The 72,089-nt window shown below is 34.7% G+C and overlaps 1 long non-coding RNA gene across 2 annotated transcripts; it reads right to left on the bottom strand.

Annotated features, from left to right (window-relative positions):
* Positions 1-44,716: 44,716 nt before the first annotated feature.
* LOC107863350 lies at positions 44,717-52,037 on the bottom strand. 2 transcript variants are annotated; one of them, XR_007051091.1, is made up of 5 exons: positions 51,354-52,026; positions 46,835-46,980; positions 46,163-46,742; positions 45,564-45,793; positions 44,717-44,820 (listed from the first exon to the last, which is right to left on the bottom strand). It is a non-coding gene; the product is annotated as an uncharacterized LOC107863350 (long non-coding RNA). The 2 variants fall into 2 exon arrangements; XR_007051090.1 differs by having other exon boundaries at positions 45,564-46,742; positions 51,354-52,037.
* Positions 52,038-72,089: the final 20,052 nt, after the last annotated feature.

Below are 72,089 nucleotides of genomic sequence, written 5' to 3'. Positions count from 1 at the left end.
TTTGACATATTGTGATATAATCATACCTTGTGGACATTTGAACCATGTGGAAAATGAGTGGATAGTTGAAATAGTGAGTGGTTATTGGCTCACGTGGTTATGAAATTATAACTTATGATTGGTTATGGAAATACTTCATATGGATTGATTATGTAAATATGTCATGTAGATTGATTGTGGAAATACTCATTTTGAATGATTGTGAACCTTGCATTATCATTCTCATGTCATCATGTGCATTATTTCACTTGTTTGTTTTGTTGCTTTATATTAACTTTTTTTCATGTATGTGTACTTAATTTGTGTCTTATATTATGTATGTGCTTTAGAAACATGGAAATAGTGAAATTATTAGAATTATTGAAAACACTGGAAATATGGAAAATAATGGAAATACTGAATATTGCTCAAGGTTGTGTGTCAATCTTAAGATTGTGTGCCAACCTCAAGGTTGTGTTCCAATCTCATGGTTGTGTGCCAACCTCGCGCATCATCATCATATTATACATTGCATTTGTTTTACTGTGATTGATGTTATGATTGAATTTCTATAATGACTTGTTATACGTCTACTTGCTCTATATCCCGTTACTTATACTTGACCATCCTATATATGCATGTTCTTCTCTACTTATACTTTCATGTGATATAATATATACTTGTGTTATACTTATTGTATTATTGTCGTATTTATGATATATATATATATTAAAACTATTAGTGCAAGTAGTATGGGCTCCTATTGTAAGACGTTTTTTGACTATAGATGACATGTCCTTAGTGTGTATTTTGTGTACTTTGTTTTCTACTTTTCTTGGTCGGCCTATGATACATACTGAGTACAAGTGGACCGTACTCACTCCTACTATACTTTTTTGGTGCAGATTCAGGTTCGAGTGCTCCCCACTTTGCTTGACTCGGGTTATTGTTAGAGCTTTTAAGTTAGTTGATGATTTTTAGGTGTCTGGATTTATTCTGCTAGCTTTCTCTATAGACTATGTCTTGACTTTAATTTTAGATATAGAGTTTTCTTGTATTTGGATATCTTATATATTCCATTTGGATTTGAGTTAACTAGATACATTCTTATACTATTGACATCAGGTTTTAGGAGTTATAGCTGCATGCATTGATTTTATTCTTTTCACTTTTATCATATTTATGTGGTTTGACTTTGTTCTAGAAGCCTTACCTTAGGCGCACCTCTGTCTTTTCCCCTTTATGTATCAATTTTGGTGATAGGCTTACTTGTTAAGGTTTGCTGCAACAAGTTCCATCATGACCTTTATATTTTTTGGGTCGTGATAAATTGGTATCAGAGAAGCCATGTTTCATTGGTCTCAACAGTGTATGAACGAGATGTCTAATAGAGTCTCGTATATCGATACATAGACATCTATATCTATCTTTGAGAGGCTATAAGATGCCTTTATAATCTTTCCTTATTTTACTACTTACTGTGCAAAGTCTTTTTCATATCTTGTATTTTTGAGTTGTGTTTCAGTCTTTCCACATAGATGGTGCTGACTAGGTCCTACAAGGTCAGAGATATAGTGCCTGATTTTAAAGAGAGAGTTCAGTCTTGAGGATGAGGCTCGAGTCATGGAAAAAATCGGGGGGGGGGGGGGAGATAGGCCCGTGGTTCATCCCCATCTAGAAAGAGAGATAGGGGGATCTCCCTTAAGCCTTATATTGAGCAGGTTGGAGGTGAAGGTTCAGTTTTAGTTCCTCAGAGTTCGTCTGTCCAATTTTGGAGGGGTTGTTAGTGCGGTTGTTGACCCGCTTAGATAGTTCTCCATTAGTTATGTCGGGTGTTCCTCCAAATCCTAGTGTGGATCCTCATATGGTAGCTACTTCTATTTTAGGTACCCTTTAGACCATAACTATTATTCCTCCTTCTACACCAATATCTGAGTATGTTGCACTGGGATCAAGATTTTAGCCTTTATCTATGTTACCTTCTCAGACAGGATCTCAGCTTACCAAATTCACCATACCTCCTCTTGTTGCTGGTACAGTGATATCTTCTGAGGATCGGAAGAGGTCGGAGAGATTTACTCATTTGGGTCCTTCCAAATTTAGTGGTGTTGTAGGTAAGGATGCTTACGAGTTCTTGATTGATTGTTGGGAGAAGATACATAACTTGAGTTCTCTTGAGTCGCATAAAATGGCTTATACTACCTATCAGTTGAGGTATGGTATGAGAGATTGTTAGAGGTTGTTTGTTGGTTATAGACCTCTTGATGCCCCAAAGTTAACTTTGTATTAGTCTACTGATGCCTTTCTGGAGAGATTTTTGCCTTATAGTTTGAGAGATCTAATGTGTGATAAGTTTGATCATCTAGAGAAGGCCTCTATGACTGTAGTAGACTATGAGGCATGCTTTAATGCCTAGTCCAGATATTCTTATATCAATATTTCCATTGAGTCTGAGAAGATTCAGAAGTTTGTAAAGGGTTTAGATGTCTCCCTTCAGTTGGCTAGTTCCCAAATGGTTGTATTTTGAGCATCTTTTCAGATCATTATGTATCATGCAAAAATGATACAAGGTATTCTTAGAACATCTCAGGGAGGTTCTGATATGCTATAGAAATATAGCACTTTCGATGCTTAAAATGAGAAAAATATACAAGTTTCTGAGGTTATTTTGCTAAATATGATTTATTTTGTGTATGTTTTGTAGGAAATCATATTTTGGATGTTAAGTTCATGAAAAAAAAGTAAAAAGGTGCTTTTGACAATTTTTTAGAGCAATTATGGATGTTTGAGCCACCTTTCGAATTGTTCGTGACCAAATCATGTTTGAAAAATGAAGAAGAGCTGAAAAGATGACCCCCATACTTTCTAAGTCAACATGTGGACCACATATAATACTTGTGGACTGCATGTGGGAAAAGTAAGTATCAGAAGTCCCAAATCCCAAGAGTTAATTTGCAGGAAATTTTGGTCTGGCACTTGCGGACGCCACTTGCGCCCTCTCTGCAGGCCTCAAATACTACCTATCCCTAAGGACAGGGCATGATCTTGGGTGTATTTATATGTCTAAGCACCATAACTTATCCATATTTTAGCTAAGTTTAGAGAACAAAGTGCCTAGTTTCTTATGTTTTTACTCTACTTCTATGTAATTGAGCTAACCATTGTGATTAGCATGATTTTAGGTATTAATGAAGTAGATGAAGACATAATGGGACTATGAAATGTGAATGGCATATGACACAAGAGAGAGTAGCAGTTTGGACCAAATATGGCGCCTAGAAACTATGTCCTAGACTAGATTGTCATTTATAATTAGTTCAGGGACTTAAAAGACAATTATGAGAGAAAAGATTATTAAAAGGCTTAATGCTGAATTTTTATTTATTATTCATTATTCTGTATTATTTTGAGAGAGGGGAGAGGCGGCTTACACTAAGGGAGAAACACTATTCATCTTCTCTACCAATATCGTTTTCTAGTTTTTGGTATGATGAATATTTCTATTGTGATTTTCATTTTATCCATGAGTAGCTAAGTTTATTAGTTAGGGTTATGGAAGCCTTGTAGCATACAATATATCACTTTTTGTTTTGAATTCATAATGCATTGATTTGTTTACATCATACTCTCTTCATTTATCTTGAATTCTCGTGGTTGCAAGCATAGAGGATATGCCTTAAAACACAACTTGTTTGAAAGAAAGGTTGATATTCGAAAAGAGAGTAGTGACAAGAAAATAGGATTTCCAACCCCTATTTCATACATTAATGCCTTAACAGGATTAACTACTTGGAGATTTTGTATTGTTTTTGGTAAACGCTTTTGATTCGAGAGATCTAAAGTGAATTAGTCCTTGATGGTTGAGAAATGCTAGGATTGTGTTATTAAATACAATATGTTTCTCTAGAAGCACGATGCATGTATGAATTCGTAAGGCCCATAATTAGAAAGTATTGAAAACTACAAGGTGGACGTAACCCTAGTTTGCTATTTCTCTGAATTTGAATACTACTACACATATTTCATCTTGTTAAACTGAAACCATTAATTTGTTAACTGAATCAAATCCCCCTTATTTATTTTATGAAAATGAACGATTAAAAGTCAACTAATCTGCATACAACTTAATTAGCACTATATTCCCTGTGGGATTCGACCCCAACCTAGTTGGGTTATATATTTGACAACGACCACTTACTCTCTCGTAAAAGAGGTGTAATTTGGGCATATCAAATTTTGGCATCATTACCGAGGAATATTATTGTCGATTGAGTTTGTGTATTCTAATTGACTGTTAGTCAAGTTTCCTTATTTTTATTATTTGTTGTTTTTGTTCATTACATGTTTATTGTTGTTTATGCCACGAACCAGAAGTTCAGGAGAACCATTATTACCCTTCAATCCTGAACCTTATCTCATTGAAAGAATGGCTAACCAATAGGAAGCTGAAAGATTAGCCGCTTTGGATAATGCTCAATTAAATAAATAAAATACAGATAACCTAGGTCGAGTACCTAATCTAGATGAAGAGGAACTGGTAGATGATTTAATTGACCCAACTAATAGAAGGCGTGCAACAGGGGTAGTTGCACCTATAAATCAAAATATCTATGTAGAGAAAGACTAGACCGCCAAGCTACATAGTTTGATGTTGACAATGATGAGGATGATTTAGATGGAACTGGATCTATAGGGGCAATCATTCTACCACCACTAGCTCCTGGGTGAAATTCAACATCACCAGCACTATGATCCAACTACTGAATCTGAAAGGACTCTTTGGTGGATTACCCGGTGATGATCCAAATCTATATTTGGTGAATTTCATCAGTATTTGTAAGTCATTTGATAATCCTGGAGTGGGACAAAATGCTATTCAATTAATATTGTTCCCACTGTCTCTATCTGGAGAGGCGACTATGTGGTTAAATGAGCTGACTCCTGATTCTATAACAAACTGGAGGCAATTGAAAAGAGCTTTCCTAGAAAGGTTCTTTCCGCCCTTTAAAATGTAACAGTTAAGGGATGAGATCACCAACTTCAGGCAATTGGCTAATGAAGCTTTGTATGATACTTGGGCAAGATTTAAAAAGAAGTTGACTCAATGCCCAAACCATAAGATGAATGATGAACACTTAATGGAAATATTTTACAGAGCTTTGAACTCACTTACAAAACCAATAGTGGATAATGCTGCTGGAGGAGATTTTATGGAGCTCCCCTTTACTGAGGCTGCGGATATGTTAGAAAGGAAGACTAAGACAAGTAGAACTTGGCATACCAGAGATTTTGTTGTAGCAAGCAATATTGGGTCTAGTGTAATATCAACAAAGTAGCGTAGGAGAGAAAAGGAGCGTGATCAAGATATAGCTCACATGAAAACCTAGATGGATCTGCTTACAAAACATTTGTTATTAGGGAATGTAGAACAGGTAAAAGTGTGGGGTCCTATGGTAAAAGAGTTGAATCAAACACCGAGGAAGAGGCTAACTATTTTCATAACCAGGGGTTTTCCAGACCGGTAGTCAAGGAAACCAAGGTTGGAACCATCAAGGAGATTGGAAGAATATAAGTGATAGAAGTGGACTGTATGTACCTCCTGGAAGCCGTGATAATGCTGCCATTGGTTCAGGAAAAATGTCCATGAAGGACATGATGGAGAAACTATCAAAGGGAGTGGAGGCGACCAATTCTAGGGTGACTACTATGAAGAGTAACATATCTTTCATGAGTCAACTAGTAAACTCGTACTCAATTGCTATAAAACAACTGGAGCAGCAGATGAGCCAATTATCTGCAGTATTCAACCAAAGATAGAATGGGACTCTACCATGTGATATAGTTCAAAATCCAAGGAATGATGGATCGTGTATGGCCATTACCACTAGGAGTGGTAAGATGTTGTCTAGTCCAACATTGGGAGCATCCTCTCATATTGATGCAGTTGAAATAGATTGGGAGATGGTTGATGAATCTGTAGTGGTGCCTATGGAGTTGGTAAGTTTGAAAACAAAGAGTGCAGAAGTGGAACAACCACCTAATTTAAAGCATATTAGTGATCTGGAGCAGGGCATAAGAAAGGACGTAAAAGTTGCTCCAACTGAAATCCCAAGGACACCACCCCCATTTCCATAATGATTAAAGAAGAAAGAAGATAATGGCAAGTTTAGCAAATTTATGGCTATGTTGAAGCAATTGAGAGTGAATGTGCCCTTAGTTGAAGCACTAGAACAGATGCCTGGGTATGCTAAGTTTATGAAAGACCTGTTGACGAAGAAAATAATTGTGAGCTATGAAACGATAGACAATTTTTATCATTGTAGTGCTATTTCTACAAGATCTATTGTCCAGAATAAAGCTGATCCTTGAGCATTTATTGTTCCATGTACGATTGGATTGCTAAAGTTTGAAAAGGCCCTTTGTGATCTTGGGGCAAGTATAAATCTTATGCCATTGATGGTTTTCAAGAAACTAGGTTTGGGAGATCCTACGCCCACTAATATGCGGCTTCTAATGGCATTTAGATCAGTAAAAAGGCCGATTGGGATTCTACATGATGTACTTATAATGGTTGCAGATTTTATATTTCCTGCCAACTTTGTAATTCTTGATTGCGAAGTGGACTTTAAAGTACCCATAATTTTGGGTAGGCCATTCTTAGCAACTGGGAGAGCGTTATTTAACATGTAGCTGAATGAGCTAAAATTTAGGTTCAATGAGAAAGAAGTTAGTTTTGAAGTATGTCGATTTATGAAATAACAAAATGAGATGAGTGTCTTCTCGATTGTTGATGTATTCTACGAAGATGAGCGAGATGCACCAGTTAAAGATAGGTATGTTGTGGAGACCATAACTAGTTTGGTTGAACTTGCAAGCAAGGATGTGAGTGACTTCAAAGTGGTTGGACTATGAATGAAGCATTTTCTTGATCCAACAAATGAGGTACAAATGGTATCATCAATGTATCTTGATGAAGTATGAGTAGTCAAGATAATAGAGTCGTGCCACGACGTTAAATCAGGCACTGCATAGGAGGCACCCCATGATTATATTTTTATTTTATCATGTTAAACAAAAATACAAAAATAAGAGTCAAGTCACAACCAAAACTACGGTGCTTGGTTGGAGGCAACCCATCCTTATAATCATTTTTGTTGTTTTTAATTAAGTGTAGATTCATGAAGTACTAAGAAGGAGATTAGTACCAAAGTTGGTTTGGAATTGAGCCATGTCAACAGTGGTAAGTTTAGGAGTGATGGGAACATTGCAGGTAAGTTGGAATGGTCAAGTATGTAAGACTTAAGTATGATTTGTGTTAGAGTCGTGCCCCAATTTATGTTAATTTGACTTAAATCAATGAGGTCTATGGTGGTAACGTAGGGATCTGGTTGATCCTGATGCCCACCATTAACCTCGATGGGGGTGCGGGGGCGAAGCCCCCACTGTACGGACCTTTCTCAATGGTTTATATGAAGAATGGGGTGCATGGCGTCCAAGTTTAAGTGTACTACAGGGTGTGTGGTGCCCAAGATTACATAGCCCATGGCAAAGGGTCGCCTAAGACATAGCCTATGATTACCCTCTTGTATGTTATAGCTTATGCGTCGCACACCTTAACTTTGGCAATGGCTTGTGCATCGCACTCCCAACCACACACCCTCACTATTTTACTTGTGCGATAACCAATGTAGTGCACAACCTAATCTGTACGATACCTTGTGCGACGTACACTTACCCTTGTGCGATAACATGTGCGACGCACACTTAAATGTACATGCCCACTGCCTCACCTGTGCGATGCCCAATGCATGTACAATGTATGGTTGAGAAACACTAGGATTATGTTATTAAATACAATACATTTCTCTGCAAGCACAATGTATGTATGAATTCATAAGGCCCATAGTTAGAAAGTATTAAAAACTACAAGGTGGACATAACCCTATCTTGCTATTTCTCTGAATTTGAATACTACTACACGTATTTCATCTTGTTAAACTGAAACCATTAATTTGTGAACTGAATCAAATCCCCCCTATTTATTTTACGGAAATGAATGATTAAAAGTCAACTAATCTTCATACAACTTAATTAGTACCATATTCCCTGTGGGATTCTACCCCAAACTAGTTGGGTTATATATTTGTCAACGATCACTTACTCTCTCGTAAGAGAGGTGTAATTTGGGCGTATCAGGGTTTTTAGTAGAATTTATGCACTCTTGGTATTCACAAACTTATTTTGATTCCGAGATTTGATTTTAGTCTCAGAATTCTCTTGTATTGACTTTGGTTGATTAATTCAATTGTAGTTTTGGGTTTTCTACTTATTTTTTTTGTGATTTCATCTTATGCTTTCAATTATGAATGTTGTTGATTACTTCACAAGCATGAGAGGCTATGAACCCTTAGCTGGGGTGGTGGAAACCCTGGCGGTTTGGCAAAGTAGGGGAAGTTCTATTGCTGTGCTGAACGGATAACCAAGCATGCATTATATCATCTTCACTTTAACAGATATCTTAGCAAGTGCAAACAGTAGGATCCTACCTAGATTATTGCTACTTTCTAGAAAAAATGAGTAGCAACTAGGAAAAGATAATGACAACAGTAATTTGGAGTTTAATTGTCGATCCACACTACTAGGTATTATCTAAGTAAGATGGTTATCTTTTATCTATTAAATAGAGACCTAAAAGCTAATAGTTTACTGGAATTAAGATAAGGGTTAGTAAAGCAACATCCTGAGACTCAAAAGGTAAAGGGTGAAACTTTCTGCTCGTCCAAAAGACAGTAAAAGGTACATAACTTATCAATTCTGCATGCAAGGTATGGGTGGGTTCAATAAGTCACGATAAACATACGGAGTTGATAAACCAAGGGGAACACAATCCTAGTGTTCACCTATGAATGATTACAATAACAAGTTGATACTTGTCACTTGTTCGATATTTCTACTCAAAATCCCCCATTTACTTTTCCAGTTCTGCCTATTAATTACAACAAACAAGAGCCACGATTCCTCGTATTCCCTTGGGATTTGACCCTAACCTTTGTTGGAATACTGTATTTGTCAATGACTGTATCATCTTTGAAGAGGCGATGTAGCTCTGACATCACTAAAGTTTGGTGCCATTGTTAGGGAATACGTTGTTGATTTATAAATTAAAGTTGTTGTAATTTTTGGGTTTTTCTTTCTGTTTTTGTTCTTAGTTGGATATACACCAGCATATACCTAGCATAAGAAGTAGAGGCAATCCCTTACTCCCACTGAATACGAATCCAAAGAGGATCCTACAAACACTTAGTAGGGTGACGAAGCCGAAAAGAGATGTTATGCCTTCCTCTCCTCCTGAAGAAGCTCAGGACATTTTGATTGATAGACTATTAAGATTTTAGCTCAAGCTAAAAATGATAAGTGGGAAGTAGAAGAAGCTCAGTGCATAGTTCTGGAGTTAGATTTAACTGAGTAGAGACAGGCAACAGACCGCCAAGCAGCACTCGGTGAAAATCATAACATAGTCAGAGGAGTCCGACCTCAAGTGATCCCAGCATATCAATATGTTCAGCCTTATGAAGATGATAAAGAAAATCTGGGATATGTTGAGCCAACAGATACTAGAGCCATCATTCCTCCTATTTTTCCCCTGATGTCAAGTTCAATATCTCTAGTGTTATGATTCAGCTCTTATACTTGAAGGGTGTGTTTGCGGGGTTGCCTACAGACAATGCAAACATGCACCTAATAAATTTTACTGGGATCTACACTTTATATACCATATCGGGGGTAGATTGGGAGGAACTTAAACTGAGGTTGTTCCCTTCTCTCTTACTAGAGAAGAATCTTTATGGCTAGGGAAACTTCCAAGAGGATCTATCAATACATGGAATGAGCTATGCATACAATTCTTGAACAATTTCTTTCCTCTATCCACTGTATTGTAGCTCAATGATGAGATTTATAATTTTAGGCAACTGGAGTCAAAATCTATATATGAGGCATGGTTCAGGTTGAAGAAGAAGCTTAGCATAGTGCCCAACCACCAAATTTTAGGGACAATCTTATCGAAGATATTCTATAGAGCCCTGATTATCAGTTCCAGAGCAATGGTAAACACTATCTCTGGAGAAGCCTTTATGAGATTTCAATGGGAGATATCTTTGAGTATTATGGATAAGATCTCATTAACTAACCGAGGGTGGAAAACTCAAGAGATTGAGAAAAGTTCTGACATTTGTGCCATTGGAGCTTCCGATGAGCCGAGACTAACTGAGGATGTTGTAGCTCAGGAGATTTTATTATTAAGTATTTATATTAGTGAGTTGGCTAAATAATTTGCAATAATAAATTCTTCAATGGTTAATGCAGTAGGGGAATAGGGTTCATTATCTTGGATAAATAAGTCTGAGTTAGAAGAGGATCCAAATTATGTGGATCATCAGTTAGCGGGTTTTCGAGTACAAGGGCAAGGGAATCAAGGTCGAAACTATTATGATAGGGGCAAATACATTCCACCTGATAGACGAGATGCAAAATCAAGAATAAAAGAAATATTTACTAAGTTGATGAAGGGTCAAGAGATCTAATACACTTTTCTTAAAGAACTCAAGGATGATACTTAGGGATTGATCCAGAAGTTTAAGTCACGTTCAACTGCTATCAAGTAATTGGAGTAGTAGTATGGGCAAATCTCTGCCACTTTGGCCCAACGATAGACAAGTTCCCTTCCTAGTGACATTATGTAGAATCCTTCGATACTTGTGCATTGTATAGCTATTAACACTGGGGTTATTCTCCACCTAATGAACATTTTTTGCCTACCTACTAATGATCCAAAGAAGAATTATATTGTTATGGATGAGCCACCCGAAGTTGAATTTGAGAAGCTGACTTATAGTGATAATAATTTTGAGAGTGATGATTGGGTTACAGAAGAGCACCAAGATATAGTGCAATAGTTTGGCATGAATTTTCATGTACCATTAGTATAAAATAAGGAAGACCCACGAGCAATCACCATCCCATGTTTTATTAGGCCTTATGAAATTAGTCAAGCTCTATGTGATTCGAGAGCAGGAATAAATGTAATGCCATTGGTGATATACAAAGTGTTAGGGTTAGGAGAACTCAAGCCTACATTTCCAAGGTTATTGATGATTGATTCATCTATAAAGAAGCCAGTAGTATTGTGCACAATGTAGAGGTAAGGGTGGCGTCATTCACATATACGTAAGATTTCATAATTTTAGATTCTGAAGTGGATTCCCAATCTCTGATTATCTTAGGTTACCCTTCTTATCTACTGGTTGGGTGTTGATTGATATGGTCCTAGAGTACATCACCTTCAAATAGAATAATGAGAAAATAGTGTTGAATATATGCATTATAGTTCAGTATCCTAATGATATGAGAGTGATGGTAGTGATAGATGTTGCGGATAATGATATGGTTGCAATGGATGTGCCTATTAAGGAAATATTAGAGGTTGAAGAGTTAGAAGTAGTGATCATAAACTTTGAGTGTGATGGTATAGATGATATGAAAAGATGGTCAATGCATTACATGGCATAGGTTGTTACAAATGTATCCCTAAGAAGTTGGATCTTGACTTGATTAGCAGAACCATTCCTCCTATAAAACTATTTATTGAGGAGACACCGGGATTGAAATTAAAGGTCCTCCTCTCTCATTTGCAATATGCACTCTTAGGGACAACATAACCTTACTGGTGATCATTGCGGTAGATTTGGCAGGAGCATAAGTGGAAACTTTGGCATCAGTATTGCAGAAATTCAATATTGACAGCATTCCTAGTATTAATAACCATAGGTGACTGAATCCTCTTATGTAAGAAGTGGTGGAAAAGGAGATAATCAAGTGGTTAGATGTTGGGGTGGTTTTTCCCATTGCAGACAACAATTGGTTAATCCTGGTTCAATACATGCCAAAGAAAGGGGGAATCACAGTGCTTCAAAATAAAAAGAATGAATTAGTACCAATGAGGCCAGTGACCAATTGGAGAGTCTACATGGATTACAGAAAGCTGAACAAGTGGACACAAAAGGATTACTTCCTTATGCCATTCATGGATCATATGATGGATAGATTAGAAGGAAGGGGTTGGTACTATTTTCTTGATGGGTATTTGGGTTACAATCAAATCATGATTGCACTCGAATACCAAGAAAAAAGTGCTTTCACTTGCCCCTATGGGACTTTTGCATTCAAGAGGATGTCGTTTAGGTTATGTAATGTTCCTGTAATTTTTTAAATATGTATGATGTCTATATTCTGTGATATGGTGGAAGAAACTATCAAAGTGTTCATGGATGACTTTTCAGTGGTTGGGGACTCATTCGTTGACTATTTCACCCATTTGGCTAATGCACTGTAGAGATGTGAAGAGTATAATTTGGTACTAAACTGGGAAAAATATCAATTCATGGTGAAATAAGGCATTGTGCTAGGGCACACGATCTCCAAACATAGCATTAAGGTGAACAATGCAAAGATTGAGGTTATTGAGAAATTGCCACCACTAGTGTCAATTAGAGGCATACGGAGTTTTTTGGGTTAGGTTTTTATAGGAGGTTCATCAAGGACTTCTCTAAAATTGCAAATCCTCTATGTAGGATTTCAGAGAAAGAGGTGAAATTCATGTTTGATGATGTATGTCTCAAGGAGTTCAAATGTTTGAAGGAGCGGTTGATTTTGATGCCCATCATTGTGTCTCCCAACAAATCTACACCTTTTAAGGTAATGTGTGATGCAAGCGAAGTAGCCTTGGGAGCTGTTCTAAGACAAAGAATAAAAAAGATACTTCATCCCATCTACTATGCCAGGAAAGCTTTAAACTTCAAACAGAAAAATTAATCAAGAGCTACTTGCGTCATTTTTTTGCTTTGTAAAATTTTGATCTTATTTGATTGGTACTAAGGTCATAGTGCACATTGACCATGCAACCTGAGATACTTGATGTTAAATAAAGATGCCAAACCATGTTTAATTCGTTGGTTTCTCTTACTGCAAGAGTTTGATTTTAAAGTACAGGACCAGGAAGGGAAAAAAAAATTAGGTTGCAAACCACTTGTCAAGACTTGAGGAGGATACCATATAGAAAATAGGGGATGATCTTGAGATAGATGATTATTTTATTGATGAGCAAGTGTTGGCGGTATCTCAAGACCTAATATCCTGGTTTGCTGATTTTGCCAACTTTCTGGCAAGTGATATGGTCCTAGAAGATCTTTCCTTCCAATAATGAAGGAGATTTATGCATAAAGTTAGGATTTTCTTTTGGTATAAGCTATACCTGTTTAGGGTTTATGCTGATGGTGTGATTCGAAGGTGTATTCCAGATGTGGATATGATGAGCATTCTAGAATCTTGTCATTCATCACTAGTTGGGGGTCATCATAGTGGCACATGTACCAACCAGAAAATTTGTAGTGTTGGTTTTACTGGCCTTCAATTTATGAGGACACTCATGATTTTTCTAAAGCTTATGACCAATGTAAGCATCAAGGCAATATTTCACGGTACCATGAACTCCCTATGACACCTATTTTGTAGTTGAAGTTATTTGATGTGTGGGGGATCGATTTCATAGGCTCATTTATAAGCTCCTATGGCATAAGATACATTCTGGTAGCAGTTCACTATATGTCAAAATGGGTGGAGGCAGTGGCACTCCCAGATAATGAAGGAAGAAAGGTAACCATCTTTTTGAAGGAAAATATTTTTTCTTAATTTGGCACTCCACATGTAATTATCAGTGATGGTGGATCACTTCTGCAAATGCTTGTTTAAAGCTCTGCTTGATAGATATAGTGTAAGGCGTAAAATGGCGACACCTTACCTTCCTCAGACTAGTGGTCAAGGTGAAGTCTACAATAGAGTGATGAAGTTCATACTGGCAAAAATTATGAGTGCCAATAGAAAGAACTAATCTAGAAAATTAGACGATGTATTATGGGACTATCGGTTAGCTTATAAGCCCCCTATATGTGCCTCTCCATATCAGCTTATATACGACAAGGCATGCCATTTACCAATTGAGCTTGAGCATAAGGCACTAAGGGCATTGAAAAGGTTAAATTTTGAGTAGTGTGATGCAGCAAATTTGAGGTTGAGCAAGGTAAATGAGTTGAATGAATTCCGACTCCGTGCTTATAAGAGCTCGGCTATATATAAAAATAATAAAATTGTATCATGATAGAAAGATTGAGAAAAGAGTATTTGTACCTAGTGATTTGGTCTTGTTGTACAATTCAAGACTCCATTTATTTCCCAGCAAGCTAAAATCTAGGTGGACTAGACCATTCACTGTGGTTAAGATATTCCCACATGGGGATATAAAAATAAAACGTGATGGTGATATCTCATCTAAGATAAACGGGCAGCGAGTGAAGCATTATATGGGAAACTTGGAGGAAGTTAGAGGCTATGTTGTTATGGACCTTGGTGAAGTCTGAGTAGCCAAGGGAACTGAGTCGTGCCAGGACAATAAATCAGGCTATGCTTTAGAGGCAACCCAAGGTACACGGATGCCTAGAGCATCTCACTTATGTTCTCACTTCCTTTTGTTTTACTTTATTTTGGTGAATTAGGGATAGTGCACAATTTTAATTGGGGGAGAGGGATGTACTATAGCCGCCGTAGGTTTTTGTTGTCGTGCTTATTTTCTTGTCGGTCATTGTATGATTGTAGAACCGGCATGCCTAAGTAATTTTTGGCGTATTGTGTAGCATTTTTGTGTAATTAAATTTTTTTAAGTATTTAAGGCAGTTGTCATGTTTTGATTGATTTTTGATACCTTTTCAAATTTTGTATTTTAGAACTGTGTGTATATAAATGTATGTGAACATTGTGGATCTTGTCTTGGCATTAGGATTAGGGATATAATAATCACTTGCTCGCAATTACATGAATCATATAAATATCTTTTGATATTAACTCTATGCCATGTGTGTGTGAGATGCTACTTAGTTCTCTTTGTGTGTTGAATTTAGAACTTGGCTAGTTAGTCTTACCTAGGTTGAAGGATAATTGGTTAGGAAAGGATGATAGACCATTTTTTATTTCAGTACACTTTTAGCCTAAATGACCTTTTATGTGTGAAATAGTCTCCCTTGATCCCATTTTGAGCTACATCCTATTTTTTAGTATTTCACCTTTCATCTTCCCACTTAAGTTACAATGTACCTATTTTGTCCTGATTCCTACATGGACATTGTGCACCCCAACTCAGGCAAATCACCTAAGTTGAGGGTGGCTGCCACAGGGATACTTGATGTAAAGTGGGTATGAAGAAGGGAAAAATTAATAAAAAAGAAAGTAGACGTGGGTGTGGTAGCAAAAGAAAAGAAAAGAAAAAAAATAAAAAGAAAAGATAAATTTGTGAAAGAAAAGTGAAAAACAAAGAATAAAAAGACCACACCTAACCTGAATGTGCATTAAAGAATAAAAAGGGGAGAAATAAGGGTGGAATAAAAAACTTACTAATAACTATGACCCTATGGTTAGTGTAGTGCCAAGGAGGCTTAGACACTTGATATATCCATATGTATCATACCAGCCCCCAAGCCTACATTACAAGACGATAAAAGTCCTATAGTGATCCTAACTTGACTATTTGAGAATTTAGGTCAAGAAAATAAGGGCAACCCTATGGTATTTGATGCACATTATTTGGAACTTCTCTTTTGACGGTGAGTGTCTCTTTATTGTCCCTAAATTGACATGCATGATTTCACATAGTGAGTTGGACTTCTTTTGTAAGGGCACATAAGTCATATTACTAGCTATTTGCTTGTTTTGGATAGTGTAACTGGTACATATGCGTGGTTGTCTATTGTTAATAAAATTTTATACCTTGATACCATTGTGTCACATTGTTGTGCTTTATGTTTATACACAGTTGGTTTTGAAAAGTAAGATTGGAGGGGGTGTTGTAGTTTGAGCTTAAAGTATTGATTGACTGTCATAAATAACTTGGATTCTACTAGTTAAGCATTATGTTTGGTTTTGTTGTGTTTTCTCGAGGGCATTTAAACATCTAAGTTGATAGTGTTGATGTGCTATAGAAATATAGAACTTTCGATGCTCAAAATGAGAAAAATATGCAACTTTCTAAGGTTATTTTGTTATATATGATGCGTTTTGGTATGTTTTGTAGGAAGTCATATTTTGGATGCTAAGTTCATAAAAAAGGAAAAAGGTGTTTTTTTGCTACTTTTGAGAGAAATTATAGATGTTCGAGCCATTCTCTAGATTGTTCTTGACCAAATAATGTTTGAGAATCAAAGAAGAGTTGAAAAGATGACTCTCGACACTTGCTAAGTCAACATATGTATCGCATGTAGTACTTATGTACCACATATGGGCAAAGCAAGTATCAGAAGTACGAAATTCCAAGAGCTGTCTTGCAGGAAATTTTGATCTGGCATTTGTGGTCACCACGTGCACTTTCCTGTAGGTTACAAGTACTACCTGTTCTCAAGGGCAGGGCGCAAGTAGGGACCATAATTGGACACCGACCCTTTTTTCTCCTACAAATATCCGTGATATGTTTTTTTAGTAGAAGTTATGCGCTCTTGAATTGGTTGGCTCCTTATCATGCCGTGGTAGATTATTTTGGTAATATTGTGACTTTAGTTTCGTTAGTTGTGGCAAAGATAGCTTTAAAGGGTGCGCTTCATTCGGGACTCAAGAGGGTCAATCTTATGTTTAGGCTCGTTGATTGGAGAGAGGATATTTAGCTTATTTGGATCATATTTGTGATACTAGTGTTGTTTCACCTCTTTCCTTTGATTCTATCCATGTTGTTCATGGGTTTATGGATGTGTTTCCTACGGATTAGCCTGGTATGCCTCTGAATTATGATATTAATTTTGCTATTGATGTTGAGCCAGGAACCAAGACCATTTTTATTCTTCCTTATAAGGTATCCTCAGCTGAGTTAAGGAATTAAACGATCAATTGTAGGAGTTGTTGGATAAGGGATTTATCTGACCTAGTATAGTGCCTTAGGGTGCGCCTGTCTTGTTTGTAAATAAGAAGGATTGTCCTATGCTTATATGTATTGATTATCGGTAAAAGGATTGGTCTATGCGTATATGTATTAATTATCGGTAGTTGAACCTGGGGACGATTAAGAATAAGTATCCTCTTCCTCATATTGATGATTTATTTGATCAGCTTCAGGATGTTGTGATGTTTTCCAAGATTTATTTGACATTCGGTTATTGCCAGTTGAGGATTATAGCTTTGGATATTCCGAATACAGCTTTTCGGACTCAATATGGTCAATATGAGTTCTTAGTTATGTCCTTTGGGTTGACTAATTCCCCTGCCATATTCTTGGAGTTGATGAATTGAGTGTTTCGTTCGTATCTCGACTCCTTTGTTATTGTATTTATAGATGATATCTTGGTGTATTTCAAGAGTGGGGCTGATCATGACGAGCATTTGCATATTATGCTCCAGAGATTGAGGGATGAGAAGTTTTATGTGAAGTTCTCTAAGTGCGACTTTTGGTTGGAGTCTGTTTTATTCTTGGGTCATGTGGTGAGTATGAAAGGTGTTATGGCTAATCCAGCAAAGGTTGCAGCAATTCGTGATTGGGCTAGGCCTACTTCACCCACCGAGATTCGGAGGTCTGTTGGTTTGGTTGGTTATTATCGGCATTTTGTTAAGGGCTTTTCATCTATTACAGCGCCATTGACTAAGTTGATGCAGAAGAAGATTTATTTTCAATGGTCCAATGCTTGTGAGGCGAGCTTTCGAAATCTCAAAGATTTGTTGACTTCAACTCCTATCTTGACTTTGCCCAAGGTGGGTGTGGTTCTTATCGTCTTTTGTGATGCTTCAGGTGTTTGGTTAGGTGTTGTGGTAATGTACGAGGGTAAGGTGATTGCGTATGCTTCTCACCAATTGGATCCCCATGAGATGAATTACCCAACTTGATTTGTAGTTGTATGCGGTTTTTTTTGCTTTAAAGTTGTAGAGGCACTACTTATATAAAGTCCTTTGTGAGATTTTGTCGGATCATCGGAGCCTTCAGTACTTTTTCACCCAGCGAGATCTGACTATAAGGCAGCGTCGTTGGCTTCAGGTTCTTAAGGACTATGACTTTACTATTTTCTACCATCCGGGTTAGGTTAATATGGTTACAGATGCCTTAAGCCGGATGTTGACTAGCATGGGTAGCTTGAAGCATCTTTTGACCCATGAGAGGCCTTTGGCCTAAGAGGTTCAGTCTTTATCTAACCAAATGGTTAGGCTTGATATTTCGATCCCTTGGTGTGTTTTGACTTTCATAGAGGCTAGGTCTTCTTTGATGGAGTAGATTCATCTCATTAGTTTGATGATGCGGGTCTAAGGTTGATTCGATAGAAGGTGTTGAATTGCGAGGCTAAGGAAGTCTCACTTCATTCGGATGGTATTTTGAGGATTGATGGTCAAGTTTGTATGTCGAGAGTGGGTGATTAGATTAGACTGATTTTGGAGGAGGCCCGTTGTTCTGGGTATTCTATCCATCCTGGTGTGACTAAGATGTATCGTTATTTGAGGCAGCTTTACTGGTTGGGTGGTATAAGGAAGGTGTTAGCCTCCTCAGACAACATTTTAATAATGACAAACTAAGTTTTAAATGATGACAAACTAATGAATGAATCTTTTGCATGATAAAGAATGCAAGATACAGGAAGATTGTTGATGGTAAAAGAATCAACGATCTATCAAGGAAAGAAAGGACATCAATCATAAGAAGATCACGACACTCTTTAAGAAAGAAAGAACCAATAATCTCAAGAAGATCACGACACACTATAAGAAAGAAAGGGCATCCAATCGCAAGAAGATCACGACACTTACATGGCAACCTTGGAAAGAAAGATTATATTCCCAGCTTCATGGAAGATCGGATCAATTGAAAAATTAATCAGGATCTAAATGAAGAAAAGAAGAACACAACTGTCACATAGACATCAATGACCAAAAGGAAGGAAACATCACGGACATATCTGATATGGACTTGATCCAAAGTCGTGTATGGACATATCTGATATGGACATATCAAACGGCTATATTCCTCAATCAAGGAATCAATTCAAATACTTGATTGAGAAGATATGTATTGGGTTTCCTTATTAAAGGTAGCAGCCGAAGACCATAAAAGGAAAAGGCAGTCATTTTTCACGCAACTTCAAGGAGAAAATTCAAAATGTCTCATTCTAAGTCTTACAAAGCTCTATAACGTTAGTTTACAATTGTTATATAAAGAGTAAGATCGAGTCATCTTTGTAACATCAACTGAAGTTGATTTACAAGATCTGAAGAGCAAAATAAATCTTCAGAACTTGTTTCCCATCATTGTACTCGAACCAAACCTTCAACGATCTAAAGGAAATTTGAAACCCAATGGGACTGAATGTAGGCACTATATTGGTGTGCCAAACTAGGATAAATTTTTGTGTTGTATACTTTATGCTTTATTATTTATGTGCTAAACTATTTAAGTTTAATTTAGTTGTGAAGTGTTTTGATCTGCAGGTGAGTCGACTGTGAGGAGTCAGTAGCCGACTCACAGAAGAAAATTTCAATTCACTCCCTTCTTGAATTTTAATTGGTATCAGAGCAGATCTAAAACACCCTAAAATCTGGTTCCCAAAACACCACACGGTGCTCCAAACTACAAGTAGTCCTGAGCTAACCCTGGTTGCCTTTTCCTAGATCTGAATCTCAAAATAGGGAAATATAGATGAAAAATCATAATATATACGAAAAACTGTCTGAATCTTCTGAGTATATCTGAATCATACTAAATCTCAAAAGTATGATAAAACAAATGCTGAAAATATGAATACTAGCTCAAAGGTATAAATCTAAATCTAATAGTCTAACAAACCTCTACTATCTGAATCTAGAGAGTTACTGGGACAGGCCCCAGCTGACTCGACTATCTGAAATGAGTAAAGACATATCTACTAGTAACTTGGAAATCTGAATAACTAAGCCCTTGAACTATGAGGACTCACCAACTGTAGGGATGTAGATAAGATGATCGAAGATCAACCATGCTGCTGAGACTGAGCAACTAAACCTACATTATGAGACAATGTAGCATATAGAAATATATGTGGATCAGTACTTTGAGGACATACTGAGTATATAGGGGTGTATGCAATAAGTAAACAATATCATCAAAATTTATAAAATAATGCATGCTAAATGTAAATAACTCACATAGCTTGAGTAAATCTGAAATCTAAACATCATAAATAATGAATATTAAAGCATGTAGTATGAATCTTATGAGTCATTACACTTAGTTCTAAAATCTGTATTTTGTTCTTGTTCTCAAATCATATAGGCTAAAAGAAGTATGAAACTTATTCTGCATAGTAAACACTTTATCTCAAGACTTTAAATAATTAAAACTATTTTAAGAGTGGGGGACATCTTTTTGAAAGGTTCTTCTAACCAACATGTGCACCATGTGAGCATCCATGGTGTCCCAAGACTAGACCCCGTAAGGTTAGGGCTGTTCTACCCTTTCCATCAGAATAGAACAATCTCATCTCAGTGATCACTATATTAGTCATCCATGTAGAAATAGGAATAATCTAAATCCTACGTTAGTACGTAGTTCTGGGGTATGAAACCATAGTAACATACCCATCTCGGTGCTAAATACTACTCCCAGTGTCATGCTCAAGATCTACAAAAAAATCCACTTTAAAAGTAATCTAATGGTTTATAATGAAAACCAAATTTAAATCTATAATCTGAATCTGGAAAGTGGATTTCGAATCTATTCTGAAAACAAAAGGTCAAATTTTTCTCAATAATCTGAAAATATTCTAATCATGGGGTTCTTATAGCTCAACAATTCTTTGAATAACAAAATCTAAGTAGGTTTTAATGACCATGTATTAATCTCATGATAAAACATCTCAAAATTCATACTTGATAACATAAACATTCATAAATCATCCTAAAATCTGAAAATTTCAGCAATGTGCATAAAAACATAAACATACTCATGTAATTCAATTTCTAAATCAATGAAAATCTCATAATCTCATAAATAGCAACAGGGGGTGTAAATCCAAACTTTAAATTCATAGGAAAACATATAAAATCAAATAAATTTCTCAACAGAATCAAGTTTTGGGCACAAGGATGAAAGGATTGTCCTTGTTCATAACCCCACATACCTTACTTGATGTTCTTTGATTAAAGGCTTGAATCTTGGATTTCTATTGGTGCTTTGGAGATGAATTCTTAGTGTTCTTGTATTGGGAATCCTTAAATTTGGACTATCTTGGATAATTAATGGAGGAATTCTGAGTTTATTGGAGACGAAGTATGATGAACTAGGATTTTGCTTTGAGGAGAATGATGAATAGGGCATAAAGTGCTTTGATATTTGATTAATGTCATATTTTTGGATGGATTGGGGGTTGGGGAATTTACCAAAATACCGCCTTTAAATTCTTAAATGGAACTGGAAGACATATTATTTTTCCAATCTGGGTGGACACCACTATATGCCACTATCACAGTGGTTCACTGAAAATTAACAAATGGGAACTGGACAGACTCCACGATATGGAGTCATCGGGGTGCCCATTTGGAATGCCATTTTGGCACATGGTGTGATGCGTCATTATCGCGCTGAACCTCTAGAAATTGACAACTAGGAAATTGGCCCTCTTCGCGATGTGCCAATATCATGGAGGGCCAATGGAAAATGACAATTGGGATTTAACATTACTCTGCAGTGCGCTAAGGGTCTAAATGACGGTGTTTAGCGAGTAAAACTTCAAATAGCCATAACTTCTTACCTGGTTATCGGATTAGACGAATCTTATATCACTGGAAAGCTAATTCAATTTTCTACGTCATGGAAATTCCAAATATAAAGAATTCCATATGAAAGTAAAGATCACTCATTCTAGAATATACTCTTTACCGTTCTCAAGATGAGTTTAAGCTAGGAACAATTGCAGGGTATTACAAGATCTCACAGACAGCATTGCCTAACCGTAAGTGAGCAAAGATCATATGGCCTAATATCAAATTCCCGATGCTCTTCTCAAGGATGGTCACTATTCCACAAGACCACCATACTTCAATGGACAGCACTACTCATACTGGAAAAAACGGATTCACCATCTTTGTCAAATCAAATGACTACCAAGCATGGGTTGTCATAAAAAAGGGTCCTAATCCAATTCCAGGGCTCTAGGAAAAACAAAAAGGACAAGGGTAAAGAATCTAGTAGTACTGATACAGAAGATCTTGAAAATTTTTATATTACCAAAGAACAACAGGAGGCAATCCAAACTAATGCACGTACCATAAGTTTACTTTTGTGTGCAGTTAGTGGAGAAGAATACTACAATATCTCAACGTGTGAGAAAGCAAAAGAAATGTGAGAGAAACTGGAGATAACCTATGAAGGAACCACCAAATTAAAGAAGCTAAAAATTGATGCTCTTGTGAATGAATATAAGTTATTCAAAATTGAGGAAAATGAGGATATTGAAACAATGTTCGCCAGATTCAGCAAAATCGTGTTTAAACTAAAGTCACTGGGGATGATCTATCCTCACAGCCTGCAAGTCCAAAAACTGGTCTAGAGTCTCCCATAGACTTAGGAAATCAAGGCTGTTATTTTCGAAGACAGAGACCTTCACAACATAACATATGATGAATTGCGAGGTAACCTTATTGCATATGAGAAAAATTATATCAACAAGTTTCACAAGGATGAAAAGAGGAGACCAATAGCCTTCAACACAGATCCAATCAAAGAGGAGGACATTATGGAAGATGGTAATAGTGAAGGAATGGACCTTATCAACTATAAAGTAAGGCAGATCATGAGGCAGAGACAATGAAGATCCCAAGGAGGCAAAAACAGTGACTCGACCAGAAATGATGATCTCTATTACTACTGTGGAAGACCTGGACACTTCAAACAAAATAGTCTAGAAGTGAGATGATGATCGTCTAGAAAGAATCAAAATTTTTTAGCATAGAGTGATGAAGATGAAGACAAAGAAAAAGTAGAAGTCGCAAATATGTGTTTCATGACAATAGGTGAATCTGGTGAGGTAATACCACATAATTTTTATAACTTTAACACTCTTGAATCTAACTTAGATATGATTATTGATGATCTTCAAAGAGTTATAGATGAATATAACAAACTCACTAAAGAAAAGAGAAGTTGTGAAGCTCGATTTAAATAAAAACTTAAAGAGGAATGATGAAACTGGAAAATAGAAATTGAGGCATGTTAAATTGAAATTGAACTGATTCAGGAAGAGCTTGATGATGCAAAAATAAAATTAAACAATTTTAAGGCATCCCCAAGCTACAGTTTTGTAAGATCAAACTCTTTTAAGAACTATTCGAGTTTCTCATCAGGATCATTTAAATTAGCTAAGAAATATTTCTCGTATCAAGGGCCCATTTTTTCATCTGTAGACAGAGAGGGCACAAATCCTACAGTTGCAGGCATAAGCCTAAAAATGTATGGGTTTGGAAGCCTAAAGAAAGTACATCTTACTTGCAAGGACACAAGATTGATTGGGTACCTAAGCAGAGTTAATCTCCCTATTTTTGTAGGAACATATCCGCAAGATCCATAGAAAAAAATTGATGGTGGATATTCTAGAAGTATGGATAGATAGAAAAAGTTTTCACCAAAATATATGTCAGATTCAGTGACAGCTGCGGAGGAAATATCATCGAGTACTCTCCCTTCAAAGCTGACTTTTGCAGCTGAAATGGTAAAATAAATAAAGATGTTTTCCCTTCAGGAGAATTCTTTCTTAAACTTTTTTTTATGATAGGGTCAAAACCTAACACAAATTTTCCTTGACCTTTTTTATAAAAAATATGTTATTTTTGATGTATACATTCCTGTAAATTCTAACATCTTTCTTGAAGAATTTTTTTCCACTCTGATGAAGGCCTCATCTTATCAGCATGACTCGGTAAGGGACTAACTTTAGTTGACTCACCAGTAACCGAAGCAGTATTCACAGCTCTTAGAAATTGTTTTTTGAATCTTACATCAACTACTTGGTTTTAATTTATTTTTTAAAATTATGCCCAGAACATGTGAAAATTTTGTGCCGATCATCTGTTTAAATTGTTTTGTGTAAGTATGTTAAAATCAAGTATTTTTTATCCATGATATTTTTTTTGGATACTCAGAAAAAGATTCTGTGTCAATAATTAATACGTCATATTTTTGGACACAAAACATTTTTACTTAGTCTAACCTTATTTTTACTAAGAAAAGGATTCTGCATTCGTTGGTTTTATTTTTTTTTACTTAGTTCTATTTTCTTTTTTTACCTGAATTTTAAAAATTTTATGGAGAAATTCTTGGTGCTGAATATTTTCCAAAAAGATTTTCAATATTTTTGGCAAAAAAATCATCAGCATCTTCTGACCCCTCCGTCTTTTCCTTTCAAATATTCCTTCTCTTACGCCACCTCTTTCTCTTCCTTTATCATTACCTGCCCATCTCTCTTCCCAACACTCCTCCACCCCTTCATCTTTAACCCTAACCCTATGCTTTTCCTCTTCAATCTATCTCTTTTCCTCTTCCTTTCTCTTTTTTAAAAAACATATGCATCCTCTCCTTCTCTACTATGACTAAAACTCGATCAATGGCTAATCTTACAAAATCTTCCACTAAACAAAAGCCCTCCAATCTTGACTCTATCCTTATCTTGGAGTCCTCTAAAAAGGCATCCTCTCACTACATCCAGTTAACTATGTCCAAGAAACCTACCACCTCTAGTCTCTTGTCATCTTCTAAAAAAAGAAGATCCTCTCCTCTGGAGTCTCTCTCTCTGGAGGACATGCATAAATTCTGGTCTCTTATCCACAAAGAGAAGTTTTTTTCTTCAAGAATCACCCCATTATTTTTGGATGAATTGTCAACCTCTCCCTCTTAAAGGAGTCGTATTGCAATATCGATCACTTTCCCAAAGCTCAAGACTTGTTGATGATGCTTTGCCTATATGGGCTGAAGGTATTTGAAGATCTAATCCATATGTTTTTCACCAATATCCATCTTTTCCATTACAATTGGGAACTGGAAACTCTGGTTATTGGTACATGTATTATTCTGAATGACTTCTTATTTGAGAAAGTGTTTAACATAAAATTCTCTGGTGTTGTCCCCTTTATGAATGGAAGATGGCCTGAGAATTTTAAAGTTTAGATTAAGCGACGAAGGTTGTCTCAGACCCTAATAAAAACAACTCTACTTTTGGTCCTTTATCCCTCAGTTTTTATAATAGGATTTTGGCACTTATCATTGCAACAACTTTAATTCCCCGAAATGGGTCCCTCAGTAATGTGACTTGTAGAGATGTATTTATCCTCCATGACATGATTAGAAAGTACAAGATTAACTAGAGTATCTGGATTTATGAGCACATGGTGGAAAGTGTAGCTGACTCCCATGCCTCAGCAAGCCTACCTTACGGTTTGCTTATCACTCAGATTCTTAACTACTATAGAATTGACCTTTCAGCTTATCCAGTGGTTGAAGTCTCTGCCACCTATGATTCAAAAACCTTCGCAAGCATAGGTTATGTCCTGATTAAAAAAGAATGGTGTAAAAAAGAGTCTATCAAGAACTGACCTGAGACATCTGAGGCAAGAAAAATAGTGCCTAAATCCATAGTTTATGTAGATAAGGAGACCGAAGAAATCAAGAACAGGCTCATTGCCATCAAAGAAGGAATTACAAGTATCAAGGAGTTGACTGCCAAACTACTGTAGTAGGGTAAAGAAATAGGTACAAACATTGGTAAAGTGTGACTCTCTCTTGACGACTTCAAAACAGAAGGAGTACGATTGTTTAACAGGGTATTTTCCTAAGTTGAGTCTATTAAGGCAGAATCCTCTTCCTCCTTAAATGAGCTTGCCATCTCAGTTCAATATTCTTACTCAAACTTTACCAAGAGTGTTGAAAAATCTTATGATCGCTTCTATTCTAACATACACAACACTCTCACTTACTTTCTTGCCAAAAGATGTTGAACTCTTTTATTCAAAAAGGATCTGTCCCTTCTTGAACTTCGGCATGTATAAAGATACTTCTTACTCTTGCTCTGATATTTTTTTACCAAACGTAACTACATAACTAGTACTCTATGCTATATTGTCTAGTTATTCTGCTATTGTTTGGTTCTGTGTTGGTTTGTGGCTGGCTATATTCTTCTTGTTGTGTTTTCTTTGTCCTCTTTTTGGTAATGCCAAAAGGGGGAGAAAATGTGCATCAGTTAACTAGACAGGTAAAAAAGGCATAGAAAGCTATCATCATATCAAAGATAACTACAATCATTAATACAAGGGGAGCTAAATGAGATAAATCACCACTACCAAGGCAGAAAGAAAAGAGGAGTTAAAATAGCAATCTTAACAGGGAAGTCAACTGATATTTAAGTTTGTCATTATCAAAAAGAGGAAGATTGTTAGCCTCCTCAGACAATTTTTTAATAATGATAAACTAAGTTTTAAATGATGATAAACTAATGAATGAATCTTTTTCAAGATAAAGGATGCAAGATACTGGAATATTACTGATGGTAAAAGAATCAAGGATCTGTCAAAAAAACAAAGGACATCCAATCATAAGATCATGACACTCTTTAAGAAATGAAGGACCAGTAATCTCAAGAAGATCACGACACTCTCTAAGAAAGGAAGGACATTCAATCATAAGAAGATCACAGCACTTACATAGCAACCTTAGAAATAAAGATCACATTCCTAAATTCATAGAAGATTGGATCAATCAAAAAATTATCAGGATCTAAATAAATGAAAGAAGGACACAACTATCATATAGACATCAAAGACCAAAAGGAATGAAAGATCACAAAAAAATATTATATGGATTTGATCCAAAGCCGTGTATGGACATATCTGATATGGATATATCAAACAACTATATTTCTTAATCAAGGAATCAATTCAAATCCTTGATTGAGAAGAAATCTCTTGGGTTTTCTTATGAAGGATAGCAGCCGAAAACTATAAAAGGAGAAGACTGAAGACAGATATTTTTCACACAATATCAAGGAGAAAATTTGAAGTATCTCATTCTGAGTCTTACAAAGCTCTATAACATTAGTTTACGATTGTTATATAAAGAGTAGGATAGAGTCATCTTTGTAACATCAACGAAAGCTGTGTTACAAGATTTGAAGAGCAAAATAAATCTTCAGAACTTGTTTTCTATCATTGTACTTAAACCAAACATTCAACAATCTAAAGGACATTTAAAACCCAAGGGAACTGAACGTAGGCACTGGATTGGTGTGCCAAACCAAGATAAATCTGTGTTTTTTACTTTATGCTTTATTATTTATGTGCTGAACTATTTAAGTTTAATTTGATTGTGAAGTGTTTAGATCTGCAGGCGAGTCGACTGTGAGGAGTCAGTAGTCAACTCATAGAAGAAATTTAAATTCACCCCCTTTTGAATTTTAGAAGGATATAGTGGACTTCATAGCTATTTTCCTTTATTGTCCACAGGTAAAGGTCGAGCATATAAGACTTAGTTGTTTTCTTCAGAGGTTACGCATTCCTGAGTGGAAATGAGAATGAATCACTATGGATTTTATGACTGGTTTGCCTTGCACTTCAGATGGTTTTGACAGTGTTTTGATCATCATGGGTCAGTTGACCAAGTCATCTCATTTTATTTTGGTCCGGGTTTTATTCAATGTCGAGAGGTTGGCCCGTATCTATATTCGAGAGATTATGTGACTACAGGGTGTGCCCATGTCTATCATTTCAGATTGAGGTTCTGTGTTTACTTCTAACTTTTAGAAGACCTTTCAAGATGAGTTGGGCACTCGGGTTGATCTTAGCACAGCATTTCACCCCCAAACTAATGGGCAGTCAGAGCGAACTATCCGAGTTTTAGAGGATATGCTCCATGCATATGTGATAGATTTGGGGGGACAGTAGGAGCAGTATTTTGCTTTAGTAGAGTTTGCATATAACAATAGCTACCATTTCCATATTGATATGGATCCTTTTTACATATTGTATGGTAGGAGTATTACCTCTTCAATTGGTTAGTTTGATGTTTTTGAGGTTAGACCTCAAAGTATGTACTTTCTTTGTGAGTCCTTAAATAGAGTCTGGGTCATTCAGCATAGATTTTGAGTAGCTCAGAGTAGGCAAAAGTGCTATGCTGACTGTAGACTTTGTGCCTTGAGATTTGGTGTTGGTGATCGTGTTTTCCTTTGAGTTTCTCTTATGAAAGGTTTAATGAGGTTTTGGAAAAAGGGAAAGCTTAGCCCAGGTATATTGGTCCATTAGAGATTCTTCGAACTGTTGGAGATGTGTCCTATGATTTAGATTTGCCCCCAGATTTATCGATTTTTCATATAGTTTTTAATGGTTTTATTCATCACTATTACATTCCTCATGAGTTTCGTGTCATTCGTTGAGAGTTAGTTTAGTTAAATCAGAGGTTGTCTTTCATTGAAGAGATGATCTCTATTTTGGATAAGGATTTTAGTCAGTTGTGCTCTAGAGTTATGCATGTGGTTAAGGCTCAGTGTCGACATCGACTTGTAGATGAGTCTACTTGGGAGGTAGAGTTTGATATGCGTAGTTCTTGCCCTCAGCTCTTTGTTGATTCAGGTATTTCTTTGCCTTTGTTAGAGTACGAACAAGATTTTAAGTGGTGGATACAAACAAGATTTTAAGTGGTAGATGATTTAATGACCTAAAAATTTGATAAAACATTAGAAATATGTGTATTTATATGAAATGAATTTTTATCCCTTTCCTTAGTTGCGTTGTTAAATTTCTTGGGTGTGGGGTGATTGGCATAATTCTCAGTGTATTTTGGTGTCTTCTGTGAGATATTGTGATTTTTGAAAACTTAGAGAGACTTATTATGCACATATGTGTTTATCTTTTGATCCATGCGATGAATGACTAAATAGATAATACCAGCAGATCTGGAACGTTGATTTTGAGGAGGTAACATATTTGGTGTGGTTTCATTACTTTTGAATCTCATTTTGACTCTCGATTTAGATAATTGTAATTTTTGGATTTGGAGGTTAACTCAGTGAAACAACATTCTTTTTAAAATTTGATATTGCCATTGAGTCTGGAGCATCGAATTTAGTGTGGTAATATAGTCCATTTGTGTATATCAGACTTTGAACGAATTTCGGACAGCCCGTCGAAATTTATTTTGAACTTAAATATCTGGTGCACCAGGTTGATGGTGCAACCTAAAAAAATAAAGGGTAAATCACATGTGGTGAATACCTTATATGCCTTCAAGGGTAAAACATATTTGCGCATTGCGTTTTATGCTTTAAATGCCTCATAACCCAGGCTGAGTATAAATAACCCCTTTTGCCTGATTTTGCTTATTCTTTCACCTTGCCTCTTGAGAGTTAAACCCTAAAATAGTGTAAGAGCTTAAAAGTAAATCTTGTGGGTTCTTGGAAGTTAGATTAACATCTATTTCTTGATTAATTTACGAATTTAAGGTAAGATTTCATCTTTTTCTTATTTAAATTCTTGATTTAATTTCTCAAAACTTCAAAAACCTTATTACTTGTTTCATTCCCAAATTTCACTCATTTTCACTTGAATAATATTCTTGATCCTATAATTACTTATTTTTTCTCGATTTCATCTTTAAAACAACTTTGATTCTCAATTTTTTTCAGATTTCAAAGGTTTTATCCGATAAAGCTTAAAAATAATTTATCTTTGATTTGAACCTCGTTTGTGACTCGATGTTACTTGAGTTTTCAGATGTAGATTTCAAAAAGTATGGGAAACAAATTTTTAAAGCAAAGTTATGATTTTTCCCTTTTTTGAAAAAATCATTTCGAGGGTCTGTTTGACCCCAAACCAAAGTAGGTAATATGGGTATCGTTTGTTTTGTTTTGGTGTGTATATTCTATATCTCTTAGTTTTAGGTAATTTTAAGATCGTTCGTGAGGAGTAGGACTTCGGGATCTAAGTGAAGCGGATCAATTTTGGCATTCAAAGTAGGTTATGACTTAACTCTTTGGACTGGGCTGGGTAATTAATTTGTATATCAAATGTGTGTTAAGGGTGGGAACTAATCATGAAATATAGTTATTTATATGTTGTGCCCGTGTGGGGGACTAAATGTGATGTAATTATTAAATTTGAGATATCATGTGATATGTGTGACCATGTGGGTCTTACGTAATAATTTGATAGCCTAGAATACATGAGAATAATAGTATTGTCTTGTTAGATGATAACGCTCAACCTACACATCAAATTAAGTGCAAAGCGATCCTTGTCAATATAAACCCAACAAGATTCAGGGTCAAATCCATGAGGAACAATGTGAATGGCAATCGACCAAGTACGAAATAAAAGTTGCTTGCTAATTCAAACCTAAGGTACAAATATAGTGGGGGTTTATAAAATGTTTTCAACAAGATAAAAAATTAGAGATGCTAAAGGACTAACTTGGGACTAAGAATAATAGAGCGTAAGCAATTTGGAATGGATCTTGGGGCTATGCTTTACTAGAGGCAACTAATGTGTGGGCACGTGAATATAAACATCAAATCTTGGTTAAAGTATGCATGGGTAGACTCGGTTAGGGATTTTGATACTGGCCTTTCAAAAAAGCACAAAAGTATCACCCACGGATTCTTTCAAATACCTCGTGGGTGTGGATAACTAATCATCACAAAGCCTCAATTGGGCATCCCTATTTCTAGGATGATGCACAAGTTATAGCAATTCCACAATTTATCCTTATTTCTAAAACAAAAAAAGGGAATAACTATTATCTATTTTACTATTCACAAATGCTCATGTCAGCTACATCCCTCTTTAAAGAATAATGTAGGATCTAGACTACCCACACCCCTCGATGGTGTGGGATTTAGGGAAATTGAGGCTTTCACCAATAAATTTCATTTTATATTCAAACATTTGTGAATCCTAGAAATATTAACTAAAAATTTAAGCTAACAATCTCAACTCACACTCTCTTGCACCCTATTTAAATATAATCCCAAGAGGAAGAACTAACAACTCATAAAGATAATAAACAAAAATATACCTAAATCTTCATCAATTTGATTCATGAAAAATAAAGAGAATGCAAACCACACTTTAAGTTCCAATGAATCCTGAATGGGATTTGCTAATTCTTCACTTAGGAGTCACTCTAATATCTTCTTGTCTCAAGATTAGTACAAATTTTGCTCCAAGCTCCAAGTGATAAAACTCTAGAAAATTTAGGATAAGGTAAAGGATAGATGATAAAGATAAGCTCCCTAAAAGATGGATGAAAATGAGTTATAAACCCCTATGTTTTCCCTAATTTCATATTTCCCAAATATTACAAAAATGCTATTGAAACTTTTCTGCTTTACCGCGATCACCACTTTTTGACTACGTTCACAACCCTCAGTCCACGATTGCAGTAATTGAGGGTCTATTCTTAGGCTTTATTTCTAGCATTTGGCTCTTTTCTTTCACGTTTCACCTCTTTTTGACTTGAATGACTTGCTCATCTTCCCTTTTCAACTTTTTCTATACAAATTAGAATTAAGTAAGAGATTAAGATAAAATTAATGAAAAAAGCATGGTAATTTTGGCTTAAAATGTGCTAGAAAACCTTCAAATTGATGACTTATCATTAGAAATGCCTATTGTGGTGCCTTTGACATATTGTGATATAATCATACCTTGTGGGAATGTGAACATAAGTGGATAGTGAAAATAGTGAGTGGATATTGGCTCACGTGGTTATAGAATTCTAACATTATGGTTGGTTGTGGAAATACTTCATATGCAGTGATTTTAAAAATACGTCATATGGGTTGGTTATGAAATTACTCATTTTAAATGGTTGTAAACCTTGCATCATCATTCTCATGTCATCATATGCATAATTTCACATGTCTGTTTTATTGCTTCATATTTACTTGTTGTTATGTATGTGTACTTGATTTGTGTCTTATGTTATGCATGTGCTTTGAAAACACTGGAAATACTGGAATTACTGTAATTATGGAAAACACCAAAAATATTGAAAACACTAGAAATACTAATATTGCTCAAGGCTATGTGCCAATCTCAAGGTTGTGTGTCAACCTCAAGGTTGTGTGTCAATCTCAAGTTTGTGTGTCATCCTCATGCATCGTTATCATAATCATCATCATCATATTATACATTACATTTGCTTTATTGTGATTGATGTGGTGATTGGATTTCCATAATGACTTGTTATATGTCTACTTGCTCTATATCTTGTTACTTATACTTGACCATTCGGTATATATATGTTTTTCTCTGTTTATACTTGTGTGTGATATAATGTATATTTATGTTATACTTGTTGTATTTTTGTTGTATTTGTGATATATACATTAGAACTGTTAGTGTAAGAGGTGTGGGCCACCATTGTGGGATGTTTTCTGATTGCAGGTGTCGTGCCCTTAGTGTATATTTTATGTAATTTATTTTCTACTTTGCTCGGTCAACCTATGAGACCTACTGAGTACAAGTGGATCGTACTCATTCCTACTGTACTCTTTTGGTGCAGATTCAGGTTCGGGTGTGCCCCATGTTGCTTGACTCTAGCAATTGTTTGAGCTTTCAAGGTTGTTGATGATTTTTAGGCATCCAGATGTCTTATGCTACCTTTTTCTATAGACTATGTGTTTACTTTCATTTCAGAGATAAGGAGTTTTCTTATATTTAGATATCTTATGTATTCCATTTGGATTTGACTTGTACTATATACATTCTTATACTGTTGACACCAGGTTTTAGAAGTTATGGCTGCATGTATTGATTTTATTCTTTTCCCTTTTATTATATATATGTGGTTCGGCTTTGTTCTAGAAGCCTTACCTTGGGGGCACTTCTGTCTTTCCCCTTTGTTTATTGATTTGAGTGATAGGCTTACTTGTCAAAGTGCTTTGCAACAAGTGCCATCATGACTCTTGTATTTTTTGGTCGTGACAGAAAGAAAATACCATTGAAAAGGAAAAGAATATCTATTGGGTTTGGAAAGTTGAGGCATCAAATGGAGATTTTAAATTAGTAAAATACAGTAAATTAAATATAGAATGAATATTATTATGTAGATAAATATTTCCACTATTATTTTTTCATAAGCATTTCTTTGAATTGTAATTTTGTTTCTAAATAAGTGTATGTTTATGCCTTAAAGAATATTTTGATCATAATTTATCTTATATGCCCTTGAGTTTAAATATAGTAATCAATGTCAATTTAGAAAAAGATAAAATAATTAGGGGTAAACTAGTAAAGTTATCTTTAATTTTGTAGTAGTGAGTAGTTTATTAAACAGTGTGCTCAAATCAAAAGGAGCACTTATGTAGGAATGGAGCTGAGTTTAAGAAAATATATAATGTTTTACAGTTGCACACTAAAAACAAATTTATAGTATGTACTGATTAATTGATTGTTGGGCTTAGCCAGTTGAAAGACACTCTTACATGGTATGACATTGTCAGCTTTGGGCCAAGTTTGCGTGATTTTTTCCAACATGTCTCTCACCATTAAAAGAGAGTAAACTAGATAAGGTAAAAGCTTACACGGACTGGGTGATACACCTAACTCAATTAAGTTAATCATGAATAATAACTAAGGTTTAGAGTTCTACTTTTATTTAAGGAAATTAAACAATTAAAAAATATAGAAAAAATCAATAACCCAAGTGCAAAACTAAGAAATTAAAAAAGAAAGTAAATGAAAGCTACTTCCTCCATCCCATTTTATGTGTCGCCATTTGACCGAGCACGAAGTTTAAGAAAAAGGGAAGACTTGGTAAAGTTTAACAAATTATTCTTTATCAAAAAATGTACCAATATCTTTTTTTTAATTAAGTGGCACCAATAAGGGTAAAAGAGTAATTGTGTCTTTAAAAAGTTGCCTAATAAGGAAAGGCGACACTTATTTTGGGACGGACTAAAAAGGAAATGATAACATATAATTTGGGATGGAGGGAGTAATATTTTTAATCAAGAAATTAAACAATTAAAAAGTGAAGGAAGATTCAATAACCCAACAACACAGAATAATTTTAAAAAGGAAGAAAAGTAAAGCTAATAACTTAATTTTAAGGATTGCCTGCTATTTTCTAGGTTTAGTAAAATCTATATTTCGTAATAGTAACTTCAAACACCTGCTCAAACTAACATATGAACAATCAAATGAAGTTGTAACTCTGTATTTATAACTATGGACTACAACAATAAGTTCAACCTAACTTATGAACATCAATAAAATGAAGTTCAAACTATTTTTTGCAAAATAGCAAAACCAAATACTTAGAAATAGATGAAGATTAGAAGTTTCAAGTCTATTGAATTCATAGTATGTTCTTGAAGAAATAATTTTCCTCAAGTCCCCAAAGCTATGAAATATATCCTCAAAGTATAAAATAAATCACATTGACAAAATGTCGATACCTCAAACTCTATCAAACAACGAACACACTCAACAATTCATAAATCACACTTGAATTTTTCAAGAAAGAGGAGTATTTTCACTTCAAAATTTTGTACCAATACCTGAGGAGAAATCAAATACTTATATCCAAAAGGTATTTCTTCTGAAAAGAAACAATGGTTCATCAAAACCTGCAACTTTTTGAAACATCAAGATGACCTAAAGATCCCATCTAGGCCACACGTCATGACATGCAATCGCAAGTGAAAATTTTGCACAAACCAATGTGCGTAGGCTGACCTGTGTTGGAAGGTTTCCAGTGCGCGTGCAGCCCACCTTTACGTTTCAAAATAGTGTCTTGAAGGGTCACATCGGTGTATTGTGACATGAGTCCACACATGCTCGGGTGCGTCCACAAATAGAGAAAGTTTTTCTTATCAAATTTTGGATTAGAATATCACTAATTCTTAAGTTTCAAAGAAATTTGCCCAAAAAGATAATCTCTAGATTATTTTCCAAATTCAAAGCCGCACGAGCGACAACGATGGCACAAGACTTGTCTTCTTCTTACCTCACTATCCAAATAAAGGAATGTTTCTTAACTTAAGCAAAAAGAAGTTTCTTTCACCTACCAATATGGAAGAATACTTATTTCTTAAAGTAAACCTACTTTTTCACTCTTTCCTTCATTTTTCATTCACTTTCGTCACTTAGAATCTAATATTGCTGCCATCATTGTTAGGATTGTTGCCATTGATCTAAATTTATTTCCTCATTCTTTTTTAGCATTGTGGCGGTTTTTCATTCTTTTCACCTTTTTTGAAGTATCGAAATGTCGGCTTTTTATAATACAAATAAAGTAGAGAGTGACGAAGAACTATTAAAAGATATTAATCGAAAGATGAAGTTGAGAAAAAAAACATACAAAATGAAGTTGAGAAAGATGAAATAATTGAATTAGAATGAAAAATGAAAAATCAAATTCTTGTCTTAAAGTTGAGACACCTATAGTAGAAAAAATTGAGAATGATGAATTTATACATAATAAAGATTTGGAACGCCTCAACTTTGATGATGTTTAAACAGTTTGCTCGAGGACACAATTTAGTGAAAAATCTGGTTTTGCCACTACTCGTTGAAAGGGTGGTAGGAAAGGAAGAATACGGTAAGCTAGTTGCTCTTATCGAGTGGTGAATATGGGTTCTTATTGAGAATATCAAAGGTGTTTTTGATATAGACTTGAATCTTGTTCATCTACTATGTAATTGTATTGATGTTGACCTTACCTTGATATAGAAAAATATTTTTATGTTTGATTGGTCAAAATATTTTCTCTAGAAAAGTAAGCAAAATAAGAAAAATATTTTTTCTAATGAATATAGGAAAAATAAGTGACATTAAGATATTAAAGGTCAGGTAGAAGTAAAGTAAATAATTATGAAGATAAATTTATAAAGTAAATAAATATGATGATAAATTTATAAAGTAAATAAATATGATGATGAATTTATGAAGTAACGTGTTTAACCATGGTTAAGTATTAATATTTATATTTAAATAATGTGACAAGTTTCATTTAATTATTAGTTGGGTGTATGTACCCTATGCATGTAAGTTTTCACCACTAGAGAAATGACCCCTTCTATTTTTTCTCTCTCTTTTTTATTTTACTTTGATTTTAATTTTTGAAGTTTTTCACAACCTTTACACTTTTTTCTCCTTTTTTCCTCTCAACTTTCATTTTTTTCTCTTTTTTATTTTTTCTTTCTGTTTTTATTCTTTTTGTTTTATATTTCTTAGCCCTTAGTTTTTGTTGTGTCTTCTTTTATCTTTATTTTTTTTTCTCAGCCATTATTTTTTTCCTTTTTCTCCTTTTATCTCAAATTCTAGTTTTTATTTTTTACTCTTTTTTTTTTTTTAAATATTTTTCTTTATTTTTTTGTTTTTGCTTAATTTTTATTTATTCATTTCCTTCAATTCCTTCCAAACAAAAAGTTACGTCCCATGGGCAAGAGGTGACATCATTAAATTGTAACTTGATTTATGAGATGTTCTATATATCTTATCTTTGTGGAAAAACTTACGCTCAAGGACTTCCAAATAACAAGTACACTCCATGGACAAGACTTGACACTGCCATATTGTGTTTTTTAGTTATGAGATATTCTACAACTCTTGCCTTAGAGGCAAGTCTTAGCGCAAGGACTTTCAAACAATAATTAATTATGTACAATAGGCAAGAGTTGAAACTACCATTTGTATTTTTACTTATGAGATACTCTATAATTCTTGTCTTAGAGGCAAGACTTAGTCCAAGCACTTTCGAACGATAAGTTATGCCTCATGAGCAAGAGTTGACTCTACCATATTGTGCCTTGATTTATGAGATGCTCTATAACTCTTGCCTTAAAGGAAAGACTTAGGCCAAGGACTTTAAAATAACAAGTTACGTCTCACGAGTAAAAGTTGGAACTACTACATTGTATTTTGATGAGATGTTCTATAACTCTTGCCTTAGAGGCAATACTAAGTCCACGAACTTTCAAAAATAAGTTACACTCCATGGGCAAGAGTTGACACCACTACATTGTGTTTTGATTTATGAGATGCTCTATAATTCTTGCATTAGAGGAAAGACTTAGCCCAATGACTTTCAAGCAACAACTTACACCCCATGGACAAGAGTTGACACTATCATATTGTGTCTTGATTTACGAGATATTCTATAACTCTTGTCTTTGAGATAAGACTTAACCCAAGAACTTTCAAACAACAAGTTATGCCCCATGGGCAAGAGTTAACACTACCACATTATGTCTTGATCTATGAGATGCTCTATTAGTCTTAACTCTAAGACAAGACTTAGACCATAAACATCCCAAAAAAATAAGTTACTCCCATGGGCAAGAGTTAACACTACTTCATTATGTCTTAATTTATGAGATACTCTATAACTTTGGTCTTAGAGGCAAGACTTAGCCAATGATTTTCAAACAACAAGTTATGCCCCATGATCAAGATTCGACACTATCATATTATGTCTTGATTTATGATATGTTTTGTAACTCTTGCCTTAAAGGCAAGACTTATCCAAAGGACTTTCAACAACAAGTCGTGCCCTTAAATTTACTTTGATGTTAAAGAAAGAAGATCTTCTTTGCAGATTATCTAGTTTTTTGTTCATTAGCAAAATATAATAGAGGTTGAGAAAAAAGAAAAAAAAAAGAAAAAAAACAAAGATTGATTAAAAAAAAAGAAGAATAAAAATAAAGGTTAAGAAAAAATGAAAAAAAAAATTAAAAAAAATGAAAAATAAAAGAAGAAGAAAATGAAAAAAGATAAAAGAAAAATAAAGGTTGAAACAAATGAATTAAAAAAACATAAATAATGTTTCAGGAAACAAAGAAAAAAGAGAAAAAAAAAAGAAATAAAAAAAAAAGATTAAGACAACCAAATTAAAACAAAACAAAAAAAAAAGACAAGAAAAAATAAAAAGAGGAAAAATGAAAAAGAAATAAAAATAGAAAATAAGAGACAAACGAGCATGAAAATTGAAAATATTTGAGAAATAGAGGGACAAAAAAGTATTTGTTCTATACATAAAAAGAACTAAACACTATTGTAATTCCCCGAATCTAGTACCCGCAATGCTACACGGTGCTCATGACCCCGAAGGACCACAAGCTAACCCATGACTGATATTTGTACCTGAACACTGCATAATATACTGTATAAATGCGGAAATAAAGGTTGTAAGGCTGTAAGGTTCAAAACTGTAACATAAGTGATAAAACATAACATATGGATGGGGTATGAAATACCCAAAACAACTAAAATAAACTGTTTGAACATACTATAGTCTGAAAATCCTCTAACTGACTGTACTTTTTGAATAAGGAGTTGATGGGATGTGTCCCCAACTAACTCCAACTATTGAAATAAATTAATTAATAAGATAATAAAGTAATGGTCATGTCCTCGAAGGATGAGGACTCACTACTAACTTTGACTGCTGAGACTGGAATGCTACTGATACTCTGGAGCTCGTGCTTATGAACCTATGGTATAAAACACCATAGCGCAAATGCTTCAGTACGTTTGAATCTACTGGTATGCATATGAGGTAGGCTGAATGCAAAGGATTCACATGCATGAACTATACTAACTGACTGATTAACATAAGTGTGAGAATACATGCATGAATACATAATAACTATAACTGAGTTCGTGATAACATGATAACTGAGTCTGAGTGCTGATAACATGAGATACTGATAACTGTGTAACTGAAATAACTAATTCTGAGCGACTGTATCTGACAGTCTAGTTTCTGATGGAACTAGCTGAGTTCTGTACTGTTATGAGTTGACTATATCTGACAGTCCTGAATACTGTAGAACTATCTGAGTTCTATTACTAAGACTGAATGACTGTATCTGACATTCCTGATTCTGTACTGAAACTGTGGGAAGTAGTCATCTAACCGACATGCCCTTAATACACCATTATAGCTGAGTTGGGGTCCAATCTATAACCCTAATTGGAGGGATGTCAATACCGCACCACTAGTAAAGAAAATCTGTGAGTAACCCTCGTATAATAGGTAACTCTAGTGAGAATGGTGGGAACCCTCATATAACAGGTTAAACCACCTTATCTGCCCTGATATAATAGGCTATAATGTCTCAACCTATACTGGCTACGTAGTTCTGGAATGCAAGGATTAATTCTAAGAATCACACCCTCATATAACAGGTGGGTTCCCATCCTTGGGTTCACTCGGTGCTAATTTCTACTCCTATCTGGATAGACACTGAACATGATTAACTGAACCTACTGGACTGTGTTAATTGAGTTCCGTTGACTGACGGAATACTACTGAGATTATTGAATTTACTGAGTTTTCCTGATCACATGACTGACTGAATAGATTAACTGTCTACTGCAACTGATACAACAGATAGGTAATCTATTACGATAGACAATCCATATTTTGCAACAGATTAATCATTTGTTGATCTAGTTCTCTGAACCCCACTCAACAGATTACCCATCTTCTGCAAATTATACAATAGATGGATAATCTGATGCAACATAATATTAATCTATTGCGACATATAGATCATCTGTTGCAACAGATAGATCATTTGTTGTATAAGTTGACTGTGTTAACATATAACCCAAGTGACTGTAAATTATTATAATATAATTTAAATATATCTATCTTTTTTATAGGTTGTGCATCCTTTGATCGTGCCTACTGAGAAGGAGTTGGGGATGACTTCTTTTATTACTCTAGGTCTTGTTGATACAATAGTAGACTCAACGGTGGATTTAATAAAGAAGGAATTAGCTGGAGAAACAACTATAAGAAAAGTGGTTAGGTTTCAGCCTAATGTTGAAGCTTTTCATGCCCAACCTACTATAACAGATATAGTGCTTCTTTAGGGGGTGTTGCTGGTGGAGTTGTTGATATTGGTGGCAGCCTTCCTAATGCTGATGCTGATGCTAGTCGTGATGATGAGCATGTTGATTCTCAAGAAAAAATAAATATGTTTGAAATCACCCCTTACATAGGTCCCTCTCACCCATACACCAGTCTCTCCCACCCTTACAGTGATTTCTCTCACCCTCATGTTCACATTGCAAATGCAAAGTGTGCAAGGACAGATAGGATAAACTCCTTTAAGAACTAGAGGATATTGTTAAAGCTGCTAAAAAATTTAAATCCAAGAGAGATGACATACCATCCAAGAAGATGAGGGAGACATACACTCCTACAGTGGCGGTTAGAAGGAAGAAAAGAAAAATTAGCCATATACTTTCCAATTTGAAAACAAAAAAATTACAACTTCTCTCTCTCCAAAAGATTTTTAAGTTTAGGAGACACTGAAAAAGGTGGACATATACGTGAAACTTGGCAATAAGGAGATAAAGGAACTACGAAAGAACACACATGCCAAAAAGAAGAAATCTGCACAAGAATACACCATGAATATGTTTGATACCCAAAACTTCAAGATGATGACAAATATATGTGAATGGTACGTGGTCGTGGTAAGTTTACTTTTCCTAACCTAGCCTTCTAATCTACTCCATGAAGAAGAAGCTACGCAAACAGATGTGTAATATATTACAACATCTAGGTATTCTAGTGTAACTAGTGGTGGTTCTATTACAACGGATTAAACAACTGTTGCATAAGTTGCGTTAGTTGGGTAATCTGTGCACAGATTCAGAGAACCCTCTACAACAGATGAACCATCCATTGTATATTTACATTATGTTTTTATTCTTTATAATTAATAATCTATTTAAAAGTTGTCTTCTTATATCATAGTATGTTGATGAAATTCTCTGCTTCATGAGGGCCAGACAATTAGTTGTAATACCCCGTACACTTGTAAGCTAGAAAATAAAATCGTTCTTACTTGTGAAACCTCTAATTTTGCAATTCATATTTGAGTGCATGACTTAGGATGATTAGCCTAGCGAGAAGAGAGCTTATGATGTGTGAAATATGTTTATAAGGGTCACTTAGAGTAATGGGAGCTAAGAGCTTTTGAATCGATCAAGTTTTGGTGTTTGATTTCACTAGGGTCATATTTGAATGAGCATAAATTGTTGTACGTATTGAATTTGGAAGATTAATACCCACCAAATTATAGATAATCAAATTAGCTTTCCAATAATATCAACTCCACCTAAATACGATACCCGAGTGAAAATTTATATCATTTTTATGTAAAGCAGTAAGGGGTCGTGATAGCCCCATGTCGCAATGGCTATTTGACCCAACTGGGGGTCACATCGTAAGGGATACTAGACCCAACTAGGGGTCATGACACAGGGGCTATTCCCCCATAGTTTTAGCTTCTTAAGGGTCAAGGGACACTTTGGTCCTTTCTCCTCGACCCCAATACGTCCAAACTGAATTATAACACCCAAAAGGACATTACTTGCCCATCTTATTCAAATAAACTCATGTAAAAACCCTCCCCTTTTCCAAAGAGCATAATTCAAGCTCTTCCTCTCAAGAACACAAGGAATCAAGCTTCAATTTCTTCATCATTAAGGTATGTGGGGTTATGAACAAGGGTTTTGTTCCACCCTTGTGCCCAAAGCTTGATTTGAATTTTGCATAAATTGAAGTTAGGGTTCATACCCAATTCTTATTATTTTTAGTTTATGGAATTATCATGTTACTTAAGGCAAAAATTGCAAAAGATTTACATATATCCATGTTTGAAATCATGAGGTTCATATTATGAGTTACATTCCACTACCTTAACAGAGATTGTTGACAACTTTTAAAATGATTATTGAGCATGAAGTTTAAATATGTTTATTGATGCATTAAAGCTTGCTATTTTGAGCCCCAATTACAAGAGATAATTTTATAAGGAGATTATGATCTCAAGTTCTATTGATATGTATCGAAAAGTGATTTAAAATCAAAGATGGATCTTTTGATCCCAAGCTAATATTATGAAATCCACATTATTCAGACTGTTTATGATTTAAAGTAAAGAGAAGCATAATTGATTTTCATTACAAATACTTATACTATTTTAAAGTGGATTTCCTACAGAATGGGCATGTAAGTAAGGAAATAGTATTTAGCACTAAGTGGGAAGTGTGGGTTTAGTGCATCATATTTCTCCAGAACTTCAAGCCAATATAGGTATAGATTTAGATTATTCCCATTTATAGGGATACAGATACAGATTGTGATCACATAGTTTAGGTTATACTCCTTGGCAAGAGTATGACACCTCTCCCCAATGTAAGGTTTTACCCTTAGGGGAACAAGACCTGAGACTCCACGATAGCTCACATTGTTTATGTCGGTTTGAATAACCTTTCTAACAGAAAAAGAATAATAGAACAACTTTTAGAAACTAAGTGTAAAGGCTTACAAATTTACTCAGACATTGTTCCACTTAAGATATAGTTATCAGATTTCAACTTTAAGTTTTAAGATCGATAAAAGTAAGTCCTTTTCACTTAGCTTGCATGATTTGAAGAACATGACAAAAGTACAATTTATTAGAACTAAGTGTCGTGGATCATAAGAATTTCTTTACGCCTTACTACTTATGACTTATGATTTGTCAGTTTTTATTATTCAAGCCAAGGTGAGTCACTCACATTTAGCATGTTATTATGAAAGTTTACTTGAATCATTGCATCTATTATTTTACTTATGCATTCACCCCCACATGCTCAGTGTATTTCAAAAGTACTGATCTACATATACGTCTATGTGCTACATTATTTAATAATGTAGGTTTAGGTGCTTAATTCCAGCAGCGTAATTTACAGTGGGCATCTCTATCTATATCCCGACAGTCGATGAGTCCTCATGGTTCAAGGACCCATTTATTCATATTTCAGCTTTTGCAATATTTGATTAGTTGTTTTCAGTTCAGTTCGAGTTAGCTGGGGTTTGTCCCAGTGACTCTCTAGTTATCAAAAGTAGAGGCTTGTCAGACTGTTAGTAATACTTCAGATTTCCAGTGTTGGTTATTTAGACTTTTATGTTAAGCACTTTTAGACTTTATATTCATCAAAACTCAGATCAGTTAAGACAGTAAATGCAGTATTTCAGTATTTTAAGTAGGTCCACATGCCTAAGTTACTTTCATTATTAGTTTCATAACTAGTAGCAGGCTTATAGGGTTATCTTAGGGCTACTCATAGCCCTAAGCACCATGTGATGTCTGGGGACTTACTTTTAGGTGTTACATTAGCATACCTGAATTCTTATGATGCTACCGATATGATAATAGACCTCAACTTCTACAATAATTTCAAGAATAGGTATAATAAGCTCACTAGGCTAGCTAAAACTCCTGGTCGCCCGGAATTTATTTGCCATATTTCTACGTACAAATGGGATAAAGATATGATTAAGTATGTTAGAAGGAAGAGGCCATATCCACACGGTAAGAGATGGACCAAGGCAAAGAGAATTCTTATAGTTATGAACATAAAAGTCATACATTTTCTCGTTCTTGAGATACTTCTTAAGGAGGGAAAGATTAAAGTTTATGACTGCAACTTACTTGTCTTCGACGACTGCGGTATTTTAACCTACATGCAACTACTGTTGGAGTTGCTCCCCAGATTTTTTAGGCAAAGTAAACAAATAGATCATTTGATAGCAAAAGTGTTAAAGAAGAAAGCATGGGATTTTAAAGGTCAAAATAAGGTCAGGGACCTTTAAAAAAATAAAATCGGTGCCGCGTGCAGGCCATATGCTTTTGCATACATCGAGTGTTTGCTGACTGGTACAAAAATGGCTGATTTGTGCGATTCCATTATGGAAAAGATGCAAGAGGTCTGAGCTTATAGGGTACTAACTAGATACTTGGAGCCTGAGTATAAAGAAGATGTACAAAGACAAACACCATAACAATTTTTTATTTCAAGCCACTTTACTTTACATTTAGTGATAATTTTTTGTGTTTGATAAAATTTGAATTTTTTATAAGTTGCAACAGATTGTCTCTCTATTATAATAGATAGTATATCTTTTGTGATAGATTGATTATCTATTGCAATGAGTTGGTCATCTGTTGCATTATGCAGATGTTTCTTAGTCTATCTGTCTCAACAGATATACAATTTGTTGCACCATAGAGTCTGTCTGTTGCCATTGATATGTAATCTATTTGCAAATCAAAATAATAGGAAGATCTGTTTGACAATTTCCAACAGATAACCTATATGTTGCAATATATGTCAAAATCTGTTTGATAATTTCCATTAGACACATCGTCTGTTGCAATAGATGTATTATTTGTTATGATATTTGAATCTAGTATTCCATTTCAATTAATAAGTTCAAAACTAAGGATTAAATTATATTCATAGAAAACATAAAATAATTTGAAGCCTTCAGAAATTACATATGGACAAGTTGTTCTCCATCCAGTGTTATGGAATTCGGCTTCGATCGTCGTGGATCGTTAATGTCGCTTGCATACGGTTTCTATGCTTTCGCTTCTCCGTGTTTCCATAAAAGAGTAGCATATATTTTATGGATTAATCAAAAATCAAGTCCATCATTTGTTACTTGTAATCCATTGCTCAAATACTCGGCATAAGCGGTAATAAAAAGACCGCAATCCCTGCATTCTAAAAAAATGGATAATTCATATCTTGCAATTAACATAAGCATTGTGAAATTTATGAAATGAAACTAAATCATGATACTTACTGGCTACCAATGGGTTGTTGAGAAATTCCTTCAACATATTCAACATCAAATAAATTACTCATTTTATCCCAGTATGCTTCAATCGTCGATCAATCAGTACAAACCTTTTGATCCAAAAAAACAACTTATATCAAGGTAAGTAGGCAATATTTTAGCCAGATTTTGTATCTGAAACTAAGAAAACGTCCCAAAATGTCTACTCTACAACATCGAATCATAAACTCTGATGTGCCTCTCTTTTAGAACGATGACAGCCAACACCCAATGAAATTCATCACCACAATTGAATGGGATGTACACTTCATCATCCAAATGCCAAGGTAAACCGAATGAATTACTAAAACCTTTGATGATGTTGATTAAGTATTCCTCATTTTGGGAAACTTTCGGCTGTTATTGACAAAACCTATCGTAGGCATTATTGATATAAACTTTGTACAAACAATTGTCTGTCATGTACCTGTATTGTTCTTGTGTTTGCAACTTGGCCTTCTTTTTGAGGTAGTAAAAAATGACATCGATGGGTTACACATATTATCAAATATTTTAGATTACGTGACGATAAAATTAATTTATATATATATGTAATTAAATAAAGTATTAATTAATAGTAATATGTATGGCATTTAAATCTCATCATTTCAGCAAGTTTGGGGCTGTGACATCAAATAAACCAATCCTTTGTTCCCAGTTATGCAACAACAAAGTTGAACATATCAAAACTAAGACTCGATTCGTTCACTTTGTAGTGTTTGTCATTTTGTTTTCTACATGATTTAATGTGTTAATGACATATTTTTACAAGAAGAATTGTATAAATCAATATCTTTAAAAATGATTTAGGTACCTGCCGACATGATGCTTTAACGTCCCATCGACAATCCATTCTAAATAGTCGTTGATCAACTTTGTTAGTTTTTTAGGAGCCTCATCCGAGATGCTGAACTCTTCAAACAGGTAATTCTTATATTCTCCCAGACTGACAGGCTCCACTTTGTCTTCTTTCATGGAAGCAGTTGATGGATTATCAACTTTGATATTATGCTATTCAGCAATAGCTTCTACTATGACATCCACCTGGAAAGCCAGAATTATCAATGCTAATCACAGATAAACAGCAGATTACCTATCTGTTGCATTAGATGGATTATCTGTTGGGACAAATTCAAACAGGTAAAATAGAGTTGTACGATAATTTCAAACAGATAACCCATCTGTTGTAATATATGACTCATCTGTTGGTATAAATTAAAATAGTATGAAGACCTGCTTGATTTACTGAAACAGACGAGCATATGTTGCAACAGATAATGCATCTGATACAATAAGTTAGATGATAGTTGCAACATATGTATATATATTTATTTGATAATTTTTAACAGATGTACCATCTGTTGAAACAGATATGTGTCTATTTGTTTATTGGAACAGACGATATACATTCACCTTCTTCAGCTTGTGCTGCTCTCCTGTGGACCTTATACATTGATCAAAGATGTAAGACAAAGATAGAGGAATTGCAATTTGGCTTTTTTCGATGCTCAATGATTCCTTAGAAATTTCTTTCCTTCCCCTCTTATCCACCTTGATCTGTAGTAGAGTGTATGAATATATGAAATCTTCTTTAATGGAATTACACCCATTTTAGATGGCATTTCCTTTATAAAAGCAATTAATGCATTAATCACTTCATCATATTTCACCTTGCAGTCTTGAAATTTGCATGTCAAACATTCGCTAGAAATGGAAAAATCTGTATAACCAGTATAATCATAATCATAATGGTTTGTTGTTTCAAAAACTATAAGACGAGCATCATTATCCCCAACAGCAGCACCACTACTACTACCATCATCAACAACAAGCCCACCCTCTAAAATTATTTTTCTTGTGATGGTTGTTGCTCCAAACAATTCCTTTTTTATAATATTAATGACCTTATGATCCGATAAAGTTTGCATAGACTGTTAAGAAAAAATGGCATCTTCAACTCTCGATTTGTCGGAACAAGTCACGGATGGACAATCTAAAATAAATTAGTACGTATATTAGAATGATGATGAAATCATTTTAAAAAATCATTAATTAAAATAAAAACTTAATTACAATTAGACTTACTTCTTTTTTCGAGGAGTTGAAGAGATCAAGAAAATTTACATTTTTATCAGTTTTGGCCAACAACCAACTCAGGATTCTTGAACAAGAAACTTTTTCTTGGTAGGTCACTTGTTGTCTTAAATAGGACAGACTTCAAATAACCAAGCCTATAAAATAAAGCCAATAAATTAAAATCATTATTCAATAAAAAATGAATCATATCATAATAAAAAAAATATTTACCATGAAAGCCCATAGAAATTCATATAAGTTAACTGTCTTTGGCGTTAATGAAGTCAACAAATATTTTACAGTCATTTTGAATATCTCATTACCCCAAGGATAGCTGTTAAATGACTCAAGATACTTGGAGAGCTTTATCAAATCAAGTGTTATGTTGTTGTTAACGTCTCTCACCCAAAACATATTATGTACAAACCAAACCAAGCACAATAATTGTTTGTGCTTCTTTGACAGTCTTTTACCTTTCAACCCTTCTATTAAATTTATGATTTTAAAGTTTGGACCAACAAAGGACACCAGGTCATCACGATCACTCATCTTGTCTTTGCCTTTTTGGGTGTCCGGGGTGCTTTTTTGGGTTAGAATAGGTATAACTTGAGAAAGAAAAGGAGGATAACATTTTAATCCAGTAACTATAGCAAACACCCTCCAACAAAAACAAACAGGAATGTCACGGTAATTTATCCATACCTCATCCATCTTATCTTTGTTTTCATACATAAACCTATGATTGAAAAGGTCATATACCATTTTCATTTGGAATAGAGCATTGTTGTCCTTTAGAAAATCAAGATATTACCCAAAGCAGTTGTCCCTAAAATAATCTTTCAAATTTTGTTCTCGAAGTATTTTCTGAAGGCGTCAAAAGATTTTTCCATGACTGACTTAACTACAAAATCACCCGTTAAATCTGTGACACCATCGCACTGCATTCTTATAGGATTAACTATCAATGTTAAAGGTTTTGACAAACTCTTAGGTGGAAGGGCTATTAGTACTTAGATCATCTCTTTTAAAACATTCCTCCTCCCCGTGTTCATTATTTTCTGCTTCTGATTGAGATAACGCTTGTAAAGTAAGTTCATAAAGTGGTGGATATAGCCTAGCTTTTTTACTTGTTCCTTTACTTGAACATAATTTGATTTATTTTTTTGGGGAGCCATAGAATCTAAAAATAACAAAAACATAAAATAGATTATAATCAATTAATGCATCGTTAAAAATGAATAATAGTATATTTGACATGTACAATAGTAAAATAATAGGTTCAACATATCACACATCTGTTGCACCAGATAGGTTATCTATGGCAACATATAACTAACATGTTGCAATGGAGGAGTAATTTATTGCAATAATTAAAATAGATCACTCATTTATTAAAATAGATGACTGATTTGTTGCACCAAGTATGTTACCTGTTGCAACATATAGCCGACCTATTGCAATGGATGAGTAATCCATTGGAAATATAAAAAAAACTCACTCATCTGTTGTAATAGATCACTCCTCTATTACACCAGGTAGGTTATATATTGCAACATATAACTAACCTATTGCAAAGGAAGAGTAATTCGTTGGAAACAATAAAAATAGATCACTCATCTGTTGCATCAGGTACGTTATATATTGCAACATATAACCAAACTATTGCAACAGATAAGTAATTTTTTGCAGTAATAAAACCAGATCACTCATCTATTGAAATAGATGACTGGTCTGTTGCACCAGGTATGTTACTTGTTGTGACATATAACCAACCTGTTGTAATGGATGAGTAATCCGTTAAAAATAATTAAAAAAAACTTGCTCATTTGTTGAAAAGATCACCTCCTCTATTACACCAAGTAGCTTATCTATTGCAACATATAACCAAATTAGTGCAACAGATGAGTAATCCATTGAAAATATTAAAAATAAATCACTCATCTGTTGCACTAGGTAGGTTATCTATTGTAACATATAACTAACTTGTTGCAACGGATGAGAAGTTTGTTGGAAACAATAAGAACATATGACTCATCTGTTGAAACCGATCACTCATCTATTGCCAAATGAGTTATCTATTGGAACTATTATCAACAGTCAATATTGTTTAGGTTTCTTCCAAACTATAGAGTTGTCTGTCGCAATAGATGAATGATCTGTTAGATTGTTTATCTGTAGTATCAGATTTTCATTATTGCATCAAATTTTAATCTGTTGCTTTATATTTTTATCTATTGCATCAGATTTTCATCCATTGCATCAAATTTTCATCTGTTACATCAAATTTTAATTTGTTGCATCAGATGGTTCATTTATTGTATCAGATAATTCATCTGTTGCAGAAATAAAGTAGCAGGATTTTGTTAAATAAAACAACATCACTATCACCATTTAATATCAAATACACCATTTTTACCAAGAAAAATAACAAAACAACCCAGCAACACCAACACAACACACACACTAGGAATATCAACAGTGACTTAAAATCACGACCATTCTTGTTTTACATTTGTAATAACACAAATAACAATAATTAAACTTCAAAAAACTAAACAGACACCAATAAATTGAATCAAAATCTCAACAACAAGAACTACAATAACAACATTAAAATTATATTTCACACCGGAAAGAGTAGAGAAGAAATGCCAGAAATTAGAATTTTCTTCAGTCCACATTTCAAATTTAATCAAGAAATATTGCAATAGTTAATCAATTCTAGAAGAGAAGTTGGCTCAAATTTCTCTTTTTCTTCATAACTAAAAAATATAATTTATCTATGAAAGAAGAAATGGGACGACGAAGAACTCAAAGTTGTTGTCATCAGAGAACACTATTGTCACGCAATTGATGGTTGAAAGTCAAAAAGGAACTCACTCAACTATTTTTTATCGGAGGTTGAAGTTGTCAGGGATTAAAGGTAGAAATTTTCCAGAACTGTTAGTTGGGGGAGAGAGAAAAAAAGAAGAGAAACGGTTGATGATTTGGAGAGAGGATTATGGTTGTTTTGTATTTTGAAAGTGGGTTGATTTCTATTTTTGAAAATATTAAAAAAATTTGAAAATATTCATCAAGTCCACAATTAACTTAATCAAGTTTCCTAATTATATTTGACCCTTTAAGTTGGTCAATGTCACCAGTCTTCATTCAAGATTTAAGTGACACCTTTTCTTCAATTTTCTCCACTAAGTTAGTAAAATAAATGTGAATAATAAAGTAGCGAGGAAAGTAGAAAACTCAATACTATAGATTTCCAATTGAAGAAACCGACTTCTAGTGATTTAGAACTAGAGCTCTGTGATCCTATAGCCGTCGACCCAATTTTTGGGTCAAAGCATAGTTTCCGTTGAAACTCCACACCCCGATTCACTTGTAAAGAAAAAGAGATATAAGGATTAGAGATCGTACTAGTCATATATAGGACTATAAGCTCATATATAGGAAAATTAACTAAAGGATATACATGCCACATAAACACTCATACTGAGTTTTAACTATTACATGTAAATGCATGACCATGACCCATTAATCAAATTATAGGAAAATAAAACAACAAAGGCTTCGTATATTACCTGAAAACAACAAGGAAAACACTTTCTTGTTACAGAACATTTATAATTCAAATTTTCTAAGTTCTGTGTATGTGTGTAAGGGAAAAATAAATAAAATATCTAACTACACTTCTAACACTTTCATTGAAGTCGAGCAGAACTACATTGACCCTTATCAATAAAGACATACATGAATAGAACCGAACCTTAAGGGGTAGTGACTGAAACCAAAATGGTGGCCACTTAAAGATTGTTGAAATAGACATCCTTATCAAGACTTAGATAAAAATAGAGGGGGAAAATTGGTAAGGAATACACATGCATGAGACGGGGAAGAAAATCTCAACTGACATGGTTTAGCCTATTTTTTAAAGCTATAGATTCACGTCGTAACCAACCGGACTATTACTTATTATTAAGAAACCAAGAAAGTGATCTATTAAGAGTGAACCAACCTAGAATTGATAGATTTTAGACTTCTAGCAAAAGTGAACCAACAACAAAATAAGCCAAAACAAGCATCCCAAAATGAAAGACGTCTGTCAATCCAAAGTAAGGAGGAAACTGAAATTTAATCCTAACAATGGTTCATTTTTATTTAATAACACGTCATAGGTGACCCCAAAAACTGATTTACATAAACAAGCAACCACAAAATTTTAGACAAAAATTATGTTTCGGACTGGATTTCATGAGGGACAAACAATAGTAGCACAGTCAAAACTTAAAGCCAAAATAGAACTCATATATATTCACAAACCAGACAAATTCCAAAATCTAAATTGATAGCGATCACCCGAATTCAAGAAACACCATAATGAATAATGTTAGCCCAAAATTTATATACAAATTCTTTTTTATAGAATCAATGACAATAACTTAAATTTTGATCAAAATTAAACCAACACGACATGTTCATAAAATCAAAATGAGATGAAAAAAAAAATGAAGTTGATGTAAAGGGTGGATTTTACCTTGTTTTGGCAGCAAATCAGAGCTCCAACGTCAAGGATTTTCAGTTTTCAAACTCTGAGAACCCAAACCTAGACCGAAAATAAGAAAATAAAATTGCAATTTTGTGACTTTGCTTGCAAAAATTCTATGTTAACAGGTTTTCGTCCAACTTTTTCTCTCCTCCTCAAAACTTGTTTTTGAGATGTATAAAATTGTGGGTACATGTAGGCAAATCCAAATTTCAAATTCCAGATTTGAAATCCATATTTCATGGAAACTAAAGGACAAATCAAAAAGGAGGATCAAAAATTAAAAATGACAACTCTCTTCGCAATTTTGAACGATTTTGTCTCTTTAATGCGGATTTGAAACCAAATTTCATTGTAGCACCGATTGGAAAATTGGTTTCCCTGATTTGTTAAAGTCACGGGTTAGGAAGATGCAAAAATAGGGAGAATCTAGCAGAATTTGCAGTGGACATAGATGACGCGGTGCTAGGGTTTTAGTTTGGTCATGTTGGAGAAGAGGGAGAAAGGGAGAAGAGCATGGGTCATTTGATTTGTTGTGTTTTTTGGGCAATGGAAGGGACTCGCCATGCTTTGTGGGCAGAGAAAACGCGTGGAATTTTGGGGAAAGGCAGAAGAAGTCTTTGAAACTCTTGACTTAATATGAACCGTTCGATCGTTTGGTTGACGGTTTAGATTTAATCTAAAATTAATAAATAATGTATGTATATAGATACACTTATTTATTTATTTATAAAGTTGAAAATCTTGTAGTCCTTAGATTTTAATGGTTTTAACGGTCAAGATGAGTTTGTGTTTGTTTGGCTAGATTAAATAACGAGATGTGATTAGTAAGGAAGATGTGGCAAGGATTGGTGATTGTTTTTAGAGTTGGATGAAAAGAGTTTAATTGGACCGGGTTTGGGCCAAAATTTGGTCTCTTTTATCCAAAAATTTGGTAAATGAATTGAACTTGAGTAAATAAAATTAGGATTGGATCTTCTTTCGTCCAAATACTTTCTTTCTACTCAAAATTAATTTTACCATGCTTCTATTGTCCTAAAATTAGTTTAATATATACGTATATAAATTATACATATTTCAATATAATAATTTTGTAACTTATACATATAATAATATGAAAATAATTTTAAAAAAAAGTTAATGCGAGTATCAAAATATTTTTTGTGTGTGTGATTTTTTAAATTAATTAGCTAATTCTATTTTATTAGAATATTCAAAACATGATAGGAAAAGAACAGTAGACTCTTTCTTTTTTTTTCAAAGAATTTATTGAAATCAGAATATGAACTTATTTTTAAAAATTAGTCATGACTAAGAAGCATAACAAAAGTAACTAAAGGAAAAAGACGAGCCAAAATTAGGTGTCAACAGCTACCTCTGATTGACCGGGAATTGGTGTAAGAATCTTTGGATAATCAAGTTGTTGTAGCCAATTTTGTCTTGGGTGAAATAGATTGTTGAAATATTATGGCCGAACTCCAATTTCTAAGCTACCTACATATCTCAAGTTTCAAAAGAAATCAGTCCATTTGTAGTTCGAATCATGAAAAATTATGATCAACCTCAAAATTTGCCCCAGTATAGAATTATGGTAACACTGAGTCCTTTCAAAACATGAATCAGATAGATATGGTTGTGCCTATATTCCTGAATTTGTTTCTTTGGGGTAGCTGGGAATGAGAGGACGTGGGACAATAATATTCGCTGAGAATTTTAAAAGGAAAGGATTATGAACTTTTAGAAACTGCCAGTGTCAGATTAAGATGACACTGAGCGATGACGTTAAGAGTTATAAAAGCAGGAAAATTGAGTCGAATTGAGTTTCTTTGCAATAATCCTTAATGTATCTAGGGATGCTTGACATTCTGCTAGCTTACCCTAGTTTTCTGGTAAGATATAGTTCCATATTGTGATGTATGTCTTATTGTCACCAAGTGTATTTCCTGTCAAAAATGAAACTCACGGTAAAATTAACAGTTGAATAAAAAATATGAAATATATAAGAGAAAATATAGGTGAGAGTGTTGTTGCTTCGCTAATGGAGGTGTTGTAATGAAGTGTTATGTTGTCTTTGAAAGTTTTAATGTTCAATGAATCCTTTTCTTATCTACGGGACTGAATGATTTCTTTGGTTTTCTTCGGAGAGTGCATGATGTCTCTTGTTGTTTTTGAAGACTTGATGATCAATGATGTCTGTAAAATGTAAGGTAAAGTCGTTAAAGTAGGCAAAGTGATTTAAAGTAATTATTAAAGTAAAAGGTAAAGTAAGAGTGTAGCCGCTCGACTTATGTTGATGATGAATGAAGTTTCCAGTTGTCTTTGAAAACTTCAATGTTGAGCAAGGCCGTTGTTTGTCTTCAGTAACTCAATAATGTCTTTTGGTTATCTTCGGAGAGTAAATGATGCATGACGTCTCCAGTTGTCTTTGAAGACTTGATGATGAGTGTGTCTCTGATTGTCTTTGAGAACACAATGTCGATTATTGTGAAATCCTCTTGTTGTCTTTGGGGACTTCGAGATGAATGAGTCTCTAGTTGTCTTTGGAGACTAATGTTGATTGTTGTAAATGCTGAAAGGAAACTTTAGAGTAAAGTTATTGAATAAAATCATGAGGTAAGTGTAAAGTAGATGAAAGATGAGCAATAAAGTTGTATGTCTTATGATGAAAGTGTCGCATGGCCAAATGATATATATGTTTATCTTCAAAAAACCACCATCGGTTCCTGCAAAAATTCAAGGAAAAATTATCAAGTGAAAAAAGTTAATTATATGTAGCAGTTGACGATGTTGATTGGTTGAGCATGTCCTTATTTATCCCTGATGAGCAATTCCTCATAGGGGACAAATGATGTTCTTGGCCATTATTGGTAGCCTTGACTTTAACTTAGCCTTGTCATCCTGTATCATTTTTTTGCCTACACTCAAGGAAAACTTCTTGGTTGGGAGTGGGTGTTGATTTGTGCTGACTCAAAGTTCCACTTTGTTAAGCCTCGGTTTATCTGGTCGGTTTAGACCTCATGATCTCCGTTGATACTTGGCAAATGAACAAGTAGATAAAGATTTTTAAGGAAAACATCTAAAGGATATATATACATTTATGTAAAGATATGTATAGTTTCTAAAATATCTATCAATTTAAGACTGTGACACTTTTTAAACAAAATGAGCGTCCTTTATTATTTTACTCCCTGTTTGGTAGCCTAAATCAAATGTACCTTTACAATGTCAAATTAACATCATTAGTGTCTTTCCAAAATCTGCTCCAGTTTTAATGGTGTAGAAAGTGTATAAGTTTTGTTGTGATGAGACCGAACCTTATATAGGTTGCCTACGTATCTCGTCAAGAGAATCAGGTCAAAACGTAGTTCAAGGTGCATAAAAATTATTTGGATTTTTCAAATAAAGGGGCCAAACCTGCTATGGGTTTCCTACATATCCCGCCTAGGGAATTACGCCGTGTGTAGTTCAAAATTACATAGGTAAAAATTTCTAGCTTCTACCCTAGTGTTACCAAATCATATGCAAGTGTCCTACATATCCCGTTGTAGAAATTAGGTCAGACGTAGTTCTCCTATTACATATAAGAAATTTTTGGATTTTGGCTATAGTAAGACCGAACCCTATATGGGATACCTACGTATCCCACCAAGGGAATCAGGTCAAAATGTAGTTTGTGAGTTACATGAAAAGTGAGGGTTACATCCACATAAATACAATATAGGGTCATCCAATAATGTAGTGTCTTGACTTATCTTGAATGAATATTCTTTATCTCTAATATTTTCATGTTCGTCATGTTCCTTGGTTGATTGATCAAACTCTTAGTCAGCTTTATATCTTTCAGGGTCTTGCTTAGTACTAAACTTAGTTAATTTGTTTCATTATGTCACAATCGTAATTGACTGATTTACTACTTTATATAAAAAGATAGAAAGTAGTACGTTACATAAAGTTAAAGGAAAACAAAAAACGCATTCATAGATTTTGCAATTAATCTTTCAAAAGATGAGGCAAACAACATAAAGTTTTAGGCATGATCAAGCCTCAATTTTAGAATCATGCTATTTTAGAAATTACTACTGCTTGTTCGATCTACCAATACCTTAGGTATAGAGCACAAGTCCAATTCTTCGAAGTCTCTTCTAGTTCGATATCCAAATGGTCGGTGTCTTTTAGCTAGTAGCAGTATCCTCTGTTGATGCCATTTCTGGGACAGTCATTGATGGTGCATATTTTCCAATCTTTTCAATTGGTATAGCGGTCCCTTTCAAATCTCAATCTTCTTTAATAGTTATCTTGTTAAGATTGGTATTCTCATGGTATGGTAGAGGGTTGTTGCTCATATTGGGCTAAGGTCCAGCAAGTTAAATAACTCCTTCCTTGATTAAGGATTCAATCTTATTTTTAAGGCCATAACAATCTCTATTGTCGTTCCCAACAACTCTAGAAAGATATGCACAATGCTTGGAACCATCAAAACATTTTGGAATAGGATTTGTGATTTTTCTTTCAATGGGTTGTATAATTCCTGTTGTTTTAATCCATTCAAATCATTGAGCATATGGTTTAGCTAATTTGGGATTTGCAAGTGGTTTTGGTTTTAGAATTTGGACGAGCCCTTGGTGCTACATATGGGCAATTTTGGTGCGTTGGAGCTTGGAAAGATTAATATGGATATGGAAATTAGAAAGTAGGGGCTCAAGGTTGGTAATAAATTGCCTAGGTGCTGTAGACGGGAAAAGTAGTGGTGAAGGATAGTAAATTGTTTGGGAAGTTTCACCATACTAGTAAGGATAAATGGGTTGATGTGGTTGATTTAGGTAGAAAGGATTCTGACTTGGCTTATGTCCTTGGTCAACTACAGCAGCATATATATCTTCCTTCTTCTTTTTGTTCCTGTTGATAGAACCATATTGAATCGCTTTACTTGTAGCTTGCAAGGATGTATAGTCTTGAATTATCCCTGAATTGATCATATCTTCAGAGATTTCTCCCATTCTAACGGATTTCGAGAACTTTTTTCCCATCATAGTTATCAGTTTTTTCATAGTACAAGTTGTTATCTTGGCATTCAATAAAAATGGCGGTCATTTCACTTTCACTCATTGGTGGTTGGACTTTAGCTGCTTTTTCCCTCTAATGCAACGTATACTTGTAAAATGTCTCAGTTGATTTATTCTTCAACTTAGCCATGTAGAACCTATCTGCGCGATTTTAGTGTTGAATTTGAATTGATCCAAGAAGTTTTGCGACATATCATTCCACCCACATCATTTACAGATATCCTATTATGTGTACCAAGCGAGAGCTTCACCAGACAAACTTCTTATAAAGAACTTCATTCTGATCATTTCATTTTGGCCTACTTCTACCAACTTGTCACAGTAGGACATTAAATGTGTATGAAGGTCACCAACTTCATTGAAAAAATCAAATTTTGGCAGCTTATATCCTATAGGCAAGTCAATGTTTGGTTACACACACAAATCATCATACTCAAGGCTCTTGTTTCCCCTAGTAGTCTGGAGATTTCTCATTAGTTCCTTAAGTTCACGAATCTCCCTTACTAACATATTGTCAGCTTTGGCCTTGGCATCCTTTTCTATTTCCTTATACTGATCTACCTCGGGTTGGAACTTGATCATTATTAGGTTGGTTTAAGGTTTGGATTTCCCCTGCACATACGGGAGGAACATATTACATGTACGGAGTGGCAATATGTGACCCTTGTATATACTGGGCGGGATAATTTTTTATGATAGGAGTATTTGGATTGGAGGTGGCAGAGGATTCTATGGGATATTAATGAGTGGTTGGTTTGAAGCAGTACTTGTGGGTAGTGGATAAGTATTATCAAGTGGAGAAACATAAGGAATATAAACTGGATGTTGATTTAGTAGGTTAATAGGTTATGGATTAGGAGTACAAGCATAGGTAGCGTAGGCAGGTGGTTGACTTTATGGAGGGGAGTATATAGGTGGTTGATTTGGTGGATTTATTGAGGTGGTCAGAGGTGGATTATTGTTAGTAGGTGGGGGATGTTAAGGAGGAAAGTATTTGGAAACTAGTGAATCAAGTGATGGAAAACGTGGTGGATTTGGTGTAGTATTTCTGGGTTTAAGAGGTGGACTCTGGAGTGTAATGGATAAGTTAGTCAAGTCTTTAACTTGATTCAATTCTCCTCGTATATCCTTGACCTCTTGAGTCAAGCAGGCGACATACTCGTCATGTTGACTAGAAGCTCTAACTTTAGAAGTTTCAGGAGGTTCACTGATAACCGTGACATTTGTTATACCAATTGGATTAGGTGTAGTCATATCAGACATAGTGATTTTTCTTCCTTAAACAACCAAACTACATTAAGGTAATATCGATGACTTGGATCTGGTAAAGTAAGTGTAGTCAACCAACTCAATTGTTAACACGATCAATCTTTATCGGGGGTGGGGGCGGGGATGGGGGTAAAGAAAAAAATACAAAGATAAATAGTTAGTTTAGGTCATCAGACAAGCGCATTCACGTTGATTTAAACATTCATATAATGTCAAGAAAACATGTCCTATATTTTGGAACCTTTCTTTGCCAGATGTGGACCTATGTCCAAACATATTGATATAGATGGATCCAAATTCTATCATGTTTAGATTCAAGAAAATTTAGGATTTTTGAAGAGAGAATAGCAAGACCAAGTTAGACTGTGATGACGGTAATAAACGATGTTGCAAAGGTGTACAATAGTACAAAGGATAGCGTGGGCTGATATACTGCTTTTGAAAAAGTGATACAAAGGAATAAAGAATCCTAAGGCCACATCGCTAGTTAAAGGGAACTTAGGAATATCTAATGGAAATAAGGTATGGATAACAATAAATAATCATGGATAAAAAATAAAGAGTAAAATAATGATATGGATGAAAGATATCCCACAACTGTTGTCGTGAAAGAGATATCAAACAAGGGTAGAGTTTTGTCTAATACTCCACATTTGTTGAGTGGAAGGAGGAATTCAAGTATTGGGGGGATTTGATATCCCAACACCCGTTTGATTAGATTTAATGGAATCTTTAATAATACTACACATATATGATCTTGAAAGAAAATCAAATGAAGAGAGGGTTTTTTTCCTAGAAAAGGTACTCCACATCATCGATGCAAAGGAAGGTCAATAAAATTGTACTGAATCCATCAGTGCCCAATCTCTAGACCATCCGAATCAATTTCACAGAAAGTATGTTGTAAGGTATATAACCTTTTGACAAAAGGGTAGCTTCCTAGTCGTAGATACCTTGGACCGTCCTGGCTAAGACGTATGCAGCATGACTTATTTCTTGAGTAAGATTTTTCCTAGATATTTTAGAATGGGATTGAATAATTACGAAAAGGTACACTAACCCAAATGCACTAACTCTAAAAATTAAGGAATCCAAAGAAGGTTTGGAGGAGTGTGAGTCACCTCTCGCGTGAACCATAGTGTGTGAATTGTGTACGACCAAAGACTTAACAGAAAGTGTGAATGAGAATGCAGTAACAAGTAGTATTTTTCAAATAAATAAGGAACGCAAGTTTGTATTTGGCTTGCGTCCTTTCAAACAAAGCAGTGTATATTTCTAATCATTTATATTATAGAAAAAATGATAACAAAATAGACAAACAATTCCAAACACGATTCTTCAATTAAGTTTGTTAAGGTCAAAACCTAAGTAATTCCACAGCAGAGTCGTCATGCTGTCGCGTCCAATTTCGAACCGGCCGAAATAGTTTGCAACATTATGGTGGTCGTTGAGACTCTTTCTGATTTTTGAAAAATTATTCGTTTTGAGTCTCCACCTAACTTTTAAGAAAAAAACTAGGAAAACTATTTTTGTAATGTGAAACTTCTGTTTTAAGAATACAAAATCAGTGAGATTCTAAGTAAGGATTCTGGTTACTCGAGGGGAAGGTATTAATTGCCCTTCAGAGCCTATTCGAAGATAGTCCTTAGACTTAGCTTTAAAAAAATGGAAAATATTTACCTCGGTATTTGCTAAGAAATTGTAATAAGAAAACCTTTAGTATTATGAAAAAAAGAAATTCAAGGTATAATACATGACACCACCATAAATAAGAAAATAATATAGTTATTATAAAGTGTATATATTTTAAAATATGGGAAAAGGAAGCGTTGTAATAAAATATTTGTTAAAGAGTAAAAGGCCTTATGAGTTTGTAAGAAAATATTTATGAAGTTGAAATTATATAAAGTAAGAAAAGGTAATTTATAAGTATGTGAGAACTTATTTATAAGAAAATAAATATAAATACATGTATGTTTAAAAGTATATGAAAAAATGTGAAAACTCATTAAATTGTGAAATCGCAATAGATCGAAAGTAAGAGGTAATAGTAAAATGCACACGTATAATAAAGTTGATATAGCCTGTAAAAGATAACATAATAATAGTACAATAGTAAGAATAGGAATAATAATAGTAAAAATATACCTTATATATGATGGTATAAGGACGCATGAATACCTTGTGTTTCTGGAGATCTTTAAAATTTGCAAACTTGAAATAAAGTTAGGAATAAATATGAAATGTAATAAGTATTTAAATTATATTGAGTTAATTAAAAATAAATAAATTTGATAGATGAGGTTCTTGCAAACATAAGCGGATTGACTAATTGAAACCTATTTAGTGATTTATTTGAAAATTTTCATTGAAAGTGATAAAAATCGTTAGTGGATATTTTGCAAAAAGAATACCATACTAACTAGTTTATTCAATTCCGAAAGAATGTATTTTTATTTGAGATTGCACTTAGAAAATAAAGTTTTCCTTTTACTCTAAAAAAGGTTGATTTGTAGGTACAAAAATAATATGTGGTTGAATCATGTCCCATTATTATATCTATGGATATCAAATAAATAAAAAATTGGTCAAATAAAATCAATTCTAAATGATTTAAAGTTTGAAGAAACTCAACAAAGTAAAGTTAATCGATTTCAATCAAAGCCACATAAAAATACATATTCAAAGTAACACAAAGTTAGTGAAATAAATATGAATAATAAAGTAGCGGGGAAAGTAGAAAACTCAATACTATAGATTTCCTATTGAAGAAACCAACTTCTAGTGATTTAGGCCCCGAACTCAGTGATCCTATAGCCGTCGATCTAATCTTTGAATCAAAGCCGAGTTTCCTTTGAAACTCCACTCCCAGATTCACATGTAAAAAAGAGAGATATAAGGATTAGATATCGTACTATACATATATAGGCATATAAGCTCATATATAGGAATACAAACTGAAGTATATATGTGCCACATAAACACTCATACTGAATTTTAACTATTACACGTAAATGCATGACCATAACCCACTAATCAAATTGTAGGAAAATAAAACAAAAAAGGCTTCGTATATTACATGAAAATAACAAGACACAACATTTATAATTCAACAACTGCCTTATAACTTCCGTGTACGTGTATAAGGGAAAAATAAATAAGTTATCTAACAACTCTTCTAACTTTTTCATTTAAGTCGAGAAGAACTACATTGACCCTTATCAATAAAGACATACATGAATAGAACTAAATCTTAAGAGGTTGTGACCGAAACCAAAATGGTGGCCACTTAAAGATTGTTCAAATACACATCCATATCAAGACTTAGATGAAAATAAAAGAAGAGTTGTTAGATGGAGGGAGGGAAGCGGTAAGGAATACACGTGAATGAGACGGGGAAGAAAATCTCAAGTGACATGGTCTAGCTAATTTTTAAAGCTATAAATTCACATCGTAACCAACTCGGATATTACTTATTATTAAAACCCAAGAAAGTGATATATTAAGCTTGAACCAACCCGGAATTGATCATTTTCAGACTTTTAGCAAAAGTGAACCAATGACAAAATGAGCCAAAACAAGCATCCCAAAACGAAAGACGCCTGTGAATCCAAAGTAAGGAGAAAACGGAAATTTAATCCTAACAATGGTTCTTTTTATTTGATAACACGTCATAGGTGACCCCAAAAACTGATTTACATAAACAGGCAACCACAAAATTTTAGACAAAAATTACGTTTTGGACTCGATTTAATGAGGGACGAACAACAGTAGCACAATCAAAACTTAAAGCCGAAATAGAACTCATATATATTCACAAACTAGACAAATTCCAAAATCTAAATTCATAGCCATCACCAGAATTCAAGAAACACCATGACAAATAAACTTAGCCCGAAATTTATATTCAAATTCATTTTTTAGAATCAATGACAATAACTTAAATTTTGATTGAAATTAAACCAATAGGACGTCCATAGAATCAAAACGCGATGAAAGAAAGGAAGATGAAGGTAAGATAAAGGGTGGATTTTACCTTATTTCTGGCAGCAAACTGGAGCTCCAATATTAAGGATTTTTCAGTTATCAAACTCAAACTTTAGAGCCCAAACCTAGAGCAAAAATAAGAAAAGAAACTTGCAATTTTGTTACTTTTCTTGGGAAAATTTTGAGTGTTCACAGATTTTCGTCCAGCTCTTTCTCTCCTCCTCAAAACTTATTCTTGAGATGTATAAAAATGTGGGTATTTGTAGGCAAATCTGAATTTCAAAATTCAGATTTGAAACCAAGATTTCATGGAAGCTAACATACAAATCATAAAGAAGGTAATTGAAATTCAAAAATTGAAAGCAATAACTCTCTTTGCAATTTTGGACGATTTTGTGTCTTTTATGCAAATTTGAAACCAAATTTCATTGTAGCACCAAGTGGAAATAGGGTTTTCGCTGATTTGTTGAAGTCACGGGTTGGGAAGATGCAAAAATAGGGAGAATCTCATAGAAATGGAAGTCGCCATAGCTAGCGCGGTGCTAGGGTTTTGGTTGTGTGATGGTGGAGAAGAAGGAGAAGGAGAGAAGATCATCGGTTATTTGATTTGTTGTGTTTTATGGGCAATGGAAAGGGACTCATCATGCTTTGGGGCAGAGAAAATGCATGAAGTTTTGGGCAAAAACAAAAGAAGTCTTTGAAACTCTTGACATAATATGAATCGTTTGATCGAACGATTTAGATAAGTAATAAATAATGTGTGTGTGTATATATATATATACATTTATTTATTTATTTATAAAGCTAAAAATATTGTGGTCCTTATATTTAAATAATTTTAAAGATCAAGATGAGTGTGTTTGTTTGGCTAGATGATGTGGCGAGATGTGATTGGTTAGGAAGGTGTGACAAGGATTGGTGATTTTTATTTAGAGTTGGATGAAAAGAGTTTAAATGGATCGGATTTGCGCAAAAATTAGGCCTCTTTTATCCAAATATTTGGTAAATGAATTGGACTTGAGTAAATAAAATCTAAAAATTATATAAATGCACAACTTATGTTTTCAATATTACAAAAAATCTCAACTCTCTAAATATATTATAAAAATTCCACATATACACAGAATGCTATGTGTATGTTGGTTATGTTATGTATATTAATAGGGAGAGAGAGTAAAGTAATTTAAAAAATGGGAGAGAGTGTAATTACTTTTAAAAGGTTGATTTTTATGTTATTTAAAATTAGGATTGGATCATATTTGACCCAAATACTTTCTTTCTCACTCAAAATTAATTTTATCATGCTTCTATTTTCCTAAAATTAGTTTAATATATATGTATATAAATTATACGTATTTAAATCTACTAATTTTGTAACTTATATATATAATAGTATGAAAATAATTTTTAAAAAACTCGAATGCGAGTACCAAAATATTTTTGTGTGTGATTTTTGAAATTAAAAGACTAATATATGAAAATAATTTTTAAAAAAAAAACTTGAATGCAAGTACCAAAATATTTTTGTGTGTGTGATTTTTGAAATTAGAAGACTAATAATATTTTAGTAGAATATTCAAAATGTGATAGAAAAAATAATAGATTCTTTTTCAAAAAAAATTCAAAGAAGTTATTGAAACCTATGAACATATTTTGAAAAATTAGCCAGGACTAAGATACATAGAAAAAATAACTAAAGGAACAAGACAAGCCAAAATTAAGTGTCAACAAACCCGTTAAAAGAAAGCCAACAATAATCATATTGCCTATTTTTGAGTCGGGATCAAAACGGATGCCCGAAATGGATTTTTAGAAAAGAGGGATAAAATCAAAATTTTCATTCATAAACACTTTACCCATGATTAAAGAAAGTCATAGAATAAAATCCAAGTAAAAATGAGGTTATAATTGAAGAAAACCCCTTTTAGTCTTTCCAAGCCAGAATTTCCAAATTTTACTTTTGAAATCACGAAATTACAGGTTTTAGATGGCTTTAATCGAAGTAAAATAATTGAAATAGTGATTTGAAGTCTACTCAAGCATGAAAATGGAAGAAATCGTCCAAAAACTCTAAAACCCTAAGCTCAAAGTCTAAAAAATGGAAGAGAATTGAGAAAAAATATTTTTTATACTGTACCAGTGTTAAATTATTTTTTATACTGTACCAGCGTTGACTGCTAAAGCAGTTAAGTATCATTTTAGTGGTACCCACGTGCAGCTCAGTCCACTTTAGCAGAAAAGAGGCCACTTTAGTGTCCTCCTGTAAAGCAAATAAGGGTCTGTTAAAGCGTGCCCCCAGTTAGGAGTTGGGTCTCTAAAGCGATCGACTGGCAACTTTAGCGGTCACCGCTAAAGCAACCCTAGTGGCAGTTTAGCAATTGAACTAGATGGGTGGTGCACCAGTTCGGATTTGGAAATGTTCCAAGACTCTGTAGGCCCCTCAGAATTCACCAGAAATTTCGAGAATGCAAATGCACTATGCTTTCCTATCAAATTGAACGCTACAGACTCAATGGCGATATTAGATTTTTAAAAAAAAACATTATTTTCACAAAATTAACCCCCGCAACCCAATTTCACAATTTCCCAAATCGGGGTCAAAATGAGATACAAAAGCCATAAAATTGAACCAACCACCTCATTAACGCAAAATTAACACTCTGGTTTTGCTGGCGCAATCCGTTTTGTCATCTGACTCATAGAACAATAAATGCTGATCGAAGTCAACTATAAATCCTATTTAACCTTCTAAATCCAGAAACTCGCACAAAATGCAGTGAGAACCATGCCTATCATCCCCATAACCTAGAAACATCACGTAGAATCCATGTAGAGGGGTAAAATGATCAAATCACAAAACAATGAATAATCTAAAAAAAATTATGTCCTTATAACATCCATCACTAAGAATCTAATTCGTCCTCAAACTAAAGGCAAGAAAAATACCCGAATCATCAAAAATCTGTGGATAACTACTATGCATGTCAAAATCAACTTTCCAATTAGCCTCATTTATAGGACGGTGTCTCCACTGGACCTTAACAATCGAAATATCTCTAGAACACAATCGCCTAATATCCTGGGCTAATAGAGACGGTCTCCTCAACAAAGAACAACCTCTCATCTAACTGCACTGCATCCCAACAAATAATATGAGACTCATCTGGGATATAATGCCGAAGCATAGATACATGCAAAACTGGATGAACAACTAATAAATCTTGGGGCAATGCTAACTTATAAGTCATATCCCCAATAGTCAGAAGAATCTCAAATGGTCCAATATACCTGGGGCTAAGCTTCCCCTCTTGCCAAAACTCATCACGCCCTTCATTGGTGAAACACAAAGGAAAACTCGATCGCCCATACTAAATTGCAAGGCACGAAGTCTACGGTTTGTGTAACACTTCTGCCTACTTTGAGCAGCCTAAAGTGGACCCTGAATGACCCGAACTCTATCTAAACACTCACGAAGCAAGTTCTTACCTCGAGATCTAACCTTAGAAACCTTAAACCAACCAACTAGAGAGCGACAATGCCTACCATAAAAGCCTCTAAGGGAGATATCTCGATACTAGATGGTAGCTATTATTATACGCGAACTTTGCCAAAGCTAGATGTTGCTCCCACTAACCTTCAAAGTCCATAATACAAATGCGGATCATATGCTCCAAATCTTGGATAGTTCACTCCGAATGACCATCGGTCTGGGGGCGAAAAGTTGTGTTAAGATCAATCTGGGTACCTAACTCCTCCTGAAATGCCTTCCAAAAGTGAGAAGTGAAACTGAACCTCTATCTGAAATGATAGACACCGGTACACCATGGAGATGAACTATCTCACGAATATAGATATGGGACAACCTCTTAGCACTGAAGGAAATCTGAGCAGGTATGAAATAAGCAGATTTGGTTAATCAATCCACGATGACCCAAACACTATCAAAACCACGAGAAAGAATGAGGCAACCCAGTCACAAAGTTCATAGTGATCTGTTCCCATTTCCACTTGGGAATTGGTAACCGCTTAAGCAAACCAACAGGCCTCAAATGCTTGGCCTTCTCCTGTTGAAAACATAGGCAACGAGCTACAAAAACTGCTACTTCCTTCCTCATACTACACTACTAATAGTGCTGCCTCAAATAACGATACATCTTAGTCACTCCTGAATTAATGGAATACCTAGACTAATGTGCCTCCTCTAAGATCAGTATTACCTAATCACCTACTCTCGACATGCAAACTCAACCTTTGATCCTTAAAAAACCATCAAAATTAAGTGAGGCTTAGCCTCACCACTCAATACCTTATTCTGAATCACTCTCAAACCAACATCATCAAACTGATGATCCTGAATCTGCTCCATCAAAGAAGACATAGCCTCGACAAATGCCAATATATACCCAAGTGTCGAAATATCAAGCATAACTAGCTGGTAAGCCGAAGACTGAAACTCTAAGAAAAAGGGCCTCTCCTGGTCAAAAGATGCGCCAAGCTACCCATACTAGTCGACTTCCTGGTTAAGGCATCCACAGCCATATTAGCCTTATCCAGATGATAGAGAATTATAAGGTCATAATCCTTAAGCAACTCAAGCAAACAGTGCTGTCTTATATTAAGATCTCATTGGGTGAAGAAATAATGAAGACTATGATGATCCGAGAAGATCTCATTGTGGACTCCATATAAATAGTGCCTCTATAACTTCAAAGAAAATTCCACCATTCATAGCTCTAAATTATGGGTAGGATAATTCTTCTCATAGGGCTTCAACTGGTGAGAAGCATACACAATCACCTTAACCTTATGCATCAACACAACACCCAACCCAACACTAGAAGCATCACAGAAGATAGTGAATCTCACTCCCTCCTTGGGTAAAGTTAAGATAAGATTAAGCTTCTAAAATCTCACCTCGAAATCATCGGACCACTGAAAATAAATCGTTTTCTGAGTCAACTTAGTCAATAGATCCGTAATAGATGAAAAACCCTCAAAAATGCACCAATATTAGCCCGCTAATCCTTCAAAACTTTGAATCTCAGAGGGATAAATAGGTCTAGCCTAATTACGAACTGTTGTAATCTTTGATGGGTCAACCATAATACCATCCCTAGTCACAACATTAACCTAAGAAAGAGATAGACTCCAACCAAAACTCGCACTTATATAACTTAGGATACAACTTCTCATCTCTCAAACTCTGAAGTACAATCCGTAAATGCTCTTCATGATCGGTCTCTCTCTTGGAATAAACCAAGATATCATCTGTAAATACAATGACAAAAGAGTTAAGATACAGTCGAAACACTCAGTTTATCAACTCCATGAATGTAATTGGGGCATTGGTCAACCCAAAGGACATGACCAAGAACTAATAATGACCATATCAAGTTGTAAAAGTTTTCTTCAGAATATCCAAAGTTTAAATCCTTAGATGGTGATACCTGGACCTCAAATCAATCTTTGAAAACACGGAACCACCCTGAAGCTGATCGAACAAATTATTAATACAAGGAAAAAGATACTTATTCATAATTGTCACCGTGTTCAACTGTCAATAATCAATACACATGTGCATAGCCCCATAATTTTTCTCCATAAACATGACCGGCGTACCTAATGTAATATACAAAGTCGAATAAATCTCTTATCAATAACTCATGCAACTAATCCTTTGACTTCTTCAAATCTATTGGGGAAATCCTATAGGGAAGAATAGAGATTGGCTTGATGCTCGGCTTAACAATAATAGCAAAGTTAATATCATGATCTGAAAGCTTACCAGGAAAATCCATAGGAAAGACATCCATGAACTCTAAAACAATACAAACAAAATCTAAGAAAGGCGGTGAAGCAACACTAGTCTCATGAATATAGGCCAAATACAACTAACACCCCCTTTCTACCAAGCAATGCGCCTGAAGAACAGATATAACTCGCTTAGGCCCCAAATGAAGTGTACCCTTTTGAGCTATCTTTGGTACACCGATGAAGCTAAAGTCACGGTCATAGTATAACAGTCTAGAACAACATAAGAGGGAGCTAACCAACCGATACCCAATATGACAATGCTCAACAAAGATCATAACATAGGACTGGTACATCTGATCTACCACTAAAGAGTCTCCTATAGAGGTAGATACATAGACATGGCAAAAGGCTCATTAGTAGAATCAAAACATGAAGCAATGCAGACATATAGAAGAATGTTGATCCCATATCGAATAACATAGATGTAGATCTCAAGAAAATAGGGACGCTACCATGATAACAGCGTTGGAAGCCTCTACCTCTATTCTGGTAGGTATAGCATAGCCCTATCTATATACTCCTCTAGATTGAGTATCCCTCCAACCACCACCATGAGCACCACTACATCTGTTTTGCACACCTCTAGTAGTGCCTTTATGTTATGACCCAAACTAGGGATTGGTCGTGACGGGTATCTCAAGCCTACTATGGACTAGATACCACCTCTTATACCTAACCAAATCACCATACACTGCCCAACAATGTCTGAATCTCAAACATATAATAAGATAGCATAAGATAAACTCACAAAAATTTAATATATGTCAATAATCTATAACCTATAATCGACCAACCACAACCAACCAACATCACCACCTAACTCCACAGTAATCCAATAAAGACTATGCAAAAAGAACCAAAAATCCATTTTTGGTCAGGATAAGTCCCAGACTCTGACAATGACAATGATAATGATAATGTTGATGATAATGTAATCTCTCAATTCTAGTCTATGAAAGGAACTGATGAAATGCCTAAGTCTTTCGAAGAATGGAATTTCACCAGTTCCATATAGTGAACTGACAAATCGAGTTGATCCATCTAACTCAATCCAGAAAAAAGTAGAAGTAGCTTTGGTGTCTACATTACGTGGGGATACAATATTCAAAAATGGTTGGTGGGGTGATCTAGATGAAACTCAGGGATAGGGGATAAAATAATAAAAGTCTAACCATTTCAAATACCAAATGAACCATATCATAATATATATATATATATATATAATATGCCAGGATAGGGAACAAGGCTTCGCATGCACTTTCAAACTTTAACCTAGATTGTATAGCTATATCATCATAATATAAGAAGGCACCCACATGTTATATGGGCCTCACTCTCCCCTTGCTGGAAGTGTCGTAGTACGTGTAGCCGCACGAACCAGAGGATGTAAATATGCACCATGGGGGACTTGAACCTCCCAGCATACCATGGAGACTAAAGCATCCAATCAAGTAATGTAATATGGGGGACTCAAACTTCCCAATCATTTGATAATAATAAGGGAGACTCAAACCACCAGGTCATGTAGACCCCTGTGTCAGCAATCGTGGTTTCCAATATTGGTCCCTCGAGTCCTCCACTTTCACGACTTAGCTACACAAACCTCATTAAATCCCAACTAAACCATTTAACACACATTCTCATTCATTGAACCATGATACACATTTAGGCATACACCGTTAGAATCGTCATACTAACTACACTTGCAAGGTAATATCAACATGGTAAATCAATTATCATTATTTAGGGAAAATTCATAACCCTCTTAGTTCAATTATACATTAGCTTGGGGAATTATATAACCCCATATGTTTTCAATTCAAAAATCATTATGCTTCAATAGCTTGTCACATTATGCAATAGTTCAAGAGTAGTTTAATGTGCATACTTTTCATATTCAAAACTAATTTCACAATATAGGGTTGAGGTCATCATAACTTCAAAGGTCAATATTCATAAATAGGGGAAAATCACAATCCCTAGTTTATTCACCATACCTATGCACACCACAAGTTCAAAACAATGAATAAAGCATGAACAATCATATGTAAACCATGGAAAAACATTGTTTAAAAACAAACATTCAAAACCCTCAACCCATGTTCCAAAACCAATATCAAAACCATATGAATAATACTTTAAAACATATGCCTTTAACAAATTAACAATTGAAAAAGAGTAAAATGCCTGAAATACCAAAGATTCTGGAGAGAATTCAACCCTTAAAGCTCTTATTAGCCTTTTTATTGGAAACTCTAAATATGGATGCTTGAGAGACTTTAAAAAAATGTTGGACTGTGTTGTCAATGAAAATAAGGCCCCAAGTATGTTTATAGGTCATGGATTATTATTAGGATAAGAGGGAATTGTCTAAAACACCCCCATTAAAACCTGAAAAATAAACCATCAGTCGTTACAGGTCTCATAATGATTCATCACAACTCATTATGACTCATCTCCATGAGTCATTATCAAGACAGTGTCACTACGTACACATATTGTTAACCTTACAACTCGTATACCATGGCTCGTAATGGGACCCAACAACTCATAGGGTCCAGTCGTAGTCAACACAGAAACCATTTGGGTATACACTGGACATCCTATGATTAGCAAACAATTACTCATAATGAGTCCTCATGACTCAAAGCGAACCACTCGTACTTAGAGCAAAAGACTAAGCCTCACACACTAGTCAAGCTACGATTTAGGTCCAGTGAATCATCATGACTCCCTACGACTCGTAGGGTAAGCCATAGTTAGGATAGTGAGGATAAAATTTTAGAAATTCCTCAGAGATCAATGCCTGGGGTAGTATTCTCCCCCTCCTTAGTATTATTCGTCCTTGAGTGATGGGTCAAGGCATCCCTTAGCGCAATTTATCATAAAAACGCACCTACACTTACCTTTAACAAAGACAAAAATCAAATATGTTAAGATCACACATACCTTAAGCACGATTTTCCAGAGAAGGGAATAGGAACGAATACTTTGACTTTATGTCCTCCTCGATTTACCAAGTAATTTCCTCATACTTTTGGTTCCTCTAAAAAACCTTTACCGAAGCCATGGCTTTGTTAGCAACCGACGGACTTTCTGATCCATGATCTCCACTGAAACTTCCTCATAAGACATGACATTCAAATTCCCACTCCTTCCAAAAGAAAAAACAATGAAGGATCACCCACGCACTTCCTCAACATTAAGATATGAAACACAAAATGAATGGAGCTCAAGCTATAAGGCAAATCCAATTCATATGCAACATTGCCAACCCTTCTTAAAACTAAATACAGACCAACATAGTGGGGACTGAGCTTCCCCTTCTTCTAAAATCGTATCACTCCCTTCATGGGAGACACCTTTAAGAACACCTAGTCACCAACATTAAACTCCAACCCCTTCATTCTTACATCTGTGTAGGACTTTTGGCGAATTTGAGTATTCTTAAGCCTATCTTGAATCACATTTACCTTCTCCATGGATTGGTAAACCAAATTAGGACCAAATAACTTATATTTACCAATCTCAAACCACCTGATAAGAAACCTACACCTCCTACCATACAAGGCCTCAAATAGAGACATACTAATACTAGAGTGATAACTATTGTTGTAGGCAAATTCTCTGAGAGTCAATAGGTCAACCCAACTACCACCAAAGTCAATCACATAAGATCTGAGCATATCTTTCAACTTCTGAATGATTCTCTTCGCTTTCCCATCTACCTGTGGGTGGAAAACGATACTAAGTTTTGCCTTAGTCCCCAAACCTCTCTAAAAGGAACGCCAAAAGTGAGATAAGAATTGAGTACCTCAATCAGATATGATGGAAATTAGGGCACCATGAAACTTTACAATTTTTTCAATAAAAAGCTTAGCGTAATCTTCCACAGAATAATTAGTACTAACTGGCAAAAAGTGAGCAGACTTAGTCATCCTATCCACAATGAATGAAATGGAATCAAACTGATGGCAAAAATGCGGAAGACCAGTGACAAAATCCATATTAATTATTTTCCATTGATAGGCACCTCAATTTTTTGAAACAATCCACTGGGCCTTTTGTGCTCCACCTTCACTTGCTGACACATTATGCACTAAGACCCAAAATTAGCCACATCCCTCTACAAGTTATTCCACCAATAAATTTCTCTTAGGTCATGATGCATCTTCATCGAACTAGAATGAATAGTATAACGCGACTCATGAGCTTTAGCCAAAATTCTTTCTCACAACCCATCAACATTGGAAACACATAATCAACCCTTGTACCTCAAGATACCATCACCACAAATCTCAAAAGCCATACTTTCTGCCTACATATATCCTTTTTGATCCGTATCAAGATAGGATCCAGAACCTATTTCTCCTTCACCTCTACACCAATAGATGAATTTGCCATCTCTTGCACAATCACACCACTATTCTCAGATCCAGGAGACAAATTCCAAGATTAGCCAAACAGTGAATATCTTTCACCAGTCCTCACTTCTCCTCATCTACATGAGATAAGCTTCCCATAGACAACCTGCTAAGAGCATTACCAACCATATTAGATTTAGGTAGATGATAATGGAGACTCATGACGTAGT

The sequence above is a fragment of the Capsicum annuum genome, unplaced genomic scaffold (genome assembly GCF_002878395.1).
Source record: "Capsicum annuum cultivar UCD-10X-F1 unplaced genomic scaffold, UCD10Xv1.1 ctg71920, whole genome shotgun sequence".
In the NCBI taxonomy this organism is placed as follows: Eukaryota; Viridiplantae; Streptophyta; class Magnoliopsida; order Solanales; family Solanaceae; genus Capsicum; species Capsicum annuum.
This window is presented reverse-complemented; position numbering and strand designations above follow the sequence as displayed.